General features: G+C 44.5%; 1 protein-coding gene across 1 annotated transcript; it reads left to right on the top strand.

The window, feature by feature from the left end:
* Window positions 1-13,964: 13,964 nt before the first annotated feature.
* Window positions 13,965-70,389, top strand: CDH3 (cadherin 3). Its single transcript, XM_036274277.1, has 16 exons — window positions 13,965-14,067; window positions 14,281-14,398; window positions 50,328-50,413; window positions 52,018-52,134; window positions 52,376-52,531; window positions 52,624-52,768; window positions 54,308-54,483; window positions 55,129-55,257; window positions 56,466-56,651; window positions 57,781-58,022; window positions 58,391-58,536; window positions 59,572-59,796; window positions 63,092-63,298; window positions 66,901-67,031; window positions 67,428-67,574; window positions 69,602-70,389. The coding sequence occupies exons 1-16, from the start codon at window positions 14,008-14,010 to the stop codon at window positions 69,809-69,811; spliced, it is 2,481 nt and encodes an 826-aa protein (XP_036130170.1). The 5' UTR covers window positions 13,965-14,007; the 3' UTR covers window positions 69,812-70,389.
* The last annotated feature ends 1,700 nt before the right edge of the window (window positions 70,390-72,089 follow it).

Genomic DNA, 72,089 nt, shown 5'->3' with positions numbered 1-72,089 from the left:
TTATCTTTTCTTTTCAGTCCTTTCTGAATAACTTTGAAAAGTTAGTTAGCCCCTCCCACATTCTACCTGAATTTATTATTGTAAATTCAATGAAAGTAAAGACCTTGTCTATTTGATTTACAATGTATCCCCAGTGCCCATAATAGCATATTTATTGAATGTGATGAATGGAGAGGTAGGTTGAAACTAGAGCAGGTAGGACCTTGACAGAGCACAGTGGGAGGTATTTAGGGATTTTAATTAGAGATACATAGTGATCAGACTGGCAGTTTTAAAAGATCAGTCTGGTATGGCTGGTGTGGCTTAGTGGACTGATAGCTGCCCCATGGAGTGAGAGGTTCCAGTTCGGTTCCCAATCAGGGCACATGCCTGGGTTGCTGCCCAGGTTGCTGCCCCGGTTTCAGGCTCAATCCCCAGTGAGGGGTGTGTGGGAGGCAGCCAATTAATGTTTCTCTCTCCATCGATGTTTCTATATCTTACTCCCTTCTTCTCTCTCTAAAAAATCAATAAAAACATATTTTTAAAAAATCTGTCTGCCAGTAGTAGGGTAAACAGGTTGGAGGGGACTAAAGAAGGCTATTGTAGTAGTCCAGGAGACAGATGATAGAATTAAATAGAATAAGATGTGCAAAGCACTTGCAACTTAATGATATAGAATGGGGGGGGGGGAGTTACTATTAGCAATATATAATAGAAAAGCAAGGACTGCTAGAGTCAATGACTAAGTAAAGAGTCTAGAGATAGAGGGACTTGTGTATCCCCTGGAATCTTTGAGGCTCCAGTCCCCTCTTCCAGTGATAAATGCTAGCATTGTTTTATCCTTATAAAGTTATTTGACTTGTATTCTAATAGTTTATTCTGTATTTATATTTGTATTTTTCACCTGTGTTCCTTCTTATCACCATCAGCTGGGAGGGAAGAATTACATGAAGAGAGCTTCTAATGTTATCAGTGGAAGTGGAGTTCTTGGGGTACCACAAGAAAAACAATTGCCTGGTCCCCCTTGGGAGGATGGGGTTTCATGAAAAGCTTTATTGATGATGTAAAATTAAGGGTGTTCCCCTCCAAGGTCCCATCTCTATCTGTCTCACCATGGAAAAAGTCCAATCTTGTCTTTAGCAGGGCCAGAATTAAGGCCACTGCCTTGAATCTCTCTTCCATATTAAAGTATATTTCAGTCCAGTATCCTGTGTGTGGCATCTGCATGGCCCATGGCCATGTGGCTGCTTAAAGCCACATGGCTACGGAGATGAGCGAAAGTGTGAATGTGGGTCACAGAGCAAGAGAATGCAAGAAGGGGAGGAGGGAACTCTCTGTCTAGGGATTTTAACCTTCCAACATTTTGTGCATTTTGGATGGGATCCCACCCCCTAGCCAATTCATTGTTTCCTAAGCTAGACTAACAGGCAAGTACTTTCCCTATGTCACTTCGACTTCACTGTGCATGTACGCACATGTGCCCATCTCCCCCCTTGTTTGATCCCTTCCCTCAGTGATCTGCAGGGAATGAACCTATGGTTCCCTGTGGAGTATGAAGCTGTAACTTCCAGGTGAAGCTGCCCAGATGACCATGCTTATAATGCCTGACTTCCCTTTGCTTTCTTTCCTTTGTTAATATTAAGTAGCTAATTATGACAATAACACTAACACTTCTTGTTAGGTATGGTATCTTGTAAGTCACCCAATCTCTCTGAACTCAGTTTCAACTTCTGCAAAATAAGGATTCTGTGAGGATCAGTGAATAACTGTACAGAAAGTATTTTCCAAATGCAAGAAAATATTGTTATTATTTTATTTCATATATGTATATACATATATATTTTTTAAATCCTCACCCGAGGATATTTTTTTATTTATCTTCAGATAGAGTGGGAGGGAGGGAGAGAGAGAGAAACGTTGACGTGAGAAAGACACATCAACTGGTTGCCTCCTGCACAATCCTGACCAGGGCTGGGAACGAACCACAACCAAGGTACATGCCCTTGACCGTAATCAAACCTGCGGCTCATTGGTCCATGGGACAATGCTCTATTGCTGAGCCAAATCAGCCAGGGCACAATAGTTTTTTTTTTTTTTTTTAAATAAATATTTATTGAGCATCTACTGTGTACCAGGCACCATTGTTAGTGCTGAGAATACAGCAATGGGTGTGGGGGAGACAAAAATCCAATCCTTCTGAAGTTTATGTTATCAATTCCATTCTAATTCTGGGCTTTTGAATTTTGATCATATTTTCCACATTGCCATATCCCCTTAAGACTGTTAAAACAAAACAAAGAAACAGATTCTTGGCCTGACCACAGTCTTGGGCAGAATAGGGAAGGTAGAATGGGGTAAGGGTTAACTAACTCCCTGAAGTTATTCAGAAAGGACTGAAAATAAGAGATTAAGTGGATTCAACTGCCTTCTTATTCCTTTTCCCAAATACTGATCAACTACTTAGCAATCTTGCATACATGACTATTTATATACTGAATTTTTCAAAAATATTTCTAATAAGAAGTGGCTTCAGATGGTCTCCTGGGAGAGCAAGTCCAAACATGAGAACCAGCCTTCTGACTTTGAAGAAGAAAGCAGTGGAAGTTAGCAGAGAGCACTGTCCTTGGTAGTGTTATTTCTGCCAGTGAGCACGCTGTGCGAACATGGGCAGGTCACATTCCTGCTCGGGATCTTGCTGACTACCAGTTCATGGAGGAATGCTGAGGTAGTTGCCCCAGAATTGAGGCAGGATAGTAAGAAGATAGAGAAAATCCCTTGACAAGTGGAATAAGGGAAACAGACAAAATAAACAAGTTCAAATGATCTGAGCAATTTACAGCCAGCTAATGAATCACAAGGTTTTACCTTTCCTAACCAAGGACACTTAGGAGCAAATGGTTTACACATTCCAGACTGTTCTAGGACAGAACGGCCTCAGTCCCGGTTGCTCATCAGTGACGTTCTTTGAAAATAAAACTAACATGCCTGGCCAGGGTGGCTCAGTTGGTTGAGTATCATCCTGTGCACTGAAAGGTTGCAAGTTTGATTCCTGGTCAGGGCACTATAGTCATCCCTCACCACTTCGCATGTCGACTTTTGCGACTTCACTCTATCGCGGTTTTCTCAAATATATTCATTTAAAAGTTGATTGACACAGTGAAAATGATACAGCGCGCGCTTGGTTGTCTGAGTCAATTATACACCCCTGTATTACAATTACAGTTAAAATTACTGTACTTATGGACCATAGGCCTCTGTATTGGAGCACCCCAGGGATCCTTCAATGCCAGGTGCAACTGCTAGAGTCTGGAACGGATTAACCGCGATAAATGAGGGACAACTGTATCTCGGTTTTAGGTTCAATTCCCAGTTGGGGCATGTATGGAAGGCAATCCATCAATGTTTCTCTCTCTCCTTTCCTTTCTCTAAGCATGTCCTCAGGTGATGGTTTAAAGAATAAATAAATAGAGAATAAAACTAGCCAGAAAATAACCCTAACCCCTCTATAGCACATTTTGATGAAACAACCATATGGAAGGACACTCCTGGAAAGCAAATGAATATTCTGTGAAACCCTCCCCTGAGAACTCCCCTAGAATCCTCACCAGCCAAAGGAGGATAAAAGGACTCAAGACAAAGGACCCACCACAGCATACTCTCACTGGAGCACATGTACACCTTGTATCTCTGCTCTCTTTCTTCTAAACTCTAAGGGACCCCTGACACTTGGAACCAGGGAGCAGTGGGCAGCAGTAGCTCATCCAGGCTTACCCCTGAACCTGTCTCCAATACCCCCTTTTTTGCTGACTTTCCAGTGAGCTGACAGCAGCCCTGCTTGGCTCACTACTTTTATTTCTATCCTCAGTGAGCCAAAGCAGCCTGACCTAGGCTCTCTCCTGTTGCTTTTAATATCTTAAGCCCTTCCTTTGTTTCACTGTTCCCAGCTTTAATAAACATACTCTCAAAATCATCTGGACTCATACTGTAAAATTTTTCCTGCATGAAGTCAAGAAATCATACACTACCAGCTGGCCCAAGGCAGACCCACTCCAGGTCCAGTCTCCATCTGGTAACAGAATCATTTAGAGAGCTTATTAAAACTCCAGATTTCTGGGCCCCATGAACTGGCAAGTCTGATTCAATGGGGCTAAGATGGCGTCCATCACCTCCTCTATTTTTTTTTTTTTAAATCATCACCTGAGATATGTTTCCATTGATTTTAGAGAGAGAGGAAAGGAGACAGAGAGAGAAGCATTGATGTGAGAGAGTTGATCAGTTGCCTCCAGTACTGTATGTGCCAGATCTAACCTGCAACCCCGGTATGTGCTCTGACAGGAATCAAACCTGCAACCTTTTGGTGTACAGGATGATACTCAACCAACTGAGCCACCAGGCCAGGGCACCTCCTCTATGTTTAATTAGCTTCCTGGGCAATTTTTGATATGCATCCAGATTTGGGATCTCACTGGGGTAGATCAAGCTCTCTGTGCCTCAGTTTCCTCATCTGTAAAATGTAATCTTTCCTCAGATGGTAGAATTTAAAAAGTTAATTTACATAATGCAGTTAGAATAGTGTCTGGCCTATAGTAAGTATTGTATAAGTTTTAACTATTCTATCAGTCAGGGTCCAATCAGGAAAACAAAACCACTGTGACTATTAAAACAGAGGGAATTTAATGCAGAGGAGAGGCTGGGAAGCCAAATGGGGGACAGTGATGCAATGTAGAGATCAGGCAACAAGAAATCATCCACCCTTTAGCAGAAGGAAAAAGTGGTGTTCCTGGAACCCAGAGTCTGGCAGAACCTGGACCCATGGCAGGAGCTGGAGCTGGAGAAAAGACACAGCCCTTGCCAGGACACTGCTGAAGGAGAAAATATACCCTGGCTTTTCCACCCTCCAGCAGGAAGTCATCTCTCAAGTGACCTTGAGAAATCTAGTCTGCCTTTCAGGGGAAGGATAAAGAATGGGTCTGAGGACAGATTATTACTACTTTGTTGTTATTATTTTCTTTCAGGTCAATTTTTGGCTTTACAGTTGTCAAAGTTTCTAGACCTTAGCCAACCACAGAGATTCAGGGCTTCGTGAGTGCTTATTGATTAATCGATTCCATGCCCTCAATGTACACATATACATAAATACTTGGCCTCTGATCTCTGAAAAGATAGTTCGGGCCTTGGCAAAAATCCACTGGTGCTGAAGTCATCATAGCCCTGACTGAGATTCAGGGAAAAGGAAGGTATGTGGATTAGGTTTCTCAATGGGGATCAGCTGCCTGAGCACCCTAAAGGGTTCAAAAGCGATCGAGGGGAAGAGCTGGCCAGTGACATGACTGGGCAAAAAGGAAAGCTCAGGAACAGACGTAAGGAAATAAGACTGGAATCATTTGTGCAGAGCACTGTATGGGGAGGGAGAGGCAGGAAATAGGGCCTTACCTAATTTTAAGGCTACTTCCTAGAAAAGATTGAAAAATACCCACTTGTTTTTGGGACACATCCTCATAGTGTCCAGTGTGGGAGTGAAGTTCTGGGAAATCTGCTACCAAAAATGGGCAGAAACGCTCTTTCTAAATGTTTCTTGGAGGACTCAAAATTTAACCTTGGACCAGAGGCAAATATGTTTAAAAGGTTCTTAAGAGAAAAGGACCAGATATTGTGGAATTCCTCCTAATATCTGTTCCCCAAATGAATTCTTCCAGTACATATTGGCGGATAATAGGTTGGCAGCTGGTTCAGAGTTTTGGAGTAAGACAGAATTGGGTTATACTGTTGTTTTGCCTCTGCTGTAGCTGTGTGTTCTTCGGCAAGATACTAGCCTCAGTGTCCTTATCTGTGAAAAGGAAATAATATGAACTGTTGTGTGAGTTGTGAGGATTAGAATGAGATCATGCATAAGAGTACTTAGCAGAGTCTGAATCCAGTGCACGCTCTGAAAATGGTTGCAGTTCATTTTCTTAGAACTTGTATTATTTTTGTGATACTTTACAAAACGCTTTTTCCTATATTAGCTCATTGGCTCTCATATCAGTTCTCTGAGATGGGACAGGGAAAACCACGTTGATTTTGCTTCTATGGCTCTAGCACCCTAACAGATGCTTAAAAGCTATTATCTTGTTGGTTTCATTCATTCAATAAATATTTTGGTAACTATTTACTGCCAGGCTATTCTATGCACCAGGGGTACAGCAGTGAACAAAGCATACAAAAATCCCTGCCTCTCACAGAAGATTCCCTCCCTGAGGGGAGAGCAACAGGAAATACAATTTAATGAACACTTATGTTTACTCTGTTCTAAAGTGCTTTACAAATACTAACTCACACCTATGAGGAAGGGATTATTACGCTTATCCCATTTTTTTCAATGAGGATACAGAGGCACAAGGGAGTTGAAAATCACTTGCCCAAGATCTCACAGCTCAGAAGAACTGGATTCAGGATTCAAAGCCTGACAGTGTGATTCCAGAGTACTTGCTCTTAATTGTTACTGTATGTTGCCTTTCAAAAAAAAAGTACATATGTACTAATAAATCAGGGTATAATAAGTGCTATGAAAAAAATAAAGCAGAGAAAGGGTGATAAGAGAGTGCCATTTTGCAGGAGGTCAGGGAAGGCTTCTTTGAGGAGCAATGAGACCTGAAGGATTGAGGGAGAGGCAGGGGGACACCTGGGGGAAGGGCGATCCAGGCAGAAGAAACTGCAAGTGCAAAGGCCTGGAGGCAGACCCATGCCTGGTGTGTTTAGAGAACCACAGGTAGGCCAGTATAGGAGAAGCAGAGTGAACAAGTAGTAGATGAGTCACAGAGTGGAAGGTGACTCAGGCTGAAAGTCTGCAATTGCCTTTCACTAAGATGGAAAGATTGCAGGAGGAACAGGTTTGTGGGGGGGGGGGGGAGGTCAGGAGTTTAGTTTGGAATAATTCTCATCATCACCCATCAAATAAGAATTACTAGCTCCAGAGGGTTTGGAGAGATTAAAAACCTTGCCCCAGGTCAAATAGATAGTCATTTTCAGAGGTAAGATTCAGACTCAGGTCTGATGACCACAAGCCTTTCCCTGGTTGGATGCTCTGGAGAAATCTGGAGAAGTTATATTCTGATAGTCCTGACCTATGACTGCAAGGAGGTCAAGGAGAAAGGTAATGGAGAGTGAGGCAGGAAGCCAGAGGAAAGTAAGGACTCCACAGATTGTACAGGGTAGTAAGTAGCACATGCGAAATGCAGACAAGAAGCACAGGGAAGGTGCATTTCTTTTTGTCTTTTGTCTTTTTTTTTCTTTATTGGTTTTAGAGAGAGAGGAAGGGAGAAGGAGAGAGAGAGACAGAAACATCGATGAGAGAACATTGATTGGGTGCCTCCTGCTTGCCCCCCACTGGGGATTTGGCTCATAACCTGGGCATGTGTCCTGACTGGGAATCAAACCGGTGACCTCCTGGTGCATGGGTCAACGCTCAACTACTGAGGCACACGGGCCAGGCAGGTGCATTTCTTTCTGAAACAGCAAAAAGACTGAGAGTCCCAGGTCTGGGTGGAATGTGTCAGGTACAGTATGGACATTCTGACAAAGAAGGCCACACTCTGTTGGAGTTGAGAAGGCCCTGGCAGCCCAGGGTGCTACCTGGGTGAGTCTTTCTCCACAGATTGCCCCCAGAATCTATGATTTCTCACCATGACAAAGGTGTATCCCCAGGTCAGACTACTCCAACCACAGCCTCCTCAACATGTACTACTGAGTATCTCTTAAACATGCCCCAAATTGAAGCCTGGACCTTCCCCCAATCCTAAACTTGCTCTACCTGCAATGGGATTCCAAGAAGCTGACCCTGAGACAAGGATCCATGTGCCCAAATGATTTAAGAAACACCTCCCGCCTAGTGGGTGTGGCTCAGTGGCTGAGCATTGACCCTTGCACAGAGAGGTCTCCAGTTCAGTTCCCTGTCAGGGCACATACCCAGGTTGTGCACCCAGTCCCCAGTGGGGGGCATGCAGGAGGCGGCCAATCAATGTTCTATCATAGACATAGAATCAATGTTTCCATCTCTTTCTCCCTCTCCCTTTTTCTCTCTTTAAAATCAACAAGAAAAAATATGTAAGGAAGAGCTCCCAGGAAGAACAGGTAATGGAGTGGGAGAAGCAGAATAAAGAGAGTAAGAAGCTGAGCAAAGGTGTGATTTCAGAGCAAGTCCCTGGAGGAAAGCTTCAGCCTGATTTAGAGGATGCTGGGTGTAAGTTACCACTAGGAATTTGGGGGGAAGGGAGCTAGGCTTCTGCACTCCTGCCCCAATTGGCCATTGGCTAAAGGCTGGGAAAGTGAACTCCTGGGCACTTTCTTGTAAGGGCAAAGGGACCCCAACAGCATGAGGGCATGCCTCAGAAGAGAGCCACAGGTGCAGCTGCTAGGAGCATCAGCACAGAGAAGCCAAGGAAAGGGAGTTCAGAAATAATCAAAGGGATTCCATGGGATCTGACCATGCCCTGAGAGCCATTACATGTACCTTCCCATCTCAGGAAATGGCATTGCCATCTTGGTGGTTGCTCAGACCCCAAACCCTGGAGTCATCCTTGACCCACTGTCTCTCATACCCCATGTCCAATTCTTTAGATAACCTCATTGTCAAAACCTTCAAAATATACCCAGAATCTGATCACTTCCTTTTTTTCTTTTAGTAATATATTTTAAAATATATTTTTATTGATTTCAGAGACAGGAAGGGAGAGGGAGAGTGACATAGAAACATCGATAAGAGGGAAACATCCCCCAATGGGGATCAAGCTCTCAACCCACGCATGTATCCCAACCTACAGGGAATCAATGGGCAACCTCCTGGTGAACAGGACGACATTCAACCAACTGAGCCAACCTAGTCAGGTTTCTTTTAGTAATTTTTTTAAAAATATGTTTTTAGCCCAGCCAGTATGGCTCAGTGGTTGAGCATCGACCCATATACCAAGAGGTCGCTGGTTTGATTCCCGGTCAGGGCACATGCCCAGGCTGTGGGTCCAATCCCCAGTCGGGGGCATGCAGGAGGCAGCCAATCCATGTTCTCTCTCATCAATGTTTCTATCTCTCTCTCTCTCTCCTTTCTTTTCTCTCTAAAATTCAATAAAATATATATATATATACATATATATTTTCATTGATTTTTTAGAGAGAGAGAGGACGGGAGAGAGAGATAGAAACATCAATGTGAGAGTGAAACATCGATTGACTGCCTTCTGCATGCCCCCGACTGGGGATTGGGCCCACAACCGGGGCATGTGCCCTGACCGGGAATGGAACCGGTGACTTCTTGGTGCATCAAACGACGCTCGATCCACTTGGCTGCACTGGCTGGGCTTCTTTTAAATTGTTTTTTTTTTTAATCCTCACCTGAGGACATCTTTGCAAATATCTTCAGACAGAGCAGGAGGGAGAGAGGGAGAAAGAGAGAGAAACATCAATGTGAGAGAGACACATCAAGTGGTTGCCATCCACACGACCCCAACTTCTAGCCCTGGCCAGTTTGGCTCACCGGTTAGATCGTGGGCCATGGTCCAGAGAGACCCGGGTTTGGTTCTCAAAAATATATGATTGTGGCCCTGGCTGGTTTGGCTCAGAGGTTAGAGCATCAGCCCATAGACCAAAGAGGCCCGGGTTCGGTTCCCGCTAAGGGTGCGTGCCTCAGTTGCGGTTTGTTCCCGGCCCTGATTGGGGTCGTGTGGGTGGCAGCCACTCGATGTGTCCCTTTCACATTGATGTTTCCCTCTCTCTCTCTCTCTTCCTCTCTCTCCCTCCTACTCTATTTGAACAAAAAATGGAAAAATGCCTTCAGGTGAGGTAAAAAAAAATTGTGGAATGGAGAATAATCAGATGCCTAAGGATTCCTTCTCCTTGATTCTGGGGAATTAGGATAATATTAAAGGGTCTGGGGATGGGGAGTGGGTTCAGGAGTGGGAATTCCTGAGAAAAAGTGGAGAGTTCTAAGATTTCTAGGAACACAGTTCCTAAACATGTTTGGAACATGCCTACATATACATCACATGTATCATTTTAATGTTAAATCTCCACCCCTGGGTGTGATTTTAGTATGCTAATGAAGAAAAGTTTGTGAAATGTCACCTGGGAAGAGTTTCAGATGCCATCTTGGATATTTTTGGTGCAAATTGGTTTTTTGGTGGTGGTCCTTGGGTTCTTAGCTAGTCTTGGAATTTCTGCCTTTTTTTTTTTTTTTTACAATGGCCTATGAGGCTCTACAAGATTTGCTCCCCACCTCCACCTCTGACTCATTTCCTACTGACACTCTACTCCAGTCACATTACCTTTTTGTTTTTTTTCCTGTCCCATGTAATCTATCCACTGACTGGGGGCTTTGCCTATTTTCTCTACCTGTAATACTCTTTCTTCAGATATCCATAGTGTAACTTGTTCTTTTACTTCTTTCAGATTTTGTTCAAATGTCTATTTCTCACTCTTTTTTTATGCTCACCTGAGGACATTTTTGCATTTATCTTCAGATAGAGCGGGAGGGAGAAAAGGAGGAAGAGAGAGAGAAGCATCAATGTGAGAGAGACACATCGACTGGCTGCCACCCACACAACCCCAACCAGCGCCGGGGACAAACCGCAACCGAGGTACGTACCCTCAGTGGGAACTGAACCCAGGACTCTCTGGTCCATGGGCTGACGCTCTAATCGCTGAGCCAAACCAGCCAGGGCAAAAAAATGGTTTTTTCCTTTATTGATTTGAGAGAGAGAGGAAGTGAGAGGGAGAGAGACATAGAAACATAGATGAGAGAGAACATTGATTGGCCACCTCCTGCATGCCCCCCACTGGGGATTTGGCCCACAACCTGGGCATGTGCCCCAACCTCTTGGTTCATGGGTCAATGCTCAACCACTGAGCCACACCAGCCGGTCACTCTCTCTTTTTTTTTAAATTGATTTGAGAGAGAGAGAGAAACATTGATTTGTTGTTCCACTTCTGTATGCATTCTTGTATGTGCCTTGACCAGGGATTGAACCCATAACCTTGGCATGTCTGGATGATGCTCTAACCAACTGAACTACCAGCCTGGGGCAAATGTCCATTTCTCAGTAAGGCCTCTGGGCTTCCTGGTTGTTCATCTTCCCCTCATCTATTTTCTGCCTTTCTCTGACTTGCTCTGTGCCTGGGGAGAATGACCCCTGTAGACTCCACCATCTGGGCTTTCTTGTGCTGGGAGGTACTGCCAGGAGGTGAAGGGCAAAAGGAAAAAGATGTTTGGGTATTTTTTCCCTACTCTGCTCCCTGCTCTGCTCCAGGCAGTGGCCTTACCTCTCCTAGACCAAAGCTGCATTTGGAAGGGGTGGTCGGTCCTCATTCTCCAGCTCCTTCCCAAACCCAACTTCCAGTGACACCATTTCCTCCGTTTGCCCTTCCAGCCTCAAAGTTGTAATGCCCTTCTGCTGTTGCTCAACACTCTAGTTGGTTCCCTGAACCCTGACCATTCCTAGTCTAGCCCCTTCACTAAGACTTGAATACCACTGCCCCCTAACCAAACTGGATTGTCTTCTGCTAGACCTTTACCCACACACCTTCTAAATCACTTTATTTACAATGACCAACCCTATCTTCTGTCCTGTGAATTGGCACTTCCAATCCTGTCCTTATTCTCTACACAGCGCATATTATCTAACATAATATATATTTACTTATTTATTTTCCTCGATGCCCTGCACTTTGGGATGGAAGGTCCAAGGGTGCAGGGATGTTTGTCTCTTTTGTTCACTATTGCATCTCCTGTGATTGGCACATAGCAGGCAATTATTTGTTAAACGAATGAATGCATGAAAGATCGACAAAGGAGCTACGGAGAAGACCGCAGTGTGGTCCAAGTTGCAGGCAGAAGAGCTGACTCTCAATTTCTCCTCTCCTCTCCCCGCCTCCGCCCGGAATGCTGAGTGCCCTGGAAGGAGGCGGAAATGAGTGCGCTCAACAGCCCTCCAGCCGGGTGTTTACTTAATTAGGGCCTGTATCCCGAGGCTCGTTTGTGTTTAACCGTCCGCCTAATGGCTTCATCTAGCTCCTGGCCGGCAAAGGGGAACCTGCGAGGCAAGGATAAGCGGGGCCTGGGTTACGTACGTTCTGGGACCTGCCAGACCACGGTGTCCCTCTGCGGTACTACCTTCCCTCCCGCCCGGAAAGCGACCCCAGCCTGCGAGCGAGGCGAGAGAGGCGCGGAGTTCAGCATGCTGCCTCCGGTTTCTCCTGTGCTTTGTGTACCCCCAAGCCCCACCTGCAGGGACCACACTCCGGATAACCCAGCGCTCTGGTGATATCAGATGCCAACTGTTCGCTATACCCTGAGCCGTGAAATGGACGGTTTACAGCGTTTCTCTTTCTCTTCATTGTGGGGATGTAAGGGTGCTACAAAGAGAGAAACGGCCCGCGAGGCGGAGGAAGTGGACCAATGAGCTGGATACTAAAGCAGTAACACCAGAAAACATATGGACACTTGCTCTGTGCCTGGTACTGAGTTTAGCGTTTTAAACGTGTTAATTTAATCCTCGTCTGTGTGTATTAATTCATTTAATCCTGGTACTATAGATAGCAGATGTAAAGCCCCTTCTGACGTATGCAGAACTGTGGCTCGAAAGGGTTAATTCACTTGCCTGAGTCCACGGCGCTAGTAAGTGGTGTAACCTGTGTTGGAAGGCAGGTGGTACGCCCCAGAGCCAGCGCTCAGGTAGAGAAAGAACTCCCAGGCTCTCAGCTCAATAGATCCTCCTTTTAGCCTGCTACAGGCCTGATGGTCGGAAAGACTAGGAGACCACCACCTTAACTCTTGAGGGCCAAAGAATCTTTAATTAAAGACTTCAGTCTCCTTCTCAAACCCCTCAATCTGAGCTGTAGAGGAAGAAGAAAAGGGAGAGGCCTCAGGGAACGAGGAGGTGAAGAGAAGGCCTGTAGAGTGGAGCGACGGAGTCTTCGGACAGTTTCTGTGTGCCCGGAAGAGAAAAGCACTTCAGGTCCGCCGCCTGTCTCCCGTGAAGGGTGAAGGAGCGCTATGTTCAAGGAAGGTTCACTGGAAGGCTGCTTTAGGCAGCAGGCAGTTTTTGCTTAGATTATATTCAGTATTTCTGACCAATAAAGAAAAAGCCGCGGTTTTTTTTTTTTTCAAAATGTCTTTATTTAAGTTGAGAAAGTGTTATGTTTTATGGGGGTGGGGTGGGGTGTTGCTGAAGACTATGAGCTAATAACCACTTCTTTACCTTGTGCCTTTTGGCGCCACCACGGCTTCCCAACTCTAAGACCATCTCTCCCAGCCTCCATTTGTTCTGCTGTGCAGTGGGTCTTCTGCAAATTACAGCCGATTTTGTAACTCGGTCTCTTGCCACTCACTGCCAGTTTTAAACCCTCCAAGTCCTCCAAGAGGGCTGGTGGGGGAGATGGAGAAAGAGGTAGAGGCGCAGGGCGTGGGGCGGACACACCCGCCTCCATCAAAGCTTAACAGCGCTTCTGGGGAGCATGAATGGGGCGCCTCTGTTTCCTGTCAGGTTTGCTTGCTTCTCCACTTTTTTTTTTTTTACTTTATTTTATTTTGTACGTGCCCCTAGCAGGAACCGAACCTGGGACTCTGGTCCGCAGGCTGACACGCCAACCGCTGAGCCAAACCGGCCAGAGCGCTTCTCCACTTTTTTTCTTAAGACCCAGACACATTTTTCTTTGCTTGCCGCAGAGGCTTAAGAGTGGGGTGGATTTTTTGTTTTGTTTCGTTTCGTTTATTGAACCCAGAACCTGTGAGACGGCTGAGTCCCTGCCCAGAGCGGTTCCCGAGAAGACTAGAGAACGCAGGAGGAAGGACAAGTGGGCTTGGAGGGTGCCTGGACAGCGCCAGCCACCGCCCCACCTGCGAGGGAGGCGGGACTTTGCGGCGCTGGACCAATCAGCACCTACCTGCTCTCACCTGGCCTCCTCCCGCAGGCTCCAGGGAGCTACGGTTCTCAAAGCAGCGCAGAGAGCTTAGCGGAGTAATATCCCGCTCTCGCGGCAGCGTCCTAAACCCTCTTTCCAGCAATGGGGCGTCCTAGTGGGTCTCTTGCTTCCCTCCTCTTCCGCCTCTCCCTCCTACTTCAGGTACCCTATTGCCTAGCCCTTGCTCTGGCCGGGACGCTCCCCGGAGGGCGGGCGAGGTCCACGTGCGGTGGTGGAGTCGTAGAGAGAGGGTCGGCGTGGCTGGGCTCCTTGAGGCCATGGTATCCTGGAAAGCCCTGTAAGGAACCCGGAGATGGGTGTGCAGGGCCAGGCACGCCTGTGACCCAACCTCCTCTTTCCCCGCTCTTTCTTTAGGCGGTTTGCTGGCTGCCGTGCACTGCCTCCGATCCGTGCCAGGCGGGCTCCGGCGGTGCTGAAGTGACCTTGGAGGCTGGAGGCGCGGAGCTGGAGCCGGGCCAGGCTCTGGAAAAAGGTAAGACCCTCCGGGAGCGGGTGGAAACCACATGTGGTCCACTCCGGTCTGGCCCAAGTGAGGGGTGTCGAGGCTGGGGCGGGGGACCTCTGACGCCGCCTCAGGTTTGGGGAAGGCGCTGAAAGCATCTTTGGGCCTGGAATGTAGGTGGGCGGCTGACGGAGAACACCGGAGAGCGTAGCGCCCTCTGACGTCCAGGCCCTCCTTGCCCCGCTGCGGCTGCTTACCAGGCTGCTGAGCTCCTCACCCAGTGGGTATGTGGGAGGCTCTCCCCAGCTGCCCCCAGCTGAGGAATGCGCCATTCACATTTTCCCCCCAGCCCCCGCGCAGGTGTGGGGATGAACTGTGCCCCGGGCAGCCCCTTCTGCCCCTCTCAGGCCCCCTTTGTGTACCGTGCTTTGTGTCTCCGACAGACAGACCGGGTCTGTTTCTCTTCTTCGCGCTCCCCTCCCCCGTTCCCTCCTTCCCCGGCAGCTGGAATGCACTCTTAACCCTGCCCTTCCCGGAGGGTCTGCGCCCCTGTAGCTTGCTTAGAAACTGGGGCTGACACACCTGGGCTGAGGCCTTCACACTGGGAACCACCCCCTCCAGTGCCTTGGGACTGGAATGTTAGGGCACTTGGGGAAGTGGGGGTCCCAAGCCGGAAGGTCTTGAGCTGAGGGCGGTGGATGGGAGATCAAAGCACATTTTTGATCTCCCAATTACTTGTTTACCCCCTTTAGTTCAAACACTTGAGAGTGGGGGTGGGGATCAGTTTGGTGCGGAGAACCAGTGTGTTATGACATCCAGGCAGCTGCGTGCGGCTGATGGGGGTCTTTTTCCCTCCACCAGGAGGAGGGGGTTGTTGCTTCTTCACCAGACCAAAACCAATTTCTTAAACAGAGGTGTAACTCAGGATAGTTGAGTGGAGTTCCGGAGGATTCTTAACCTGTAAAATCGTTTAAGAACTTTTGTATGCATTTTTCTTGGGAGGGGATCTGCCATTTACCTGGTTTTCAAAACATTTAAGAAATGCTTCCACCTAGCATTTTTCTCAGTCCCCATCAGCATACCCCTCACCCCAGGTACAAATTCCCACAGTTTGAACGTAGGAGTACTGATGCCTAGAGGACAGAATGGCTCTCCTTTGTTTCTCCAAAACATACTCAGGGGCTTGAGCCTGTGGAAGCCTTTCCCCGCCCGCCTTTTCCTAAATAACTCTGCAGATTGACAAAAACAATTAATACTCAGGCTAGGGCAGGCTCCTTAAACTCTTGGCTGTAGGGAGCAGAGGAGAGGAATTAAGAGGCCATGCCTCATAAACTTTAAATTCTTGCGCACAGGTTTATTACTGATTGGCTAACAAACTGCAGCTCAGCCAACCTGTAAAAATGTTAACTTGGGCAGGGCCCCAAATCCAATTCCGGCTCCCCGAGGAAGTCTTATTGCTAACCTGAGTGCCAAATCTGTACCCCTCCCCCTCATTGTCAAGTTCTTTGACTACACTCCTGGAGAGCAAGCTATGGCTTTGAGTGTTGTCTGCCTTATCTTTCTTACTGAAGCAAGAACTATCAGGTTAACTGTCACTTCACTAAGCTTGAGGTTGTGGGGGGGGAGCAGTAATCAGGTTTTTGATTTCATGGTCTGGTTGGCGAGTGCTTCCTGGTGACATCAGGCATTTTAAACCTTTTGAGAAAATTCTGCTTTCTCGGATGTGTGGTTTATGATTGTGAAAAGGGTGGGTTCATGCCAGGAGCACACCTGGGTTATAAAACAAAGGATGGGTTCATATGCTTGGCTAACTTTACGCCTCTCTACAACATGACTAGTTATTAGAGCAGTCTTCCTGTGAGATAGGCTGCTGCCTCTTTAAGTAAAAGCAAATTTCTGGGCCTGTTGATCCCATAAATTAGGACTCCTCAACAAAAAATATTGCTTATTTCTCCCCTTAGTCCTCAGCTGCTGACATCTTTCTACCTCCCTACCTCTACCTCAGTTCCCCACCCTCAATACACAGGATGGATCCAGCCCTGTTGAAAGGGTATCCTGAGGGGACATACAAACTGTCAAATCTGGCCACGCTTACAACAGTTTCCATATTGCCAAGGAACAACTACCCCTGCTGTTCTCCCCTGGGTTATGAATATCACGGGTGTCTATGAAGTTGAGCTCAAAGAAATTATCTGATATAATTAATACCTTGTTTGTATGTGCACTTTCTTCTTCAAAGCATTTCCACAACCCTGAACTTGCTAAATCCTGCTGACATTCTCTTGAAGCTGGTAAGGTAAATATTAAACAACTTCAGCTCTTAATCTGAGTTGGGACTTCAGAAAACCTGTAGCCCAACCCTGCTGGAGATTTTATTTAATTAATTAATTAATTTATTTATTTATTTATCCTCACCTGAGGACATTTTTCCATTTTTTGTTCCGATGGAGTCGGAGGGAGAAAGAGGAAGAGAGAGAGAAACATCGAAGTGAAAGGGATAAATCGAGTGGTTGCCTCCCGCACGATCCCAACCAGTGCAACCAAGGTATGTGCCCTTAGTAGGAACCAAACCTGGGACTCTCTGGACTGAAGGCCGATGCTCTAACCACTGAGCCAAACCAGCCAGGGCCTGCTGGAGATTTTAAAGGTGGAGAAATGGAGGAACAGTTAAATGGATTCAATTCACTTGGATAAACAGCTCATGAGCTTCCTTGAGCATCTCGGACATGACTTTTACCTGTAGATTTATGCTCAGGACATGGTACTTAATAGGATGCCCAGTGTATATTTGCACGAATCATGACAATTTTGTGAAGAGTCTGCCCATTTTACCAGTGAAACCCGAGTAGTTATGTCTTCACTAAAGTCAGTAACCAGCTGGTACTGGAATGGAAGTTTCTGACTCCCAAGTCCCCTGGCATTTGGTATTTTTTTACTACCAGGAAGTGGGAGGTGGATGAAATGGAGATAGCAGGAATGTTCTCTCATCCCAGCCCCATAGTGTGGGGTCTACATTCCTTCAGATACGATCTGGAAGCAAAGACAAAGGAGAGGTAGGAGGAAGGATTTGCATATTAGTGTAGTGATTCAAAGTGAGTGACTATGCCCTGGTTGGTTTGGTTCAGTGGTTAGAGTTTATGCCCTTGGACTTAAGAGTCTTGGGTTCTGTTGCGGTCAAGGGCATGTACCTGGGTTGCAGGTTCTGTATCTGACTCCAGTCCCAGGTCGTATGGGATGCAACCAATTGATGTGTCTCTCTCACACTGATGTTTCTTTCTCTCTGTCTCTCTCTCTCTCTCTCCCTCCCTCCCTTCCACTCTGTATGACAATCAATGGAAAAAATATCCCCAGGTGAGGATTAAAAAAAAAAAAAGTGAGTGACCTAAAGTGGTCTATACATCCTTAATGGCAAACCATTGAGAGAGGCAGATTAATTACAGTACAAGAAACCCAGTACTTCATATGGTCCCTCAGCAGGTTCAACTCCTTCTTAGTCAGAGTTTGGGTAACTTCAAAGTTCAGTAATGAATCTGACTGAACATGAGTTAACTTCAAGGTGGTTTTGCTTATTTCAAGTTGTATAAAATTGCCTTTTGTTTCAGAGCCCTCATTTTGGCCTATGCCCTCTATTTACATGTTATTCTTTTAGTAAACATATATTTAGCATCTGCATGTATCAGGCACTGTTCTAGAACTGCAACTATAAAGCAATGAACAAAACTAAGTCTCTGCCCTTGGGGAGCTTACAGTCTGATATTAGTTACCTTTGAGCTTATGACTGACTGCTTTGCAAAGCAGGTGATGGTGTTTTCCCCTTAGCTGTAAGATGAGGGACTTGGCATGAGGTCACTGGAGCAGTCAGCAGTTAAGGCAAGGATTTAAACCCAGAGGGATTCCCTAATGCCGGATACTGCCTCTGAGGAATGAATACTGGGAATTGAGGCTTTGAGCCTGGCTGGCTGCCTGCCTTTCTAGCTCAGCAGCAGAGTAGGGTTGTTTGCCGAAGTCTGTTGTACATCACTGTTAGCTTGTGCCTGGGGAGTAGGTTTCAAATCTCTAGACTCCCTTCCCACCTCCTCACAAGGCACTGTTCCTAGGTTACCCAGTTCAGGGTGCCCACAACTCTCTGTTGTGTGAGCAAAGCATGGCTTACAATGATCAATGAGTTTCTAGGGTTAGAAACTAGCTTTGCAAAGCAATGGAGAGTGATAGAGGAGGAGGGAGAGAAGGGCCTCCCCCGCCCAAATCAGTTTAGTCTTTGATTCTGAGACTGAAATGTCACCATTCAGGGAACCACTGTTGTTGGAGAATAGCATAGGTAGAGGAACGTACTCTATGAATATCATGGAAATATCCATGTACCTAATATACACATCAAGAAACAATAATACCATAACCTCGGATACTCTTTCCTTCGCAGTCTCTACCTTCCTCCCAAGAAAACCATTAATATCCTCATTCTAATACCATAGTTTAATTTGCCTATATTTGAACTTTATGTAAAAGAATCATAGAGAATATTCTCTTGGATCTGGCTTTATTACTGCATATGTGAGATTCTTGCATAGTTCTGGATGTGGTTATAGTTGATTCTTATTGTCATGTAGTAGTCATGAGGTGACTATCCATAGTTATGTTGATGAGCATTTGAGGAGCGTCCGTTTTTTGGCTATAATGACTGGTGCTACTGTGAACACTATTCAAGTCTTTTGATGAAACTATATGCAAGATCTGTTAGGTACATACCTGGGAGCATAATGGAGGTTAACTGAGGCTTTCAGTACTGTGACCGTGTACTGAGAAATCAGTTTTTCTCTCTCTTGAGTAGCTGAGTCTCTTCTGGATTCAGCCACCTCCCCTCCCCCAACAGTTTCCTTACCAGACACATTCCGTCTGGATTCTTGTTTCTCATCTGGCCCTATGCTAAAAGACAAGTCTTCATTTTGTACTTGGTAGCTTCCTTTGAGAAATCCTTCCCTTTCTTTGCCCTTAAGGCAATGCTTGTACTTTACTCCAAAGTAGAAAGAAAATCTTGAAAGGGCTCTGAATTTCTTAGGTGAGGTTTTTTTCCTGGGTGAAGATTTTTATCCTGGCCAGTGTGTGGGTAGGCAGCAGGCCTCCTCATATGATCAAGGTGGTCAAGTCCAACTCCTCCCTCAATACAGAGGCAGTGAGGAATCTGAGATCCAAAGCCAAGTTGAGTGGTCATTCAGCCAACAAATGTCTGAATACCCACTGGGTGCTAAATGTTCATAAATGAGCAAGACCCACAGCTCCTTAACTTCAGTGAGCTCCTCTGATTAGAGGAGGAAGCAGATCAGTCACCAGGAAACTTTTTATTTTTTAATTAACTAATTTATTTTTGTTACAGATGTTTCTCCTTTTTAGGCAATTTTTTAAAGAATATTTTTTCTTTATTGATTTTCAAGAGAGAGGAAGGGAGGGAGAGAGAAATAGAAACGTTGATGAGAGAGAACATTGATTGGCCGCCTACTGCATGCCCCCCACTGGGGAATGGGCCCACAACCTCGTCATGTGCCCTGACCAGGAATTAAACCCACGACCTCTTGGTACATAGGTCGATGCTCAACCAGTGAGCCACACCGGCTGGGCTGGGTTCCAGAACTTAAATACACCTAACCTGGCTGTCCCATGGAGTGTAAGTCTAGCTTGGAATTAGTATCCCCTCATAACAGGGGTAGCGGGGTGTTTGGGAAAGACAGGAGATGGGGCGTAAGTCCCAGTTGTGCCTCCATGGAGGCCAGCATCTGAAGTCCTCTGGAACAAAGACGCTGGGCCCACTGCCAGCATCCCTTTCCGACCTGCCTCTGGACTTTCCCAGACCTGAGGATGAGGATCTTGTCAGCCTCAAGTGAATGTTTCCTCTCATTTCATTTAGTTACCCAGCGTTGTCAACCTGGCAACCATGCTGATGAGGAAGAACTTTCAAACAAAACAAAACAAAAACACAACCTAAATACCATTCACAAGAACCAACTGACTTCCAGAATCTACACTGTGTACTTTATGTAATAAGCCCCTTTAAACCTCCAAGAAAACTCCACGAAGCGGGTGGAATTGGCCCTATCTAACTGTATAGGAAACCTAGGCTTTTAACTTTGTAACTTATCCAAGGTCACCCAGCTAGTAAATTGTGGAGTTAGGATTTGAATCCAGGTTGGACTCTAAGTGTGAGGTAATAACCATTTGGGAGTCAGGGTGAGAGAGGGAAAGAGGGTATGAGCCCCAGCCAAACAGGAGGAAGATTGGAAATAGTGAACTTCTGACCCAAGAGCTTTGAATTCCTATCCCCTTCACAGGCCTCTGTTAATGACCAGGAGCTGGAGTTGGGGGGAGGGAGCATTTCTATCTAGGACCCCTGGCCTTCCTTTTAGGATATAGGGGGCATAGGGAGGGTTCAGATACCAGGCCTGATAGCGCTCTCACTGACATTCTCAGCAGAGAATCTGCTTCTGGCTGTTTATCTTCTGCCTCTCCTCACCCTGCCCCTCTCCAGCATCAGTTCCCTACCTTGCTCTGAGAGGAGGAGTTTGATGTACTTTGCCCCCTCCCACTCCTCCAGCCACATCTGGGGACCCTTGCAGTTCTGGGTTACCTGGAGCATCAGTGGGCTGCAAATTCCTCAAGCTAACAGAATCCCCTCCATGCTGAGTGGCCATGGTCCTGATGAACTTCAGGATGCTGGAGTCCTGCCTCTTGCTCAGTGAACCCAAATGCCTTATCTTTGAAAAGGAAGCCAAATGAACACCTTTCTGTCTCCCTTTACTCCATCTTTGAACTCACAATTGGCTTTGTTGCTGTCTGATTTCTGAGGAGAAGGCTCATAGCCAGGACCACACAGCCAGGAGGTGGGAGGGCTGGTGGCTGCTTCCCCTACAAGAGAGCCTCTTTAGGCTACACCAAACCCTAGAAAGGAGAGATCTGTTCTCCCCCAGAACTCTGAGGCATCTCAAGGACTTGCTAGATGGGGAGATGGGGCTGAGGAGGCACCACCCCAGGCTTTCCACTTCCCCCTCAATCTCAGTAAGCCACTCTTGTCTGTTTAAGAGCACATAAGATTAGTTCGAAAATACATCTCTCTTACCAAGAAACCTTAAACCTGAGCTGGGGGCTAGAAGTAAATTGATCTTGCCCCGAGGTTCCAACCTTTGGGTCTCACATTACCTTTAGGAAGTCTTTGCTCCCCTACAATTAATTGTGTGCAAGAGTGCATGTGGCTCTGGCCAGGTAGCTCACTTGGTTAGAGTGTTGTCCCAATATGCCAAAATTGTGGGTTCAGTCCCCGGTCAGACATGTACAAGAATCAACCAATATGCCCTGGCCGGTTTTGCTCAGTGGTTAGAGCATCGGCCTGCGGTCTGGAGAGACCCGGGTTCGGTTCCCGCTAAGGGCATGTACCTCGGTTGCAGTTTGTCCCCGGCCCTGGTTGGTTGTGCGGGTGGCGACCACTCGATGTGTCCCTTTCACATTGATGTTTCTCTCTCCCTCTGTTCCTCTCTCTCCCTCCCACTCTATCTGAACAAAGAATGGAAAAATGTCCTCGGGTGAGGATGATAAAAAAAAAAAGAATCAACCAATGAATGTATAAATAGGTGGAACAACAGATCGATGTTTCCCTCTCTCTCTCTTTTTCTTTCTCTCCCTTTCAAATCAATCAATTTTTTAATTAAAAACATTTTTTTTTCTTTATTGATTTTAGAGAGAGAGTAAGGGAGAGAGAGATAGAAACATCGATGAGAGAGAACATCAATTGGCTGCCTCCCGCATGGCCCCCACTGGGGATAGGGCCCACAACCTGGGCATGTGCCCTGACTGGAAATCAAACTGGTGACCTCTTGGTGCCTGGGTCGATGCTCAACCACTGAGCCACACCGGCTGGGTTCAAGAAATAAATTTTAAGAGTGCATGTGTACTGTTCTGAGAAGATTACCCCCCCCCCCCCCAAATTTGGGAATCATAGCATATTCCTCTAGTTCAGGTCCATTCAGGCGTTCTTCAGACTCTTGTCCAACCCAGCAGTGGGGACAGGCTTGATAATGAACATCTGGGCACCGACAAGGGAAATGGGGTTCTAGGTCTGCTTTCTCATCCTAGACTATATGGTCTGAGGCAAGCGACTCTGTTCCCAGCTCCTCAGCCTTTAGGTTCTAACTGTCCTATGTATAGGAAATGCCCCTTCCCCTGGAGCTGTGAGGAGGCGGACTGCTGGCTGGTCAGTGAGAGGGCAGGGCTGGAGGGCTCAGCTACCATCCTGGGTGTCTTGCTTAGGCTGGCTGCCCTCTCACAACAAGCCCCATCTTGTAGCTTCAGGCAGAGAGAAAAGACAGCTACTTGTGGGCTCTCCACACACAAGCCAGAACAAGACACCAAGCCCACACCCTGCCCTCTTCTTGTGGAGTCGGCTTCAGCTGGGGCTTCCCACCTGGGCTTCAAGACCTGTTATTTTCTTGTCTTTTATGGTCTTTTCTGCTTCCTGAATTCTCCTGCACTCTCCAACTGGGTCTTAACCACATTGTTAACTGGTTTGGCCCTGCCTTTGGCCTCTGAGTCAGTAATTTGCAAGCTTGACTGAATTTTGGAATTACCTAGGGAGCTTTTTATTTTTATCATACTCCCTTCCGTATGTACTATTTTATATTGTTTATGTAGGGTTGGGCTGGTTGGTTGAAATTTTACATTAATACATGAATGTATGTTCACTGTAAAAACCATGTTTTTCAATCAAATATGTAGCACTTATTCTGTGACAGATACTGCCTTTAGCATTTGATGTGTGTTAGCTTGTTTAATCACCATGACATCCCTTGAAGTAGATACTATTATTGTTCCCATGTAAGAGTTGGAAAAACTGAAGCCAAAGAAATTAAGTAACTTGCCCAACTTCACACAACTAGTGAATAGTGGAGCTTGAATTCAAATCTAAGCAGCCTGAGCTTTAACCACTGAACTTCACTGCCTCACAATAGAAGCGACTCAGAAATAAACACATGAAAGTTCTTCTCTTCCTCAATTCTACTCCCTAAGCATAAGCACAATTAATAGTTTAACATGACTCGTTGTAGACCTTTTTCTTTACAAAAAACATGGATACACACAGAAAATTTAAAAACAATAATTGGAGTATATTATGCATTAAAATATTACTATGCAATTGCTTTTTTAACTTACTGATTCAGGCTTCTTTCTAGACTGCTAAATACACATCTGTCTTGTCCTTTAACAGTTCTGTGGTCTTCTACATGGTAGATATACCGTGATTTATATAGCTAACCCCTATTTTTATCTTTTATAGATGTGGAGGTGGGGAGGAGTTAACATAAAAATTTTAAAGTGTTTGGACTTTTAGAACTCTATCAAGAATCACCTTATTAGGAAAGACTGCTGTAGAAAGATGAGCAAATGAATTGTTCATCTTAACCCCATCCAGATAAATTAAGCTTTTATGTTTGAATAATACCTTCAAGACAAACTTTGCTATAAGCTTAGTAAGGTTACTGTACCATTTAAAAATCACAGTTTTCACACTAACCATTGTTGTATGTCTTAATTATCTGAATGTTTCAAAAGCATTGAAATCACCAAAAGTAAAAAATTTTAATTGCATAACTCAAATTCATTAGCATTTGTACTGTATTATTTTTCTTGTGTTGAGAGCCTGAGAATATGACGTTTAGTTAAAGCAAAAATGCATTTTTCTCAAGTTTTCTTTAGATTTCAAAATCTAGTTAGCAAGCATTGTGCTGAATAAAAGTTGATTTCTATTCTTAAGGAGGATACTCATTTCTGGTCTTACTTCCCCCTTCCCCCAAGAGGGGCTTATGGGTTTTTGTCTTATATAGGGTGGTTGCATTGATCTAAAATATGCATTCTTGAAAACCTCAAAAATTCATAACTTCCATAATTCAAGACTTACATTCTCATATGAACATATGTGAAGTGTATGTGTGGGATGAGGCAGCTAGGAGGATGCTTACAATTCATTAGTCCTTCTAGTTTTGAAATTATGTGACTTTTTAGGCTTTTTCTTAATTTTGGAGATTTGCATTTCTTTAAACTTTGCATACAAAGTGAGATTTAATATTTATGGCACCATTTCAACTTTCTATAATTGAAGTTTGCACAGAATATAACCATATTATAATGCAGAGAGTGCCTGAGCTGGAGTTCCACTGTGCCTGAGTTAAATCTGTTTGTTCTCTTACTAGCTGTGGAAACTTGGGTAAATTGCTTAACCTCTATGCCTCAGTTTTCTCATCAGTAAAATGGGAATAACAATGGAGCCCTGGCCGGTTTGGCTCAGCAGTTGGAGCGTCGGCCTGCGGACCAGAGAGTCCCGGGTTCGGTTCCTGCTAGGAGCATGTACCACAAAAAAAAAAAAAAAAAAGCATGTTGTAAATAAATGTTAGGCATTAGTGTATTATTACAGCTGGACAAGTTTGTATACATATTTCTTTAGAATGCTTTTCTAGAAGAAAAATTTTCATATCAAATGACTTTCATAGTTTATTCAACAATTATTGAATACCTATTTTGTATCAGGCATTGTGCTAAGTGTTAGGATACAGTGATAAGCAAATTCTAACATGGTCTTTGCCATTAGGCATTATAGAAACTGGTAGGAAAAATAGGCAATTAGATAATAACAAGTAAACAAAATGCTAAAATATAAGGATTCTATACAAGGAAGTTACATAGAGCTAGGAGAGCCCCCACCCCTTTATTTTCATTTTTAAATAAGTTTTTATTGATTTTTTATAGAGAGAGAGGAAGGAGAGAGACACATCCATGTGAGGAAGAAACATTGGGGACGCCAAGCTCACAAGCCGGGCATGTACCCTAACCAGGAATCGAACCGAGTCCTCCCAGTCCATGGGACAATACTCAATCCACTGAGCCATGCTGGCTGGGCAAGCTAGGAATGTTTTTAAAATGGGAAACTGATCTACTTTGGGAGGGTTGAGAAAGTTTCTCTGAAAAAGTAACTTTTGAATTTGGATCTGAAAGATGTTATGAGTTAACTGGGTAAAATTGGAGTGGGCCCATAGGGAGACACTATTCAACACAAAGGAAACAGAATGTGCTAAGGGCCTGTGGTAAGGGGTTTATGATGAATTTAAGAAGAGAACTAATATGGCTAGATGGTAGAGATAAGGACTGAGTACATTAAAGATACTGTTTTTTATCCTAAGAACAATGGCATTCTAAACAAGGAAGTGATCTTGTTTTCTCAAATGCGTCATCCATTGAGTTTTTTTTTAATTAATTAATTTTTTTTAACTCATCTTTATTGTTGAATGTATTACAAATGTTCCTCATTTTCCCCCCATTGACCCCCTCCTCCCCATTCCTGCCCCCCTCCTGTCTTTCCCCACACTGTTGTCTGTGTCCATTAGTTATGCATATATGCATATAAGTTCTTTGGTTTATATCCCCGCCCCCCCAACCCCTCTTCCCTTTGAGGTTTGTCAGTCTAGCAACCAATTTGTACTTCTTAATCCCTTCACCTTTTTCACCCATTCCCTCAACCCACGTCCCATCTGGCAACCAACAAAATGTTCTCTGTGTTTATGAGAATGTTTCTATTCTGCTTGTTCATTTTGTTTGTAGATTCAATTGTTGATAGATATGCGTTCATTGCCATTTTGTTTGCTCATATTTTTTATCTTTCTCTTCAAGAAGACCCTTCAACATTTCATATAATAATGGTTTGGTGGTAATGAACTCCTTTATATCACTATCAATTCTAAATGACAGTTTTGCAGGATACAGTAATCTTGGTTATAGGTTCTTGCTTTTCATCACTCTGAATACTTCTTGCCACTCCCTTCTGGACTGCAAAGTTTCTTTTGAGAAATCAGCTGACATTCTTGTGTGAACTCCTTGTAAGTAACTAACTCCTTTTCTCTTGCTGCTTTTAAGATTCTCTCTTTGTCTTGAACCTTTTGCATTTTGATGATGATGTGTCTTGGTGTGGGCCTCTTGGGGTTCATCTTGTTTGGGACTCTCTGTGCTTCCTGGACTTGTATTTCTGTTTCCTTCATCAAGTTAGGAAAATTTTCTGCCATTATTGTTTTAAATAGGTTTGTAATTTCTTGTTCTCTCTCTTCTCCTTGTGGCACCCCTAAGGTGCAAATGTTGGCACGCTTGAAGTTGTCCCAGAGGCTCCTTACACTATCCTCATTTTTTGGATTCTTTTTTTCTTTTTGCTTCTGATTGGGTGTTTTTTGCTTCCTTATATTCCAAATCGATGGTTTGCTTCTTGGCTTTTCCTACTCTACTATTGAATCTGTATAAATTATTCTTTATTTCAGCTAGTGCCTCCTTCATTTCTGACTGCTCCTTTTTTATGCTCTTGAAGCCTTCACTATGTTCGCTAAGGTTCTCACTAAGTTCGCCGAGCATCCTTATAAGTAAAGTAGTGTTTTGAACTCAGCATCTGTTAGGTTGCTTATCTCCATTTCGCTTAGTTCTTTTCCTGGAGTTTTGTTATGTTTTTTTATTTGGGACCTGTTTCTTGTCTCCTCATTTTGGCTGCCTCCCTGTGTTTATTTCTATGTATTACTTAACGAGAGTTATGGGGCTAGCTGAGACCAGATGCTGCTTGTTTGAAAGAATTTAGGAAAACCTGAAGCAGGATGGATCCAAGACAGGCCAATCCTATGGTAAAGCAACTGGCAACAGCTTGGGTGGGCCTGAAAGTTGGGTTGGGTGGGGCCTCAGGGAGTCACCAGGGCAGGGCTACCAGTGTGAGTCAGGTTGCAGGAGTCCCAGTTATGGCAGCTGTCTGCCATCCCAGGGAAGGGCTCACCAAAGGAACAAAAGCCTCTGACAGCACATCTGTCCAGGAGAAAGCCCCCTCTCCAGTCCTCGCTCCAGTGCCAAACAGCTCAGTTCTTCCCTGTATGTCTCTGGCGCCCCTCCAGCTGCTTCCCCTCTAAGCTTAGAGCAAGCAAGTCCGAGTAAGTCTGTGCGCTGCCTGGGGCTCCAGCTGCCTCAGCCTCCCTCAGCCTCAGTTCCTGCTGGTTTTTCCAGCCAGAAGTTATGGGAACTTCTCTTCCTGGCACTGGAACCCTGAGTGGGGAACCTAGTAGGAGACGGGGACCCCTCAGTCTTCAGGAAAGACCTTGCCAGCCAATGTATCCTCCTAATTTTTATCCGCCACACGTGGGTGTGGGACAAGCCCGTTGTGCCTCCGCCCCTCCTACCAGTCTCGATGCTGCTTCTTCCTTAATTTTGTAGTTGTAGGACTTCCATTCAGCTTGATTTCAGGTGGCTTTGAATGATGATTGTTCTGTAGTTTATTTGTAATTTTGATGTGATTGTGGGAGGAGGCGATACCGCATTGACCTACGCCACCATCTTGACCAGAAGTCATCCATTGCGTTTTCAAAAGAGTCCCCAGCCCCCTTTTATTTTTCTGCAGCGAAGTAAGCAAGAATTTATTGGCTGCAGCAAAAGCATACTCAAGACAGTGAGACGAGGAAGGGCTTAGCATAGAAGAAGCAACAGGAGAGCCTAGGCTCGGCTGCTTTGGCTCACTGGGAAGTCAGAGAATAGGGGGCCTTAGAGACAGGTTTGGGGGTTAGCTTGGGACGAGCTGCCTCTTCTTATTGCTCCCTGGTTGCAAGTCTCATGGGGACCCTTAGAGTTTAGGAGATATGTGCCTGTGGGGGAGAGATGGGGGAAGGGAATGGTGTGGGTGTGCTCCCCAGAGGGAGAGTGTGCTAAAAGATTCCTTTTTATTTATTTATTTATCCTTACCCGAGGACACTTTTCCAATTTTTGCTCAGAGTGGGAGGGAGAGAGAGAAAGAGAGAGAGAGAGAGAGAGAGAAAGAGTGCAGAGAGAGAGAGAGAGAGAAACTTCGACGTGAAAGGAACACATCGAGTGGCTGCCACCCGCATGACCAACCAGAGCCGGGGACAAACCACAACCGATGTACACGCCCTTAGCGGGAACCGAACCCGGATCTCTCTGGACCACAGGCCGTTGCTCTAACCACTGAGCGAAACCGGCCAGGGCAAAAAGCTCCCTTTTTAAATTGAGATTTTTGTATTCAGGCTAAAGATGGTGTAGTAAATACCAAAGTGGTGGAGGTAGAGGTGGAGAGGCATCAATCTAGGTGATTGACTGGGAGTGGGAGTCTGAGGGTGAAATGGACTGGGAAAGTGATGATGCTAGCTAATCATATGCCAGGCACTGTGCTATGTATTAACTCATTTAACTGAGATAGATATTAGCACCATTCTCATTTTATAGGTGAGGAAACAAACTTACACAGAGGCAGTGGTGGAACCAAGATTTGAGCCCAGGTACTCTAGACCCAGACTCTGGACTGCTTCTGAGACCCAGATTTTGGATTTGAGTAGCTGAATGCTTGATATGCTGTTCCCTGGGAAGCAGTGGAAAAGGACCTTACTTATTTATTTATTTATTTATTTTCTTTATTGATTATAGAGAGAAGGAAGGGAGAGGGAGAGAGAGAAAAACATCGATGAGAGAGAACATCGACTAACTACCTCCTGTACGCCCCCCACTGGGGATTTGGCCCACAACCTGGGCACGTGCCCTGACCAGAAATCAAACTGGTGACTTCTTGGTGCATAGGTCGATGCTCAACCACTGAGTCACACCAGCTGGGTGGAAAAGGACTGTATTTAGACTAAGAGTAAAAAAGATCATGAATTTGCTTTTTGACATAATGATTTTAAGATGCCTTTAAAGCATCTAGGTGAAATATTAAATAGACAGATATTTGTTGGTCAGAGGAAGACTCTGGACATTTGAAACTTTGATGCACATTCTAATGTGCCTTCAAAAAGCCATACCAATTTATCTACTTATAAGAAATAAATGGGAGCAACAGGAATTTTTTAAAAACAAACAAATTGCCTTCCCGAGGTCCACCTCCAGACACTGATTTGGTAGAAGTGATGGGTTGGCTGGAAGCAGGGAATTTGGATTTTTTAAAAGCTTCTCCTCCCTGACTGGGTAGTTCAGTTGGTTAGAGCTACATCCTGATACTCTAAGGCTGCGGGTTTGACCCTCAGTCAAGGTAATACAAGAACCAATCAATGAATGTATTGATAAATAGAACAACAAATCAATGTTTTATTCTCTCTTTCGCTCCCTTCCTCTCTCTCTCAAATCAATAAATAAACTTAAAAAAAAAAATTCTCCAGGTGATTTTATCAGCTATGTTAGGGAATCATTGCTTTGTGATACTATGAAGGCCATTGTGAAGAGCTAAATGTATCTCTTTGAGAGAGGATCTAAAAGTCAAAAACAAACTGGTACGGTATGAATGAAAGAAGCATGGCATTTTGAATTTAGTTTTCAATGCTTGCATCTATGGCAGTTGATCTATTTTTTTCTTAACTTCCTGCTTGCATCAGGATTCTGGATGACCTTCACCTTCTGGTTATTCTGTTTTGCTTTTTAAAGTCATTATCGCTGGTTTTTAATACTTAATTATGCTTTTATCGAACTTTTTTTTTTACCCTCTCCCGGGGACATTTTTGCATTTATCTTCAGATAGAGCAGGAGAGAGAGGGAGAGGGAGAGAAAGAGAGAAACATTGATGTGAGAGGGACACATCGACTGGTTGCCACCCACACAACCCCAACTGGGCCAGGGGCAAACTGCAACCGAAGTATGTGCCCTTAGCAAGAACCCAACCCGGGCCTCTCTGGTCTAAGGGCGGTTGCTCTAACAGCTGAGTCAAATGGCCGAGGCAGAATTTTTTTTTTTTTTAAGAAATACAAAGGAGAGGGAGAGAGAGAAACAGCAATGTGAGAACAAGACATTAATTGGCTTCCTCACCTCACGCCCCCTATAGGGGATTGAGCCCACCACCTGGGTATGTGCCCTGACCTGGAATCAAACAGGTAACCTTTTGGTGCTCAGGAAGATGCCCAACCACTGAACCACACTGGCCAGGACTAATTGTGCTTCTAATAGCACAACACATTTTGTTTGGCCCTTATAGTGACTGGAAATTAATAAGGGCTTATATATCTTGAGTGCTTACTATTGCACAGCTTAAATATAAAGTGACTTGCTCAAGGCTGCAGGGCCAGCCAATGTGCAGCACTTTTACCCAACAGACCCTTAATTGCTATCCCAGATGTCCCAGGTTGATCACTAGAATCTTCATTCTGCTGTGGCCCTTGAAGGTAGGAATCAGTGAGCCAGACAGCTTGCCTCATGCTGAGCTTTAAGTCTGCTGGTGCTTCAAGCTCTCAGAGTGCTGTGGAGTGCATCCCAGCTTGCGTTTCTCTCAGGATTTTAAGAGAGGACCTAGCTCCCGTGGATTAGAAGGAACCTGGGTAATGTAGTGCTTTCCAAAGAGCTTTCTGCAGAGAGGCAAAACTAACTCCCCTAGGAAGAAGCTTTATCCTTAACAACTGGTTAACATATAACTTTTCGGGAAGTGGGGGTCAGGGAGATCACATCTCATTTCTATTGCAAATCAAATAAATGTTTACTATGGAAAATAAGCAAAATGGAGGTCACCACCCACACAGGACCTTTGTCTTTTCAAGTGAACACTTTCAACAGATCTTTCGGGTCTGTTTACCTAACCAAGTCTCTGTTGAGGATGTCTGATTTGAGGGACTGGACCCGAGTCCCACCGTTCTGCTGCTCCGCAGCCCGCTCTCCAGCCCCGCTCCACTGACAATCCAGCTTTACCTGCTGTGAGTCGGAGAGGGCTCCATGCTGAGGGCCTCAACTGCCCCTTCCACTCTGCCTGCAGGAAGCTCCAGTTCCAGGGTGAGGAGTGCATAGATGGGGGCCGTCTGCCAGGGTCATGCTGTCGTCCAGTAGCTGATGATCTTTGTAAAGCTGCTGCTGGGCCGGCGACCACTGGAAAATACCTTCCACCAAGCGCTTCAGCTCCAGCACAGCGCTTGACTCCTTGGCGTCCCCGAAGATGGTGATTTTCTGGTGATGAGTTATCACCAACACTTCCAAGCCGCTGGGCGGCCCCGGGTCAATCAAATGACCTAGCGCCCCTTGGCTCCCAGCATGCCTTGAGGTGTTGCCCCATTGGCCTCCTCCCTCTAGCCCTGCTCACCCGTCGGCAGCTAGTTATTCTTTTTCCCAGGAACATCATTGGTTCTGAGGAGAGCTAGTCTGCCTTCCTGGTGCCAGCACTCGTGGCCATAGCTAATCTAGCTAATCTGTCTCTCTCTTTTACAAGTATAAAAATATTCATACTGTAAACTATAAATGGCTGTTTTGTGGCCTGTCCCTGTCCCCTCCTTCAGCAGAGCACTGCTTTTTCTTGATGGGTCTTCTTTTATGACATTGAAGGCTATGTATTAGAAATTTGAACAAATTGTCACACACATAATTAAGAATTCTTTTGAAAGTTAAGTTGAAGTTTTTTTTTTTTTTAAATATACACTGTTCAAGCAACAGTCACGAACATCCTTGTAGTTATGGTTTTGTTACATCCAGGATGATTTCCTGGCACAATTCTTGGGTTAGTCAAAGGGCTTGTTTGAGGCTTAATTATCAGAAAGGTTGTGCTAATTGACATCCCCCCACCCCCTAACAATATATAGCATCACCCATTTCCCAAGTAGTTCACAACACTTCTTCTTATCCTTTGTATCTCTTAGTAAGGGAACCTCTTTTCTATATGTAGTCTTACTCAGGAAAACGCCAGAATCTTTTTTCATGGCAATTTCACATACTTCCCAGGTACCTTCTTATCCCAATCCCTAGCAGAAGGTAGTGATAGCTGTAAGGACAAATTTGTTTGCTTGATGAGCTAGATGTATCCCTACACCAAGCTAGATGGAGACTTCTTTGACAGTCTCTCCCCCATCCTCCGCAAGCTGCCCTCTGTTACAACGCTTTCAACCACTCTTCCCTTCCAGTCAAAATGCCCAACGATCTGTAGGGAAACTGAACACGATTGATCACTCGAAGGATGTTTGTTCCTCAGAGAGATGGGCAGTGTGTTTTGTTTTTGTAAATAACAGACAACTTTTTATTACCAAAAAAGGTTTTTGCACATTACTGTAGCAGTATTGTGTCTAGTAAATGGACTTTTCCAAAAGCAAACAAAAATATTTTCCTCAGGTGACCAAAACTGAAACTCATTCTTTCCATGTTTCATTAATCAAGATATAAGATACAATTAAAGAAAAATATTTTACATGAAAAGCTTGGCTTTGTATGTTTTTTAGAAGGAAAATACCTGGGGGTGCAAATTACCAGTGGTTTCTGTTTGTTTTTATTTCTCAAACCATTAAACAGTGCATATAAAAAATTGAATTATAAACACATTTATGTCCAAAAAAGTTACTGTTCTTAGTGTGTCAGAACACATTTTGACATTTTTTATATCAGATTTTTCAAGATAGAAAATTCTGCAGTATGTTAAAAACCTCATAAAAGACTTCTCACTTACGGTAATATAAACAAATATTTTTGGTTTTACAATTCATTATCATTTACTGGAGACTGCAATGACTTATCGGCAATAAGTGCCAATTATGAGTTATTCAGGAATTACAAACTACGCCAGGTAACGAGCACAGAGAGGAAGCAGTACCTACGTAGGGATCAACAGCTCTCAGGTTCAACTTCAAATGAAAGGTTTCTCCTCTAGACCTGAATGCGCTCTGCTATTTCATAAGGGGCACTGTATCAGTCAGGATCCCCCAAATACAGGGTGGTTGTATTTTGCCAAAACATTCAGTAAGAATGGATTCTGGGGTTGTATAGTACCTCCATGTCATGGCTGAGAAGACAGGCTCCTGACCTTCCAAGGTGTTCCCTTGAGAGTTTGGAGGTGTTTAGGCAATTCCAACCTAAAGCAGGCCTGGAATGAGTTCCCAGTCCAGTATGCATCAGTTCATATCAGTCTATTTAATAAGGTTTCTTTCTACCACAGCTCTAGTAACCCAGGGACTTGACTGTTCTTGCCCAAGTTTTATTATGGGGGTGCCAGTTCAGGATCTGAGGCCAGACTTGGCAGGATGTTCTTTAGAGAGGAGCTTTGAGCACAGACCAGGCACTCCTGGTTCCACTGGATGTCTTTCTATCTAGTGCAGGTACACAGAGCTCCAGTTTTTGTAACCTGATTTCTCTAGAAGCAGTCTCAGGTTATTAACTCCCTTCTCCAACAATATTCTAGGAATTGTGTATTTAGGCTCAGTGCTGAAAGCTATCACTTTATATCAGTATAAATACCTTCCTTTTAATCAGGTTCATTGACTTTGTGATACAGAATCTCTGGGGAGAAACTGAATCTGAAGCGGTCAGATAACTTTGTTTAAGGTACCGGATACATGTGGAGAGTAACGTTTAGGTTTCTGTTTTCCAGCCTGAAGATCTGAACTGTTGCCCCATGTGCTCATCAGTGCTCACCAGCTCCTCCCAAAGAGTTTGACACAAGCCCAATCATGCCTTCCTGACTTGGCCAAGGTTTGTGGCCTTGTAGAGCTGAGCTGCAGTCAGGAACAGGAAGTCAGCTTACTTCACTGGCTATTAGAAGATGGGGTAGAAGGGCGATGAGTGATTATGAGACCTGGTTTCAGATCAATTTCATTTTGAAACCAGTGATACAAGCCTCTGGTGCCAGGAAGCATCTGGGAGGAAGTTGTAATGATTTTGCCCCAGGGCTTACTGTTTACCGGTCTCTCTGTGACTCATGGCTTACAGGGAAAACTGCTCATATTCCTACAATTGCCTCAGCAAGCTTCCGTGGGCAGGTTGGTGAGCTGTCAGCACTGAGCCTAAATACACAGTAGCCTCTGCCTCCCCCAGTAAACCACAGAGCACCCCTAACAAAACAGTCCTCTCCAAAGACAGACTGAGCCAGCTCCCTTTTATGCTCTTTGGTTCTGTGTATCTCCTCCTCCCTTCCATGCTTCATCCCTCAGGTAAAGCATTTGGCTATAGCTAAGCCCTTACCCACTTTGAGAGATGATTTTCCCCTGATACAGAGGCAGGCCCAGACTTGGAGTCTGAAGCCTATGTTTTTTGTGAGTAGGCTAAAGGTACCTTTCATTAAAAGCTTACTCTGGGCTAGACACAGTGCTCAGTGCTGTGTGAACATTATCCCATTTAATCCTCCCAATAATCATATGAGATAGGTATTATTATTCCCATTTTCCAGAGGAGGGAACAGCTTCCATATTTTCATACAATATGGATTTGAACCCAAGTCTTTCATTCTCTAAATCCAATGTTTTTCATCACTTAGATGCCTTTGGGATTTGAAATCTGGTCCTGATTGTGGGGCCTCCTATACCTACCTGTCTGAAGCTGCTTCCTGAGGCACTTCAACCCCAGGCAACCTCTAGTCTCCATAATTGTTGGAAAGGGGGTGGGGAGTAATTGGATAGGGAAACACTTAGTTGGGTTTCTTGGGCTTTTGAAGCTTGTTCCTGCCTGTCTGACTCATGCCCTTGGCTGTATTCTGTATCCAGCTGAATGTGGGTTAGAGCTGATGGAGTCAGGCCCTCTGGTGCAACTGGAATATGTGGCCTGAGAGGGAGGCATGTACACTTGAGGTACATCACTATTGGCTTTTTTTATCAGCTTACTTTACTGGCTGTTAGAAGGTGGGGTATAAGGGCAATGGGTGGTTATGAGACCTGGTTTCAGATCAATTTCAAATCAAAATACATTTTTATTTTTTAAATGTTTTTATTGATTTCAGAGAGAGGAAGGGAGAGGGGGAGAGAGAGAGAAACATCAATGGGCAGTCTCCTGAATATCCCCCAGTGGGAGTCGGACCCCAAACCCGGACATGTGCCCTGACTGAAATCGAACTGGTGACCTCACAGTGCATGAGATGACATTCAACTAACTGAACCACACCAGCCAGGCACTATTGGCCTCTTGATCATTGGCTGTCCCATCTAAGAATAGATGGACAGCCCATATACTATGCTATACATATTGGAATTGGAACCATAGAATAATGAAAATGTGCTGGCAAACAGTAGTGCAGTATGTTCACATTCCTGGGGGCCAGATAGCAGAAGGAGGGTTTTTGGGTTCCTGGAAGCTTTTAGAGTTTGGGAGATTCAGGCCTGAGTTATAAGAGAGTCGATGTATTAGCCTCCTGATGGGTTACCTAGCAGGGGAGGATTGGAGAGCTCACTGAGTCTCTCATGAAGGAAAATCACTGACAGACTTATCTGGTCGGACCTCTGCTAGCTAAAGATCTTCCCTTAGGAAGACGGCTGTTTTAAGAATGGAAAAACTGACTTAATTTTTTACCAGTGTTTGAATAGCTAATGTAGTCATGAGAGTCAGAATTTAGAAGGGTATACACTAAAAAGTCTCATCCCTTTTCCTTAGCTGCTGAGTTCTCCACCCATAAGCCCAGTTTTTTGAGTCACCTTCCTGAGGTATTTTTTATTTTTTTATTTTTTATTTTAATCCTCACCTGAGGACATTTTTCTATTTTTTGTTCAGGTAGAGTGGGAGGGGGAGAGAGGAAGAGAGAGAGAAACATCAATGTGAAAGGGACACATCGAGTGGCTGCCACCCGCACGACCAACCAGGGCCGGGGACAAACTGCAACCGAGGTACATGCCCTTACGGGAACCGAACCCGGGTCTTAAGGTATTTTTTAAATACAACTTAAAAATATAGATGTTAGATTCCAAAATGGCAGCAAAGTGAATGGAAGCTACACAGACCATCTCCCAGGACCAAACTGGAATTACAACTAAAATAAAGACAAATCATTGGGAAAAAGCAACAGAAAAGCAGCTTGCGAGGATCATATAACCAGGGACATTGACTCAATCCTGGTAGGATTGCAGAGGCGCAAGAAGGGTACTGGGAGCCCACACACAGCAGCAGCCTTAGCTGTGAGCAGCGCCCTCGGGATAAACTCCCAAGCTTCTCCACAGTCCAGAGCCGGGACAGAGGCTAAAATAGCCACAGTCACTCACCTTGGGCTCTAGCAGAGGGAGGGCGGACTGGACTAGAACTGTGTGGGGACACTTAGGATTTGGAGGGCACTCAGAGCTTTTGCTGAGTTGCAGCCACACAGGACGGTGACCATCTTACTCCTTCCCAGGGCTCTGGAGAGAGGCAGTGGCCCCTCCCTCAGAGATTCAACTCCACCCAGGTGGGCCATTGAAATGCAAATTGAGGCTCATTAACAACCAGCATCTGCCCCACTCTCAGAAAATCCCCTTACTCAGCACCTGAGGGAGTTTTTCATTCAACCGAGAACCCAAGGCTCTTCAAGTAACCACTACTGATAGCCTCCAGGCAAAAAGCTAGAGGATAACTAAACCATCTCAGGGCTTGCAACTCTAATCAGGAAAGTAAGACTTGACAGTGGTGTTTAACATGGGTCTTCCCTCGCTCATCTAAACCCAGGAGAGGGAGCCACGAACAGCAGAACACCAACACCCACAGGGAAAATTTGACAGGCTCCAAAGCCCACTGTGATAGCCAAAATGGTGAAACAAAGAAACAAAAGCCAAATGAAAGAACAAGAGACCTCTACCGAAGATGAGATAAATGTGGAGCCGTTAAGCAAGTTAACAGAACTAGAATTCAGAGCCATGATCTTGAAGCTCAACAGCATTAGTAAGGACATGAACACCATGAGTAATGACATAGAAATGTTGAAAATGAACCAATTAGAAATTAAAAACAACCAAAAAGAAATGAAGAATGACATATCAGAAATAAAGAACACATTGGAAGGTCTAAACAGCAGAATAGAGGAAGCTGAGGACCGCATCAGTGAATTAGAAGACGGTAGAAAAATCAACAAATCAGAAAACCAAAAGGAAAAAACAATTAAAAAACAGGAAAACAGCTTAAGAGAACTTTGAAACAACTGGAAATGTAATAATATTCGCATCATAGGCGTCCCCGAAAAAGAAGAAAATAAGCAAGGGTTAGAGAATATATTTGAAGAAATAGTGACAGAAAACTTCTTCCCTAATTTGGTGAAGGAAGAAGGCATTCAAGTTCAAGAAGCACAGAGAGCCCCAATTAAGAAGAACTCAATCGGGCCCACACCAAGACACATAGTAATTAAAATGCCAAAAGTTAAAGACAAAGAGAGAATCCTAAAAGCAGCAAGAGATAAGCAACAGGTTACCTACAAAGGAACCCCCATAAGGCTCTCAGCTGACTTCTCAACAGAAACACTACATATCAATAATCACCTTAAATGTAAATGGACTGAATGCTCCAATAAAAAGACACAGAGTAGCTGATCAGATAAGAAAGCATGACTCATCTATATGTTGTTTACAAGAGACCCACCTCACAGCAAAAGACTCACATAGGTTGAAAGTAAAGGGATGGAAAAAAATCTTCGAAGCAAACGGAAAGGACAAAAAAGCTGGGGTAGCAATACTCGTATCTGATCAAATAGATTTCAAAATGAAGGCCATAACTAGAGACAAAGAAGGCCACTACATAATATTGAAAGGATCTATCCAACAGGAAGATATAACCTTGATAAACATATATGCACCCAATACAGGAGCACCAACATATATTAAAAATCTTCTGGAGGACTTTAAAGGAGAAATCGACAGCAATACAATCATAGTAGGGGACTTCAACACCCCACTGACATCACTGGATAGATCCTCTACACAAAAAATTAGCAAGGAAATAGAGATTCTAAATGAAGCACTAGACCCAATGGATTTAATAGATATCTACAGAGAATTACACCCCAAAACTACAGAATTCACATTCTTCTCAAGTGCACATGGGACATTCTCAAAGATAGACCACATGATTGGACACAAACTAAATCTCTACAAGTTCAAGAAGATTGAAATCATATCAAGTATCTTCTCAGATCACAATGGCATGTAAACTAGAAATCAATTGCAACAAAAACATGCAAAGATATTTGAACACATGGAGGCTAAATAGCATGTTATTCAACAATGAATGGGTCACCGAGGAGATTAAGGAAGAAATTAAAAACTTCCTGGAAACCAATGAAAATGAACACACAACAATACAAAATCAATGGGATGCAGGGTAAGCAGTTCATAGCACTACAGGCCTACCTCAAGAAACAAGAAAAATTTCTAATAGACCATCTAACCTCACAACTTAAAAAATTAGAAAGCAAATAAAAAGAAAACCCCAGAGCAAGTAGAAGGAAAGAAATAGTAACGATAAGAGCAGAAATAAATGACATAGAGACCAAAAAGCAATTCAAAGGATCAATGAAACAAAGAGGTGGTTTTTCGAAAAGATAAACAAGATTGATGGACCCTTAGCTACACTCACCAAGAAACAAAGAGAGAGAACCCAAACACACAAAATCAGAAATGAAAGAGGAAAAGTAACAACTGGCATCACAGAAATGCAAAGGATCATTAACAAATACTATGAACAATTATATGGCAACAAATTCAACAATCTAAGAGAAATGGACAATTTTCTAGAAACACGTAGTCTCCCAAAACTGGACCAGGAAGAGATAGAAAACTTGAACAGACCAATAACAACTAAGGAAATTGAAGAGGTAATCAAGACTCTCCCAGCAAACAAAAGCCCAGGCCCGGATGGCTTCACGGGGGAGTTTTACCGAACATTCAAAAAAGAACTAACACCTATTCTCCTCAAACTATTTCAAAAAATTCAAGAAGAAGGAAGACTTCCAAACTCGTTTTATGATGCCACCATAATTTGAATTCCAAAACCAGAAAAAGACACTACAAAGAAAGAAAACTATAGGCCAATATCCCTGATGAACATAGACAACAAAATCCTGAACAAAATACTAGCAAATCGAATCCAGCAATACATCAAAAAAAATTATTTATCATGACCAAGTGGGATTCATCCCAGGGACACAAGGCTGGTACAATATTCGCAAATCAATAAATGTGATACACCACATAAATAAAATAAAGAATAAAAATCACGTTATCCTATCAATAGATGCTGAAAAAGCATTCGACAAAAACCAGCACCCATTTCTGATAAAAAACGCTCAGCAATCTGGGAATAGAGGGATCATATCTCGACATAATAAAGGCCATATATGAAAGACCTCCAGCCAACATCATACTCAATGGGCAGAAACTAAAAGCATTTCCCTTAAGAACAGGAACAAGACAGTGATGCCCACTTTCGCCACTCTTATTTAACATAGTACTGGAAGTCTTAGCCACAGCAATCAGACAGGAAGAAAAAATAAAAGGGATCCAAATTGGAAAGGAAGAAGTGAAACTGTCATTATTTGCAGATGATATGATATTATATATAGAAAACCCTAAAGATTACATCAAAAATCTACTAGACTTAATAAATGAATTTGGTAAAGTAGCAGGATACAAAATTAACGTCAAGAAACCGGCGGCATTCTTATACACCAATGATGAACTCACAGAAAGAGAAACTGAAAAAACAATCCCATTTACCATCGTGGCAAAAAAATTAAGATACCTAGGAATAAACTGAACCAAAGAAATAAAGGACCTATTTGCAGAAAACTACAGGTCATTGAAAAAAAGAAATAGAGGAAGATATAAAAAAGGGGAAGCACATACCTTGTTTGTGGATTGGAAGAATTAGCATCATTAAAATGTCCATATTACCCAAAGCAATCTATAGATTCAGTGTTATCCCCATCAAAATACCAACGACATATTTCACAGAACAAGAACAAATACTTCAAAAGTTCATATGGAACCAAAAAAGGCCCTGAATAGCCATAGCAATCTTGAAAAAGAAGGACAAAGTAGGTGGGATCACAATACCAGATATCAGGTTATACTACATAGCTACTGTAATCAAAACAGCTTGGTACTGGCATAAGAACAGGCATATCGACCAGTGGAACAGAACAGATAACCCAGAAATGGACCCAAAACATTATTCTCAATTAATATTTGACAAAGGAGGCAAGAGCATACAATGGAGAAAAGATAGCCTCTTTAATAAATGGTGTTGGGAAAATTGGACAGCTACATGCAAAAAATGAAACTAGACCATCAACTTACACCATACACAAAAATAAACTCAAAATGGATAAAAGACTTAAATGTGACCCGTGAATCCATAAAAATTCTAGAAGAAAATGTAGGCTACAATATTTCAGACATCATACGCAGCAGAATTTTCACTGATACATCACCTAAGGCAACAGAAACAAAGGAAAAAATGAACACATGGGACTACATCAAACTAAAAAGCTTCTGCATAGCAAAAGAAACAACCATCAAAATGGAAAGGCAAACCACTGTATGTGAGAACATCATTGCCAATGATACATCAGATAAGGGGTTAATTTTCAATATATGTAGTGTACTCATACAACTCAACAAAAGGAAGACAACCCAATTAAAAAATGGGCAGAGGAGCTGAATAGACACCTCTCCAAACAAGACATACAAATGGCGAAGAGACATATGAAGAAGTGCTCAATATCACTAATCATCAGAGAGATGCAAATTAAAACAACAATGAGGTATCACCTCACACCTGTCAAAATGGCCGCCATCAACAAATCATCAAACAAGTGTTGGCGAGGGTGTGGAGAAAAGGGGACTCTAGTACACTGCTGGTGGGAATGCAGACTGGTGCAGCCACTATGGAAAAAAATATAGTATTACCTCAAAAAATTAAAAATTGAACTTCCATTTGACCCAGTGATCCCACTTCTAGGAAGATACCCTAAGACACCTGAAACACCCATCAAAAAGAATATATGTACCCCCATGTTCTAGCAGCGCTATTTACAATTGCTAAGATCTGGAAACAGCCCAAGTGTCCATCAGTAGATGAATGGATAAAAAAAGCTTTGGTACATATACACAATGAAGTACTATACAGCTGTAAGAAAGAAAGATCTCTTATCCTTTGAGAGGACATGGAGGGACCTGGAAAGTACTATGCTAAGTGAAACAAGCCAAGCAGAAAAAGACAAATACCACATGATCTCACTTATTTGTGGAATATAATGAACATACCAGTCTGAGTAATAAGGTAGACACATAGATGTGGAAGTAGGGTACCGACTGACAACCCTCAGAAGAGAAGGTGGTGGGGGGAAGGAAGAGATAAACCACAGAACTTCTATGCATGTACGCATAATCAGTGGACGTGGACAATAAAGCCGGGGACGGGGTGGGGGTGGGGGGTTTGGAGGAGGGTTTCAATGGGGTAAAAAAGGAGAAACATCTGTAACAAAAATAAAATTTTTAAAAGTTAAGTAATTAAAAAACAAAAAAACAACTTGGATGAAATGGACATATTCCTAGAAAGCTATAGATCATTAGCCACCTGCTTTGCTCGTGGCCTTTTGTTGGCAGATGTGTGTTGACTTCTTTTTTTTTTTTTTTTTTTTTTATCCTCACCCAAGGATATTTTTCCATTTTTTGCACAGATAGAGTGGGAGGGAGAGAGAGGAAGGGAGAGAGAGAGAGAGAGAAACATCGATGTGAAGGGACACATCGAGTGGCCGCCACCCGCACGACCGACCAGGGCCGGGGACAAACTGCAACCGAAGTACGCGCCCTTAGCGGGAACCGAACCCAGGTCTCTCCGGACCACAGGCCGACGCTCTAACCGCTGAGCCAAACTGGCCAGGGCTGTGTTGACTTCTTTATCTCTGTCCATGGATTTAGGCTTCACCCCAAGTGGTTTGCTGTTTTAAATCATGCTGAAATAAACATTCTTATATGGGAAAAAAAAGGAATACAGATGTTAGCACTTTGCCGAGACTACATTATTCTATGTCTTTTTTTAAAAATCAACTATATATCTAGAGATCTTTCCATATTAAGGAATAGAAGCTTCCTCATCTTTTACAGCTTTATATGGCTACATCATGTTCTCTTGTATAAATGGTATCATCACACAAAGTTAACCTCTTACTGATGGACATTTAGGTTTTCTGGCCTTTACTATCACAATTAATGCATTGTTGGTTAGGTTGCTAGAAAGCTGAGGAAAGGTGATGGACAGGAGGCAGTATCCTATAAGAATTTAAAGGTACTAGGGGATAGACACTTTTGTTCCCCAATGCAGGCCTAGTATCTAGAAGAATGTTGGGCACATAGGCACTGAATAGTTCTTAAATGAATGGCTGTGTTGAACAACTTGCCTTTAGAATCTGACCACCCCAGATTCTAATTCCACTCACTAGCTGTGTGACCTTGGGCAAGTCATTTCACCTGAACCTCAGTTTATTCATGTGGTATGAGAGTCTGTATAAGGTGCTAGGGTTTACAAGTGTGCATTTTGAGGTTCTAGCTTATTTGAAAGTCAAGATGGCCCTGCGAAGTCTAATTTCCATCTTCCAAATGAGAAAACCTAAATTCCTAATAAATTAACTGAAGTTCCGCATCAACCTATTGATGTTTCCAACTAATGGAATTTTGAGGGACCTTTGCATGCATCCTTAACACAGCTTTCAGCAATGCTGAATCACCTAAAGAGTATTCCCTTTAAACTTTTCTGAGTATTCCTATGACATAAAGGAAGAGTGTATTTGGGCCTACTGCTCTTGAATACCTCTCTGAGAACATGCCTCTCTCCTTTCCGACTAAGGGAAGCCAGGCCTCAGCTTAAAGCTGGGCACAGCCCTGGCCAGTTTGGCTCAGGGGTTGGAACGTTGGCCTGCGGTCCAGAGAGACCTGAGTTCGGTTCCTGCTAGGGGCATGTACCTCAATTGCAGTTTGTCTCCGGCCCTGGTTGGGTCATGCGGGTGGCAACCACTTGATGTGTCCCTTTCACGTCGATGTTTCTATCTCTCTCCCTACCTCCCACTCTATCTGAACAAAAAATGGAAAAATGTCCTCGGGTGAGGATAAAATATAAAAAACAAATTAAAGCTGGGCACAGAGAATTCAAGTTCCTTATCCAGTATCATCCAGCAAGTTAATGTCAGCACCTGCAAAGGAATGGGGTCTCTATCACCGTTAATAGCATTAACAGCAGACCTGGCCATAATGCAGTCTAGTAAATTTACATTTGTTCTAATTTAGTCCTTACAACAACCTTGCAAGAGGTACTCTTATTATCCCCAAGCCTAGTGTTTTTCTCCAGATATCACACTGTCTCACTGTGTGCTAAAAATCAATCTCTGCTATTTCAATAGATGGAGAAGAAAAGGTAATGGGAATTGGGGAGATTTTTTTTATTATTAATAAATTTATTCATTTTTGTTACAGATGTTTCTCCTTTCCCCCCACTGATTCACCTCTCCCCCCGCCCTGTCCCCAGCTTTGTTGTCCATGTCCATTGTTCATGCATAAATGCATATAAGTTCTGTGGTTTATCTCTCACCCACCATCTCCTCTTCTGGGGATTGTCAGTCTGTACCCCACTTCCACATCTCTGGGACTACCCCATTCCTCAGACTGTTATGTTCATTATATTCCACAAATAAGTGAGATCATATGATGCTTGTCTTTCTCTGTTTGACTTGTTTCGCTTAGGATAATACTTTCCAGGTCCCTCCATGTTGTCCCAAAGGATAAGAGATCTTTCTTTCTTACAGCTGCATAGTACTCCATTGTGTATATGTACCACAGCTTTTTTATCCATTCATCTACTGATGGACATTTGGGTGGTTTCCAGATCTTAGCAATTGTAAATAATGCTACTACATACATGGGAGTACATATATTCTTTTTGATGGGTGTTTCAGGCTTCTTCGGGTATATTCCAAGATGTGAGATCACTGAGTCAAATGGAAGTTCAATTTTTAATTTTTTGAGGTAACACCATATTGTTTTTCATAGTGGCTGCACCAGTCTGCATTCCCACCAGCATACTAGAGTCCCCTTTTCTCCACACTCTCACTAACACTTGTTTGATTATTTGTTGGTGGCCATTTTGACAGGTGTGAGGTGATACCTCGTTGTTGTTTTAATTTGCATCTCTCTGATGATTAGTGATGTTGAGCATTTCTTCATATGCCTCTTGGTCATTTGTATATCCTGTTTGGAGAGGTGTCTATTTAGTTCTTCTGCCCATTTTTTAATTGGGTTCTTTGTCTTCCTTTTGTTGAGGTGTATAAGCACTCTATATATATTGGAAATTAGCTTCTTATCTGGTATATCATTGGCAATTATGCTCAGGGAGATTTTTTTTTTTTTAATTCTTGCTCTGGCCCTTATGGCTCAGTGCACTAAGTGCCATCCCATGTACCAAAAGGTCACCAGTATAATTCCAGGTCAGAGCACATGCCTGGATTTCACACTCAATCCCAAGTTGAGGGCATGCAGGAGGCAGCCAATGGATATTTCTCTCCCACATTAATGCTTCTATCTCTCCGTTTCTCTCTCTCTAAAAATTTCAATAAAACCACATTTTTAAAAAAACAAAGCAAAAGTTTTTGGATCTATCAGAAAGGCAATCTAACCATAGTGATTAAGAAAATGACAGGCTGTAGACAGTCTGGGTACCACTTCTAGCTGTTCCATTTCCCAGCTATGTAATTTGAGTGTTCAGTTTGACCTCTCAGCTTCCCAATCTAGAAGACAGGTATTATAAAATCGACTTCATAGGGTGCTTGGTGAAGATGAAATGAGAAAAAATATAAATGTTAGCTGTTAATAGTAATTCATGAGGGGAGAGGTTTCTGACTGTTGAGATTGGTGTTGGTCTGGTCATATTAGTTTACAAGGGCTGTTGTAACAAAGTAACATGCACTGAGGGCTTGAACAACCAACATTTATTTTCTCACAATTCTGGAGGCCAGAAGTCAGATGGAGGTGTCAGCAGCATTGGTTTCTTTTGCGGCCTCTCTCCTCAGCTTGTAAATGGCTGTCTGCTCCCTGTGTCTTGACATAGTCTTCCCTCTTAACTGTCGGTGTCCAGATTTCCTCCTCTTAGAAGGACCCTAATACTGGATAAGGGTCCATCCTAATGACCTCATTTTATTTTTTATTTTATTTATTTATTTTTTGAAATAGCATCTTTTTCTTGTTTTCTTGTTGTTGTTGATCCTCACTTGAGGATATTTTTCTATTTTATCTTCAGATAGATTGGGAGGGAGAGAAAGAAACATCGATGTGAGAGGGACACATCGATTGTTTGCCTCCCTTATCACCTGACCAGGGCCAGGGGTGAACCACAACTGATGTACCTTGACCAGAATCAAACCAGCGACTCTTTGGTCCACAGGCCAATGCTGAGCCAAACTGGCCAAGGCAATTTCTTTCTTTTTTTTTTTTTAATCCTCACCAGAGGACATGCTTCAAGAGAGAAGGGAGTGGGGGGAGAGAAACATTGATGTGAGAGAGTAACATCCATCAGTTGCCTCCTGCAAGTGCCCTGACCAGGAATTGAACCAGCAACCCTTCCGTGCACAGGACAATGCTCAGCCAACTGAGCCACTCCAGCTGGGAGAGGAAGTAAATTTCTGATAACCCCAATCACTAGGAAAGTGGACTTTATTCTAGTCTTTTTTTTCTGTGCCTTATTTTATATACTATATGTGCAGTTCCACATTCTGCTTATGTTGTTTTATGTTATAGCATAACTTCTGTAGATAATTTAAAAACTACTATAAATATCACTTTGCATAGCTGGATTAATAATCCATGGAGTTAGTACCCCATAGATTATTTAACTCTTGCCCTATATTAAGATGATTTAACCTTTGCCACATGTCATTCCTTGTCCTTTTAGCCCTAAAGCAAAGCAAGATAATTCAAAAGATGAGACTACTAGGCTGTGTGTTGGAGGTAAAGGGCAGGGTGTTCCTGGGGATCTTGTGCCCCTGGGACCCTCTGGAGTTGAATCAGGCTTAGAGCCCTCTTCTCCTTCTCCCATGACTCCTCAGTGGGAATGTATGTCGTCAAGGATGCAGGGCTGGTTTCTCAGCAATCTTCTCTTTCTCGTGGGCACATTCTAGCCTTCCCACAAAGGATCCTGCCTCTATGCATTATTCGTGAGCTCCTGGGCCCTGGGGAACTGGCACTGGGCTGTGGGAGCTGAAGGCAGCTCTGTGTGCTTTTAAGTCCCCATTTAGCCCCCTTCCCATTCACTAACCCCTCTCCCCAAATTATGGCCAATATGTTAACTTCCTTCACCTAGGATAGTTTTGTCTGTTTTTGAACTTCATGTAAATGGAATCATGCATGTGTTCTCTGTTGGATCTGGCTTCTATTAGGCAATCATATGTTTGTAAGATTTATCTATGTTATCGAATGTCCTTGTAGTTTATTCATTTCATTATGTGAATATACCTTAATGTTTCTCTCTGTTCTACCCTGAAGGACATTTAAGCTGTTTCCAGTTTTTAGCTATTATAAACAGTACTGCTGTGAACGTTATAATACATGTCTTTTGGTCAATGTATTTTTGTTGGGACTATATCTCAAAGTGGAATTGCTGGGTCTTGGGAATGTGTGTATTTAGCTTCAGTAAATACTGCCCAGCAGTTTCCCAAAATGACTGTCCCATTTTACACTCTCACGTTTTATTGAGCTAAAATATGCATAACATTAAAATTAACCATTTAAAAACATTTTAAAGTAAACAATTCATTGGTATTAAGAGCATTCACAGCGTTGTGGAACCATCACCTTTATCCATCTCCAGAACTTTTTCATCATCCCAAACAGAAACTATATCCATTAAACAGTAACTCCCCATTTCCCCCTCTCTCCAGCCCCTGAACTTCTGTTCTACTTTCTCTGTTAATTTGACTATCCTAATTATCTCATGTAAGCAGAACAATACAGTACTTGTCCTTTTGTGACTGCTTTATTTTACTTAACATAATGTTTTCAAGGGTCATCCATATTGTACATCTTAGAACTTTATTCACTTTTAGTGTTGTTTTTTTTAAATCCTCACTGGATAATATTTTTCTATTTATCTTCTGATAGATTGGGAAGGAGGGAGGCAGAGAGAGAGAGGGAGAGGGAGAGGGAGAGGGAGAGACATCGGCGTGAGAGGGACACATCGACAGGTCGCCTCCTACACGACCCTGACCAGGGCCCGGGACAAACCAAAACCAAGGTATATGCCCTTGGCTGTAAGCAAACCTGCTGAGACAAACCGGCCAGGGCAGAACTTTATTCCTTTTAAAGGCTGAATAAGCCCTGGCCACTTTGGCTCAGCAGTTAGAGTGTCGGCCTGCGGTCCAGAGAGACCCGGGTTTGGTTTCCGCTAAGGGCACGTACCTCAGTTTGTCCCCGGCCCTGGTTTGGTCAGGGCCTTGCCGAAGACAGCTTCTCGATGTGTCCCTTTCACGTTGATGTTTCTCTCTCTCCTCTCTCTCTCTCTCTCTCTCTCTCTCTCTCTCTCTCTCTCTCACTCTCCCTCCCTTCCTCCCTTTCTCCCTCCCTCCCACTCTAGCTGAACAAAAAATGGAAAAATGTCCTCGGGTGAGGATGAATAAATAAATAAAGGCTGAATAATATTCCATTGTACGTAGAAACCACATTATGTTTATCTATTCATCTTTTCATGGACAGTTGGATTGTTTCTGTCTTTTTGTTATTATGAATAATAATGCTATGAAAATTTGTGAATGAGTATCTGTTTGAGTTTCCACAATTCTTTTGGGTTATACACCTAGAAGTGAAATTTCAGGATCATATGGTAGTTCTGTTTACCTTTTGATGAACCACTATTTCACATTCCCAATGCATGAGAGTTCCAATGTCTTCACGTTGTGATTTCTTTTTTAAATATTTTATTGATTTTTAGAGAGACAGGAAAGAAGAGGGAGAGAGAAACATTGATGTGATGTGAGAGAGAATCATTTATCGTTTATCGGCTGCCTCCTGCACACCCCCTACCAAAGATGCCCAACCAATTACAACACATTGGCCAGGGCTGTGTGGGGTTTATTTTTACACACTTTAAAAAATTTACTGATGCCCTGGCCGGTTTGGCTCAGCGGTTAGAGCGTCGGCCTGCGGTCCGGAGAGACCCAGGTTCGGTTCCCGCTAAGGGTATGTACCTCGGTTGCAGTTTGTCCCCGGCCCTGGTTGGTCGTGCGGGTGGCAGCCACTCGATGTGTCCCTTTCACATCGATGTTTCTCTCTCTCTCTCTCCCTCCTGCTCTATCTGAACAAAGAATGAAAAAGTGTCCTTGGGTGAGGATAAAAAAAAAAAAAAATTTATTGATGTTTAGAGAGAAAGAGAGATTTGTTGTTCCACTTATTTATGCATTTATTGGTTAATTCTTTGTATGTGCCCTGACTGGGGATCGAACCTGCAACCGTGGCATATGGGACAGTGCTCTAACCAACTGAGCTACCGGAGCCAGGGCCCTGTGGGGTTATTTTTAATAGCCATCCTAGTGGGTGTGAAGTGGTATCTCATTGTGATTTTGATTTACACTTCCCTAATGACTAATGATATTATCTATTGTTTTTGAGGGGTTTTTGTTTTGTTTTGTTTTTTTGTTAATCCTCACCCAAGGATATTTTTTCCATTGATTTGATTTACACTTCCCTAATGACTAATGATATTATCTATTGTTTTTGAGGGGTTTTTGTTTTGTTTTGTTTTTTTGTTAATCCTCACCCAAGGATATTTTTTCCATTGATTTTTAGAGAGTGGAGGGGGGAGGGTAGGTGGGTGAGAGAGAGAGAGAGAGAGAAACATCTATGTGAGAAGCACTTCAATTGCCTGCCTCTTGCATGTGCCCTAACCAGACTAGGGATCAAACCTGCAAACCTTTGGTGCTTGGGTCGATACTCTAACCACTGGGCCACACCAGCCAGGGCTGTTTTTCAGTTTTTAAGGAGTTCTCTATACATTGTCTTTTAAATCCTCACCTGAGAATACTTTTTCCCATTTTTATCTTCAGATAGAGTGGGAGAGAGAGAGAAACATTGATGTGAAAGAGACACATTGATTAGTTGCCTCCCGCATGACCCCCACCAGGGATCAAGCCTGCAACCCAGGCATGTGCCCTGACTGGGAACAAACCAGTAACCCTTCGGTGCACAGGATGATGCCCAACCAACTGAGCCACACCAGCCAGGACCACATTGCTTTTGTAGTTTACTGAAAACCTCATTTGTTATCCTTGCTTATACTAAGGATATAATCATCATCATCTAAGACTAAAGGACAACTTTTCAAAAAAGGATAGTAGGAAGTCCTCAACCTGCTATTTCCATGGCACAGCACTGTCCCCTTGGTCCTGGTTGTGCTACAGTCTAGTGAATTGATGAGCACTGGTATCTGGGCCAACACAAAGGGAACCACTGGGCCAGGGCATGGTGCTGATGGGTCCAGGTGTGGCCTCTAGCAGGCTCCCTGATTTCATGCTTTGGCTACAAGGAAGGGTGGGTAAGAGCATTGGTTATGAGTATTCTTTAGCATATGCTTTGGAATCAGACTGACCTGGCTTCTGAACCTCAGTTTTCTCATCTTTGAAAAGAGGCTAACACCTACCTTTGTGGGGTAGTTGTAAGGATGAAATGGTCCCAGTCTCTGGCTTGGTGAATGGCAGTTATAAACTCAGAATGCTTGTTTAAAGGGTGGCCAAGCAGGAGGAATTCAGAAGGAGTGTGACAAGCTGAAACAACCAGAGGTTGCCCAGAGTAACCTGTGTGAGTGATGGTGTATGTAGCAGGCTGCATATTGCATGTAGGTAAACTTGTGGCTTTTAGAGATGCTGAAAATCTACTGCCTCCAGTTTTGACCTTGGGTCACCTCTATGTCTCATGAGGCCACTGGGGACTAATGTCATTCAATGTCTATGACGTTGGTTTTCTGGCCTTATGAATGAAGAAAGGGGGTTGGTCCACAAACTGACCACAAAGTGGTCCTCCCTTTAGAGACCGAACTTGGAAGCCCCATCTGAAATTTGTATTTGGTCACATTGCTGCTCAGAGGAAGTAAGCTGAGCCTCCTTCTGCAGTGGCCTGGAACAGTCCTTGGTCCAATCAGGGGGCTGTCGTCTGGTCTTGTTTCTCTAGGGTAGCTTCCAGAAGCCCCTCCTTCCTAATACTCTCTCTCTTCCCCACAGTAGTTTCTATGGGCTGCCCTGGGCAAGAGTCAGCCCTGCTTAGCACTGACGATGACTTCACTGTACTGAACGACAGAACAGTCCAGGTAAAACACCATGTCCACCTGCAGGATGGAAGAAAGATGTTCTTCATGCATGCCCACATTGTGGTTGTGAGCCACGTTGTTTCTTCAGAGGCAGTGGTAACCCTCAGTTGCCACAGGGTAGTGCTTGCAGCTGCCCAGTAGGGGCGGCAGAGAGCCACCTTGTGAGTAATAGTCCAGTGCCCTTGTCCCTTGGATTCTCTCTCCCACCTCTCTTTCCTTTCCCATAGCGTCTGATTAAACCCCAAGTGAAGGCAATTCCAACACAGAACTGCCAATCCCATGATCCTCTGGGAAGTTGGACATGAGGCACTGGCCACATTGTTTCTTTTAATTTAATTTTTTGAGTAGCTAATATGTACATGGGTCAAAATTTTTTAAAATATTCAAAATTATACAATGAATAATCTCCCCTTGTTTCTCTCCATCTGCCTAATGCCCTATCCACCCCTCCAAGAGAAGACACAGATAACCACTGTTACAGCTTCTTTCCTTCTGGAGTTTAATGATGCATGTTATGTAGTTATATTTTATGGTTTATATACACACACACACACACACACACAAATGTAAAATTAGACTCTTTTACCTCCTCTTATGTAAAAGCTAATGTACTATTTACCTTCTTTTTACACTTAAATATATATACAGTATACTGTCAAGCCCCTTCCCACAGATAACCATCATTATCAGTTTCTTCTGTATTCCCCTAGACTTCATTTATATATAAGCAAATATAAATATATGGTCTTATTTTTCTACCATTTTACACAAGAGATGGAACGGTGCCTGACATCTGTTAAGCACTATGTGTTTGTTAAATAAAATGCTAAACTATATTCAGCTGTTCTGTACCTTGTTCTTTGCATTCAACAGTATATATCAAAGGTGTTTCCATGTCAGCACATAGAGAGCTTCATGATTCCTCATTTTTAAAAAAAAATTTATTGATTTTAGAGAGAGAGGAAGGAAGAGGGAGAGAGAGATAGAAACATCAATGAGAGAGAACATTAATTGGCACCTCCTGCATACTGCACGTTCTGGGCATGTGTCCTGACCAGGAATCGATCTGGTGGCCTCTTAGTGCAAGGGTCGATGATCAACCACTGAGCCACACCAGCCGGGGTTATTCCTCATGTTTATTTATTTTTTATTTATTTGTTTTTAAAGATTTTTTAATCTATGTTTTTATTGATTTTTTTTTTTTTTAGAAAGAGAGGAAGGGAGAGGGGGAGAGAGAAACATTGATTGACTTCCTCCTGTATGCCCCCTACTGGGGATTGAGCTCATAATCCATGCATGTGCCCTGACCAGGAATTGAACTGGCGACCTCTCCATACATGAGATGATGCTCAACCAACTGAGCCACACCCACCAGGGCTTTTATTCCTCAGTTTTAGAGCTCCATAATATTCCACTAGCTGTATGTACCATAGAATATTTTATTGGTTATCCTCTGTAAGTGAGCACTTAGATTATTCCAACTTTTCTTTTGCTATCGACCCATCTAGGTCTCTCTTCTTACCCTTAACTCCTGTAGGTGAGAGGATGTTGGTTGTACTCCAACTGTTTGCACATCTAGATTAAAGGGTCTTCTCTCCTTACAGGAAAGGAAGCTCTCCCCATCCAAACATATCTTACGAAGACACAAGAGAGAATGGGTGGTCCCACCAATATCCGTCCCTGAGAATGGCAAGGGTCCCTTCCCTCAGAAGCTGAATCAGGTAAGACTGTGCCTTCTTCCTGGGAGTCACTGGTGGCTGCAGGGACCTTCACCTAAAGGCCTGAATATGAGGTTTCTTGGTACTGAGGACTGAGGCCTACAGAGGAAGGCCTCTCTCATGGAAGCAATTTCTAATAAGGCAATGCCTCTCCACCCTCTCCATGGACGGTTCCTTGCTGCAATCATGAGATATTTGTCTCTTTGTCAGCTGTATTTTTTGTTTTTGTGTTTTTTGCTTCTAGCTCAAATCTAGTAAGGACAGAGGCACCAAGATTTTCTACAGCATCACGGGGCCTGGAGCAGACAGCCCCCCTGAGGGTGTCTTCACCATAGAGAAGGAAACAGGCTGGTTGTTATTGAATAAGCCATTGGACCGGGAGAAGATTGCCAAGTATGAGGCAAGTAATCTTTAGCATTCAATGAGAAGCAAGGCCCCAGGGCCTGGTAGGAAGTGTAGCGCCAGGCTGATCCCAGACCTGTGTGCCCACAGCTCTTTGGCCACGCTGTGTCAGAGAATGGTGCCTCGGTGGAAGAGCCCATGAACATCTCCATCATCGTTACAGACCAGAATGATCACAAGCCCAAGTTCACCCAGGATGTCTTCAGAGGGAGCGTCTTGGAGGGAGTACTGCCTGGTAAGAGGACTGGGGAGGGGATAGCTACAGAAGTCTGTTGGGCCCAGACCTGGCCTTGGGTCAACAATAGTACCAACTGGAGATCAGCTCAGACCCTTCAAGGCTGGAAGAATCCTCCACACCTGACTTCCTTAGCTGTGCAATTAATCACCTGGGATTTTCTTTAAAATCCAGATTCCCCTACTCCACCCCAAGATCCCTGAGTAATAATGATCCTGGAGTAGAACTTTGGAATCTGTATATTTGAAAATTTCCTAGAAATCTCAGATAATCAGCAAGGTTTAGGAACTACTTGTTTTGGAACCACAAAAACTGGATTTGAAACTTGATTTTTCCTCTTTACCTACTGTGACCCTGGGCACGGTCTTGACCTCTGAGCCTCCATCCTCACATCTGAAAATAGCAATAATATCACCCTTACAGAATTGTGAAGATGAGAAATAACACACATAACATGTAACTTGAAGCACCTGATGCAAGGTTCTTCGGTAAATGGCAGGAAAGCAGCAGAGGTGAGGAGATGTTGAACATTGTTTAGGCTGAGCAAAATGTAAATTCCCAGGGCTGGAGAAGAGGGTAGGGGAGGCCAACAGAAAACTAGGAAAGTGGGTACATATTAATGCTCTCAAAGACATGTGCTGCTAGGAAGGGGTCCTCTTCTTCCCCTCTGAGTTGTGAACAATATGTATAGAGATGTACAATTGGTTAGACTGCCAATAGTAGAAATTCCCAAAAGAAAAACAGTACCTTAAACTAGACAGAAGCTTTTTCCCCCCTCTTATATTCAGGAAACCTAGAGGTGGTCAATTCGGGCTGAGTGGTACTTTCTCTTTTGTTTGTTTGTTTGTTTGTTTGTTTATGTTGTTTGTAAATCTTCACCTGAGGACACTTTTTCCATTTATCTTCAGTCAAAGTGGGAGAAAGAGAGAAAAACATTGATATGAGAGAGACACACTGATCAGCTGCCTTCCACACAACCCTGACCAGGGCTGGGAATCAAACCCACAACCCTAAGGTCTGAGGGCTGACACTCTAACCACTGAACCAAACCGGCCAGGGTTGAGTGGTATTTTCAAGCATTGGAGATCTAGACTCCTTCTATCTCATTGCTCTGCTGTTTTAACATGGTTCCCAAGACTACCTCATGGTTGCTGCTGGAGTTCCAGCCATTACATCTAGGAAGAGGGAAAAGGTGGGAAGAATAATCCCCATACTCAGAAAAACACTTCCCTCAAAGTTATAAATCCCATTTGTTTGAATTTAGTGTTGTGGTCAGAGCTAGCTGCAAGAAGGAATGGGAAATAGTCTTTGTTCCAGGTAAGCCTGTGCCTAGCCTGAAGTGATTATGAGGATTATGTCTCTAAGAAAGAAGAGGGAAAAAAGGAGAAGGGGAGAATGGAAAACGGGTGCTAATTAGCGATCTCTGTCACAAAGTAGAATATGGACCCAAGTCACCCCATATTCTTACAGTTCAGAAGTGGGCAAGGCTGGAATTGGAGCTGGGAGGGAAGGGTCTCACTCATCCCTTCTTCCCTCCAGGCACCTCTGTGATGCAGGTGACAGCCACAGATGAGGATGATGCCATCAATACCTACAATGGGGTGGTAGCTTACTCCATTCATAGCCAAGAACCAAAGGACCCTCATGACCTCATGTTCACCATCCACCGGAAGACAGGCACCATCAGCGTCATCTCCAGTGGCCTGGACCGGGAGGTGAGTAGCCCTTATGAAGTGCTGCCTACCCAGGCTTGCCCAGGCTAGGGCCTGACACTCAGAGCAGAAGCCTGTGTCCCTGTCCCCAAAGCCCAAGGTTGAGCAGTGGGGACCCAAGTCAGCTGGCGGCATTTGCTGCAATGCTCCTATGTTGGTGTCCCTCAGGTCCCTTGGGCCAATGGCACACTGCCAAACAATCTTGTTAAGGCTGAGGAGGCAGCTATAAAATGCAGACATTTGATATTTTCTGTAGGTTTTCTCATTTCCTCTCGGAACGGCTCACTTAGCATGCACATGGTCCAGATTTGTCCCTTGTGTGCCACAAAGTAGGATTAGCTCCATGGATATTGGAATTGCCTCCTGTTTCCTAATTAATACCTTTGACCAAATCCCTGCTCAAAGCTCCCATTCTGCATCTGCTCAAGGTCAGGGGCCAATGCCCAGGCTTTACCCTCGACAGGCCCAGGGATGCTGTTTGAATGGGCAGTATTCCTCCCCTTCCACCCTTTGCTTCTGTCTTTTGGGAGATGGGTGAGTGGTGGGTCATGGAGTCAAGAGAACATTGTGAGAAGGAGAAACAGTCCCCTCCCCTCCACATTCTCCCAAGGCTGCATTCTCAGTAGCCTTCCACTCTCCTCTCCCCAGAAAGTCCCTAAGTACACATTGACCATCCAGGCTACAGACGTAGACGGGGACGGCTCCACCACCACAGCAGTGGCCATAGTGGATATCCTTGATGCCAATGACAATGCGCCCATGTTTGATCCCCAGAAGGTAATGCCCCTTTCTTTCTTTTTCCCTCATCAGACAATTAAGGACTAGGGTTTTCTTTTCTAATGAAACTCCAGACCAGCCTACGTTGCTTCAATTCCAGTCTCACCACTGACTAGCAATGTGACCTTAGGCAAACTACCTAACCTCTCTGTGCCCCATTTCCTAATCTGAGAAATGGGGATAATAATACCTGCTGCATTGCTCTGAGTTTTAAATGAAATAATCTGTGTAACACAATCCCTGGTACATAATAAGTGCTTGACAGTAAAAATCTTCAATGATAAGAAAACTTCTTATTTATCTTGCACCTGTACCCACCCACCGAGTAAATGCTGGTACACTTCCAGTGACAGAACTCAGTGCCAGTCAAGATGACACCTAACCTCCTTCTATATTGAGGCAACTCTGGCTGCTGAACATTATTTAAGGCTGATTAAAATTTCTTCTGAGCCCTGGCCGGTTTGGCTCAGCGGTTAGAGCATCGGCCTGCGGTCTGGAGAGACCCAGGTTCGGATCCTGCTAAGGGCATGTACCTCGGTTGCAGTTTGTCCCTGGCCCTGGTTGGGGTTGTGTGGGTGGCAACCACTCAATGTGTCCCTTTCACGTCGATGTTTCTCTCTCTCTCTCTCTCTCTCTCTCTCTCTCTCTCTCTTTCTCTCTTTCTCTTTCCCTCCCTCCCTCCCTTCCTCCCTCCCTCCCACTCTATCTGAACAAAATATCGAAAAATGTCCTCGGGTGAGGATTAAATAAATAAATAAATAAATAAAATTTCTTCTGAGCCACTGATTGCCCAGTCTTTGTCATCTGTTCTAGAACTTCCAAAAAAGTTCCCAGTCAGTGCCCCAGAGCACTCAGACTCTGAGACCTTCTTGCCACCTTCCTTATGCCTTTCTGATCTCAGCTAAATAGGTAGTTACACATGGTAGGGGTTGGGTACCCAGACCGGTGAGATTTCTGGAGCATCAGTCTGCTGGGTGTAGGGAGAGCAGGCCCAAGATTGCTGTCCCAACTGCTGGGGCACTGACTTGGGCATTCTGCCTCTCAGTGTGCCCAGAGCCCTGGTAAGTGAGCTGTGTGGTCCTGGAAAGGGTAAGAGGCATGAAGCTTCCCTAGAGTTGAATGGAGGATTCACAGCTGAAGAAGAATGGAACAGTCTCTGAATGGTCAGTCTCTTCACTCTGACTGTGCTGTGCTTCCAACACTGACAGTATGAGGCCCGCGTGCCTGAGAACATGGTGGGCCATGAGGTACAGAGGCTGACAGTGACTGACCTGGACGTCCCCAACTCACCGGCATGGCGTGCCACCTACCGCATCTTGGAAGGTGACGATGGGGACCATTTTACCATCACCACCCACCCCGAGAGCAACCAGGGTATCCTGACAACCAGGAAGGTGAGTCATTCTGGGCTTTAGAGGAGGACCACACCTGGGACAGTCAGGTCTGCAGCCTCCAGGACAAGGAGGTAACACCTGTCTTGGGACACATACCTTGGACCAGTCACCAGAGTGCGCACCAGGCCAATGGCTTCTGACACTTTTCTATCCCTTTTTTTTTGCATAATTCCTTTTATACAAAATCTTAACCAGGGACCCAATTCATGGAACTGGAGAGTCACAGGTCTAATTGAAGCAGATCAGTGGAACCCTCCTCTCAGTTCCCAGTGTCCTATCGGCTGCCTCCGTCAGTCTTCTCCCACAGAGGGTCTCTGTTTTATTGGAATTCTTGCTAATTTTGTATTTAATCCATATCTAGGTGATTAGATAGTAAAATGTTCTAAATTACTTAGTTAGGCATTTAACTACTACATCAATAAATTTGGTGCTTTAGGAAGATGGGACTAATCTTTCTTTGATTATTTTTGTATCTCTGTAGAATCATCCAAATGTAGTGAATACTGTGTTGCTCGTGCGGCTCACAACACAAGTGGTATCAATGTTTTTGTATTTTTTTTCCAGAACAATAAATAAACAACTCTTTGGAAAGGGCTGAACAAATCAAATTACAATTTCCCCTCAGAAGTTCCATTCCTAGAAAATTCAGTATATATGAAAATCACACCAAAAATAGTTTTTTACATAAAACATGTTTTAGATTGCAATTATAAACAGATTTTTCACACCTGTGAATAAACGAATGTCCAAGGGGATATTGGCATGTCACATGGGCTATAGGATGGTTCTTTTTGTCCCAGCCTCAGCCTATAAATGCCAAGGATATCCCCAGTCATTATGACAGCTAAAAATACTTCCACAAGTTTCTGTAGCACCTGCTAGAGGTGCTTAGGGAACAAGTTCTGGGGCTTACTTGTCTGGTAGGCTTTGGGGCGATGGGGTGGTCTGAGAGTCCCACTGAATGTCCACTCAGGAAATGTAGGTGGCTTTCTGGGGTAGGGAAGGGGCAGCGTTATGGTTGGTGAGATCCTCGAGCCCCTCACTATGTTTGGGCCTCCTTCTGACATCATAGCTTTGCATGGGACCTCCTCATAAAATGGCAGCTCAAGTCTTCCTCCTTCTCTCCCAGGGCTTGGATTTTGAGGCCAAAAACCAGCACACTCTGCATGTTGAAGTGACCAATGAGGCTCACTTTGTAGTGAAGCTCCCAACCTCCACGGCCACCATAGTGGTCCATGTGGAGGATGTGAATGAGGCACCTGTGTTTGTCCCACCCTCCAAAGTCGTCGAGGTCCAGGAGGACATCTCTGTTGGGGAGCCTGTCTGCACCTACACTGCGCAGGACCCTGACAGGGGAAGTCAGAAGATCAGGTATGCAAGAGCTGGGCTCAGATTTATCCAGATGCACTGGGACTTTTGGACGGGTGGTTCATTATGGTCAGTATATTGTCATAAAAATTGTTAAATATATTGAACATCCCTCCTTCCTCCCTTTGCTACCCTCCCCCAGGCTAAAGACTCTGGCCAGGGGTCCAAGGGTCTTTCTCACATATTCTTACTTGTCCCCCACCTGCTGCTCAGGTTTCCATTTAGGGGTAAAATGCATTTTCCACATGATCCTGCTTAGGAGCCTTGCATTCCAAGGCGCCATCTGCTAGTTGGCATGAGGAAGCTTTTGAATGACAATACCAGAATTCTAAGTATTCTGGGTGTGACTCTCCTCAACTTTACCACTCTAGCTACCGTATCCTGAGAGACCCAGCAGAGTGGCTGGCAATGGACCCAGACAGTGGGCAGGTCACTGCTGCAGGAGTCTTGGATCGTGAGGATGAACAGTTTGTGAGGAACAACATCTACGAAGTCATGGTCTTGGCCATGGATGATGGTGAGAGCTTCCTCCCAGCCTGTCCTCTTGGGCACCTTTGGTTCCCAGGTCACATACCACAGCATGTCCCCTCAACTGGCAGAGTGTGTCTATGTATGGAAGGGGGTGTTAGCAGTCCCATCTGGAAGGTTTGAAGAGTCTTTCAGAGGAGTCTTTTAAAAACCAGTCCTAGCCTTGGCCAGTTTGGCTCAGCAGTTGGAGCATCGGCCCGTGGACCAAAGAATCTCAGGGTCGATTCTGGTCAAGGGCACGTACCTCAGTTGCGGTTCAGTCCATGGCCCTGGTTGGGGTTGTGTGGGAGGCAACTAGTCAATGTGTCTCTCTCATCTCTCCCCCCCCCCCACTATATTTGAAGATAAATGGAAAAATACCCTCGGTTGAGAATTTTAAAAAAAGAAACTGGTCCTAAGGTGGCTGGCCATGGTTCTGATTTTCCTAAAACCTGAGTTAGGAGATGTCCTGAAGACTCCTTTCAGACTAAGTTTGTGGTTCACTGAGCCCTGAATTAGTCTGTCAATTTCCCCTTGATTAATTAAAAGGGGCTGTCTGGAAGTGCCGGGCTTGATTAGTGATGTCACACTATGGTGGGAGGGGGTTATGATGTGATTGCCATCTTTGTCTGACACAACGAGTGAATCAAGGCAAGTGAGAGGTGACCACAGGGCTATGAAGGAAGCTGCCTTGAAGCTGAACAGCAAACATTGCATTAACCCTGAGGTGGCCAGTAGGTTTTGCTTTGTGATAGACTGGTAGTGGCTATCTGGATGAAGCGGCTGCAAGTCTATGCTCTGATCAGTTAGTACTGTCTGCTGTGGACACGAAATGAGAATTCTGGCATGATTGCTTTGTATTTGCCATCACTGGTTTGATCTATAGTGAAGCTAGTGTACGGAAAGTCTTGAGAGGTTTTATCTGGGCAGTAATAGGACCCTCGCTGAGGCTGACTGGGTAGGTCATAGGGGGAGCTTAACATTGATTCATCAACCCAACCAAGGTCAGATGCTGAAAAAGGATCATATGTGTAATTATAAACAGGGAGCCCTCCCACCACTGGCACGGGGACCCTCCTGCTAACGCTTATGGATGTCAACGACCATGGCCCTATCCCTGAGCCCCGTCAGATCACCATCTGCAACCAAAGCCCTGTGCCCCAAGTGCTGAACATCACAGACAAGGACCTGTCCCCCCACACCTCCCCTTTCCAGGCTCAGCTCACACACGACTCGGACATCTACTGGACAGCAGAGGTCAATGAGAAAGGTAACTGGGTGGCGGTGGCAGGTGGGTGCCAGCTCTGCTGGGTGGGTGTTTGTCTTGGACTAGGACCCTGCACACATGCCCACTCAGCATCTGTGGGTCACAGAGGTAATGGTCTCCTCAAGAACATGAATCACATGATCATTATTAATCTAGTGTAAGCCTTTGGAATTCCACAGGAGCCCTTAAAGACCATACTAGTCCAACTGCCTTCTTGTACAGATGGAAAAACAATCAGGGTTGGGGGTGGGGTATGACCATCTCCGCATCACGTAATGAGTTAGGACCCCAACTCTGTGATAATAGCTACATGCACTCAGCATGCTTACTTTGTGCTAGACCCACTTCAGATGCTTTAAGTGGATTAGACTTTTTAATCCTCACAATAATCCTGTGAAGAAGGAACTATTATCACCTACATACTTGTGCACCCCCATTTTACAGATGAGGAGACCAAGTCTTACAGAAATTTAAATATCTTGCCAGAGGTTCTGTGCACCAGCACTTGAATCCAGGCAGTCTGGTTTACCATAATGTTTTGCTGCCTCCCATTCATTGAACCCTGGTGATATGCAAGATGCTTTTTTATTTCTTATTTAATATGTCTACCTCCTCTATGGTCAGTATTTTTTATCCCTATTTACAGATGAGAGTAAGGCTCAGAGAATTTAAACTTAAATAGCATGCCCAAGAGCACAGAGCGGGTAAGCAGTAGAGGTTGAAGCCAGAGCCCCTGCCCCCGCTCGCCCACCACACGCACACACACATTTCATCTGCCTCTGTCCTTTCTCTTTCTGATACCCCTGCAGCCTCTTAGCTTTCAATAGTTTTTGTCGCAGGCCTAGAGAGGGATTTTTCAAATAGGTGAGGACCCAGGGTGCATGAGAAAAGTAGATCCAACACAAGTGCCAATAAGGTCTCTGGAGAAACATTGCATCCCTTTCCTTTCAAATGTCGTCTTCTTCCTCTTGGGGCTAAAGTCCCCCAGAAGGGAAATGGGGAACCAGTACATTCAGCTTCTGCCCCAAAGAAACCAAATACCTTGTGTCCATTACTGCTGCTAAGCCCAACGCAGAAAGAACTTCCCAACCTGCCTCAGACACCCACACTGGCTCATTTTTGTGATTCCTGTGATTTGGGTATAAATACCCAGCACCTTTCCTATGGGGAGTCCAAATTGGTCTTCTGTCACCCCCTTGTGGCCTAGAAGTCATTTTGTCCTCCCTGACTGTGTTGTTTAGAGAGTGTGGACTCTGGAGCCAGAACATCTTGGTCCAAGGCCTGACTTCCCTCATTTACCAGCTTTGTGATTGTGGGAAAGTTACTGAGCCTCACTGTTCCTCAATTTTCCTGTCTGTCAAATGGTGCCAATAACTGTACCTGCTTCTACAGTTACTATGATGATTAAGTGAGTAACTACATGAAAAGCATCTGGTCTGGTACGTCCGTGCTCTGTAGATGCAAGCAGCCATTCTCACCACTGCGATTTCCCAACAAATCAGCTCTGGTTCTGTCAGGTGTGAGCATTATGGCCAAAGTCCAGTGGTATTGGCACCTGATAATAGTATTGATACCTGGTTCTTGGTTTTAATTTCGTTTTTTGACCTGATCTTGTCCCCATTGTCAAGGGAATTAATTCAAACTCTACCCAGTATGACCTCCAGCTGGTTACTTGACCTCTCTAAGCTTCAATTTTCGCATTTTAAAATGGGGATGATAGCACCTGTCTCTGAGTTGTGGTGAAGATTGGAGTAGGGCTTGTACATAGTAAGTGTCAATGTAGTCACCACTGCCACCAGCATCATAACCACCAACACCAACTGAGAAGTCGGCCCTCCAATTTCTAGGAACAGGATGGTGACAGGAATATTTTAGTGAAATATCCCACATTGGCCTCTCTACATGGTAGACCAAATATTCAGCCTGCAGAACTCCGCCTGCCTGCCATTGCTGAATGGGATCAGGATGAAGTCTCCCTTCTGGCCTTTTTCACTAAGAGGGGCTCAGTGAGTGTGCAAAGCCTTTGAACTGAAAATGGCCTGAAGTCAGTGCTGAAATAGGCAGGTGAGCTAGAAATGTGGGGTTGTTTTTTATTCCCCCAATGATTGAGGGACACTACTAGCATTTAGTAGTAAGGATCGGTAATGTTTGGAAAAGTCATGCATGATGAAAAATAGTTTCATCCAAGTTTCAATAGCTCCCTTGCTGAGAAACTCGCATCTAAGGTGAAGGTCCTTCTTCAGAGAGGCCCCTGACCCTCTATTTCTCGCCTGCAAACATAGCCCTTCTCCCCATTCTGGGATTGCCCCACAGTCTCCCCACAATAATGCCTGTTGTGCAGGCTGCACTGAACCCAGCTTCTGCCTGTAATTAGCCTGCCACCCCTCCTGGGATTTTGAAGGCCAGTTGGCTCAGTGTCCATTGCAGCCTATTTCTAGCATCCCTGACTTGTGTGCAGTCACTAATGCAGTCATCACACAGGTTAGCATCCTCTCTGATCTGCTTAACAACATTTATATCATCAAGTCATGTGCATTTGAATTTATTAATAATTGATGTTCACTCAGAAATCATCAGTGTTTGGGATATTGAAATGCTATCATACAGTTGAGGTATAAACATATGTACCATTGCAAGAGCAAAATGCTGCAATAATCAAAGGTAGTGAACTTTCAGATAGGAAAACAGGTGGCCAGTTAACATGACTATTAAAATATCAGGTTAGTCCTGGCCAGATGGTTCAGTTGCTTGGAGCATTATCCCATACACCAAAAGGTTGCAAGTTCGATCCCTGGTCAGGGTGTGTATGTGAGGCAACAAATTGATACTTTCCTCTCTCACATAGATGTTTCTTTCTCTCTAAAAATCCATTTTTTAAAAACCACATATCCTTGGGTGGTGATTTAAAAATATATTAAATAAATAAATAAAATATTAGGTTAGCTATCTCAGGAAGAACAATATTGTTTTTGAGACAAAGAATAGTCTAGCAGCTAATGGTGCTGAGAAATTATTGGCTCTGTATGACAAGACTATTAAAAAGCTTTATATTTTAAAAAATACTGTGATTATTGTTTGTATTTTTAATAAGTTTATTTTTCTGCCCCAATAATCCTTACCATGAGGGCAAATTTGGCTTTGGCCAAATATAAATTTTTAACACTTGGTATAAGTGTATTTTTGGGATATTTTTCTGTCACCCAGATATAGAGGCTGTCACCTCAAACTTCCATCATAATATACTCTGTTCCCATCATTTATGGTTTCCCAAGGTGAGTAAATGATCTATCCACTCCAGGAGACACAGTGGCCTTGTCACTGAAGAAATTCCTGAAGGAAGACACATACAATGTACACCTGTCTCTGTCCGACCGTGGCAACAAGAAACAGCTGGCAGTGATCAGGGCCACCGTGTGCGACTGCCATGGCCACGTGAAGACCTGCCCCGAACGCTGGAAGGGGGCTTTCCTCCTTCCCATCCTGGGGGCCTTCCTGGCACTGCTGTGTGAGTACCTGCACCCTTCCCCTTCTAAGGATGGGATAGTGAAAATACCTGATTCTACCCCGAACTTCTGGAACTGAGGGGCCACCCGCATTGCCCTCTTTTCCTTAAACTTGTAATTCCAGGAGTGCCATTCAGTCAATAGATATTTATGGAGTTTCTGGAATGTGCCAGGCTTTGGGGATACTGTGGTGAACAAACAGACTTCCTGCCATTATACTGTCTAGAGGCTAGAGCAGTGGTTCTGAAAGTGGTCTCTAGACCAACAGCATTAGCATTACCAGGAATTTGTTAGAAAGGCCATTTATCAGCCTCCACTCCAGACCTACTGATCCAGACAGTAATCTGGATTTTAACAGTGCTCCAGAGGGTCCTGATGAATGTTAGAGTTTGAGAACCATTGGGCTCGCAGGCAGGGCTGTTTAGTTAAAAAGTAATTTCTTGCCCTGGCCAGTTTGGCTCAGCGGTTAGAGCGTCGGCCTGTGGTCCAGAGAGACCCGGGTTCGGTTCTCGCTAAGGGCACGTACCTCGGTTGCAGTTTGTCCCCGGCCCTGGTTGGGTTGTGCGGGTGGCAGCCACTCGATGTGTCCCTTTCACGTCGATGTTTCTCTCTCTCTCTCTCTTCCTCTCTCTTCCTCCCTCTCTATCTGAACAAGGAGTAAAAAAAAAAGTAATTTCTTTGTTCTAAAGGTACAACTCATCACATTTGCCTTTTTCACTCTTTAAATGAGTCCTTACACAGAAAACATTTTATCAGATATGACCATGACATGAGCAAGCTTTAATGAACCAGTGTACTGTGCACCACGCACTGCTTTGGCTCTGGGGTGCAGCATGCAATAGAGCAGACCAATCCCTGCCCTCGGGGAGCTTACTTTCTAGTGCAGGGAGTGAACAACAAGTATTCTGGCAGAGAAATAGGTGTTGCTATCGAGAAAAGAAAAGGAGCCTGGCTGTTGTGGCTTAGTGATTGAGTGCCAACGCATGTGCCAAGAGGTTACCAGTTTGATTCCTGGTCAGGGTTCAGTCCCCAGCAGGGGACATGCAGGAGGCAGCCGATTCATTGATGTTTCTATCTCTTTTTCCCTCTCCCTTCCCCTCTCTGTCAAAATCAATAAGAAAAAATATTTTTTGAAAAATGAGGGGGAAGTAGGTCTTCAATTTTAAGTAAGATGGGCAGGAAAGGCCTTGCTGATTTTCAAGCAAAGACCTGAAAGAGGTGAGGAAGCAATTCAGCAAGTATGTAGGGAACAAGTGCAGAGACCTGCGGCAGCTCTGAGCTTGGTGTGTGGAAACAGGATGGCTGGAGCGCAGAGAGCAAGAGGGAAAAGAATAGGAGAGGAGCTCAGAGAGGTGGTAGGCATGGTGGAGCAGTACGTGGGGCCTTGTAGGCTCTTGTAAGGACTCTGGGTGAAATGGGAAGTCACCAAAAAGATTTGGAGCATAGGAGTGATGGAACCTGACTTGAAGTTTGCAGGACTCCTACTGAATAGTACTGGACAGACTGTAGAGGGGCAAGAATGGAGGCAGGGAGACCATTTAGGAGCTATTGCCATAATCTAAGGGTGAAGTGGTGGTTGGTGGCTCAGACCAGGATGGCAGTTGAGGTGGGGATATTTCAAGGCAGAATCAATTCATCCACTTCACTTGATATGTGGTATGAGGAAAAGAGCCACTGATGAGTCTAAGCCCTGAATAAGTAGACACGGGAGTTTTCATTGACCAGTCTGGGAAGAACTATTGGGGGAGATTTGCCAGTCTAATCCACATTAAGATATCACTAGGCAGTTAGACACATAAGCTTTGGGTATAGGTGAGAAATCTAGTTCGCCTCCTGTCTTTCCCCAGACCCAGTGGGGAGGAAAAGAGGAGGAGGGATCACTGTCTATCCCACATGAGGTATGCATCCTGAGAATGCATTGACTCCCAAAGAAGGGTAGGTCTGTTTCATCTGGCTAGAGAGAGACAGTGGTTCCATCAGCAGCCGCTGTACAGAAAAAGGACCAAGGGGTACGCTTTTCCTATGGGATTAACTGGGGGTGGTCATGGCCATTAGGGGGAGCAGCCAGGCATCAGTTGGCCAGTCCCCCTATGTCTACACCATATGACCAAAAGCTAGTCCTTCGCTCAAATTTCCAACATAGCACTTGCACCTAAGTTCTGATTACTGTACCATATCAAAGTTGTGGTTGATTGGTTTGTTTGTTTATTTTTTATCCTCACCTGAGGATATTTTTCCACTGATTTTTTTTTTTTTTTAGTATCTTTTTTTTTTTTTTTTTTTTGGTATGTGCCCCTAGCGGGAACCGAACCCAAGACTCTCTGGTCTGTAGGCTGATGCTCCAACCGCTGAGCCAAACCAACCAGGGCTCCAGTGATTTTTAGATAGCATGTAAGGGAGGGAAGGAGGTGCAGAGAGAGAGAAATATCAATGTGAGAGAGACATTGATTTGTTGCCTCCCACATCACCCTGACTGAAGCCAGGGATTGAATCTACAACCCAGGTATGTGCCCTTGACCGGAATCAAATCCTCGACCCCTTGGTTCGTGGGCTGATGCTCTAACTGCTGAGCCAAACTGACGAGGGCAAAATTGTTTTTGGTTTTGTTTTTGATTTTTTTATTGATTCGAGAGAGAGAGGGGAAAGGAAAAGGAGAGAGAGAAACATTGATCGGTTGCCTCCCATATGCACCCTGACTTTTCAGTGTATGGAACAACACTCCAACCAACTGAGCCACCCAGACGGGGCTCCAAGTTATTTTGCTTTTAACTTAAAGCCTGGCTACTTTAGGGGACTCCTGGGACTGAAAAAGAAATCTTGTTAAGCCCTGACCAGTTTGGCTCAGCAGTTAGAGCATCAGCCCGCAAATCCAAGAGTCTGGGGTTCAATTCCTGGTCAAGGGCAGGTGCCTGAGTTGTAGGTTCTATCCCCTGCCCCGGTCGGGGTCATGCAGGAGGCAACCAATTGATGTGTCTCTCTCACATCGATGTTTCTCTGTTTTTCTATCTCTCTCTGTCTCTTCCTTCCTCCCTTCCATTCTATCTAAAAAAAATCAGTGGAAAAATATCCTCAGGTGAGGATTAACAAAAAAAGAAAGAATCTTGTTGAAAAGTAACATCAGCTGGAAGAGTCCCATCTCTGCAAAGGAGAATTTCCCTAAGACCAGTACCATCAATAAGGAAAGACTGACAATAAATGATACAGAATTATAGGTGTGGATGAAGTCACAATGCTGCCAGGAGGAGGTGACCGTAAGCTGAGAAGGGTGAGAGCCATGCATATTCATAGAGGATGTGACAGGCAGGGAAAGAGCCCAAAGGAAGGTTCTGAAGTGGGAACCTACTGGGTATCTTTAAGGAGCGCTGAAGAGGCCAATGTGACTAGACCTGGGCAGGGGATGGGGGCAATGGCGATAGGCCAGAGCCAAATCCTGTACACCTTGGTGAATTACAGGTTCTCGGAGGTGCGATGGACTGACTGGAGTGTTTAGGTCTGGCTATTGAGTGGAGGGATCTAAAACTCGATGGGGTTCTGAGGGCTTTAGAGGTCCTCGCCAGCTGTGTGGTTGTGGGGGGTGAATAGTCATACTCCCCAACCCTTTCAGTCCTCCTGCTGGTGCTCCTCTTGCTGGTGAGGAAGAAGCGGAAGGTCAAGGAACCCCTTCTGCTCCCGGAAGACGACACCCGTGACAACGTCTTCTACTATGGCGAAGAGGGGGGCGGCGAGGAGGACCAGGTAGGGCATTGGGAGGTCTGGAGTTTGGGAAGTGGATGTCCTCAGGGACACTGGCAGGGATGGTTGGGTCAACCAGCTAACCATGTTACTTAGCTATGTTGACCAGACCCTGGCCTAAAGCATCAGTCTTTATGCATTATTGGCACCAACTCTCCTCTTCATAGAGGGTGTCTGGTCCATTGCTGTAGTCTCTTTGGCCCCAGACAAGGTGACCTTCAGCCTGCACTTAATTTGGGAGAGGGGATATGGAGACTGGGGCTTTCAGAAATCACTGACATTTCTATCTTCTGAGACCTACCCATGAACCAGAACATCCAAATGTTAGCAAACTGGTGTGAAATGTAAATGGTGGAGGAGCGGAGATCCTTCTCAATCTCATGCTCTTCCTTCTTGAAGGACTATGACATCACCCAGCTCCACCGGGGTCTCGATGCCCGGCCCAAGGTTGTTCTCCGAAATGATGTGGTGCCACCCTTTATCCCAACATCTATGTACCGTCCACGACCAGCCAACCCAGATGAAATCGGCAACTTTATCACCGAGGTGAGGCATGGGGGCCAGCCTAGGGCAGCCCTGTCCTTAAGCTCCAACAGTACAGGCCAAAGAGTATGGGCTCTTGGTTCAAATCCTGACTTCACCACCAACCAGCTGTGTGACCTCTGGCACAGCTGAGTAACTTCTATTTCCTGCTTTATGAAACCCTAACTTGCAGAGTGGTAAAGAATAGATTAGGAATAATTTATTCATTGATTCAACAAATACAGGGTTGGCCACAAGTTGGTTTAAAGTTGGGAGTATTCAAAACACAGAGTTTATTCTTATTATTTATTAAATATTGTATTATCTTTCATATGAGCAACTGTAAACCTACTTTTGCCTCACCCTGTATAGTGGTGGTTAGGGAAAAACGCTGGAGTCAGAGAACCTGGGTTTAGATTTTTAAAGATGCCAGGTGATTCCGGTGTGGAGTCAAGTTTGGGAGCAGGTTACAGATTGCTGTAAGGATTGGATGAGTCAGCACCTGGAGCAGTGCTAGCACCATGGTTCCCAGGCTACTGCACAGTGCAGCCTTCGAGGGAACTTCAAAAACTGATGCCTCGGACTCACTCCACTCCACCCCGAGATTGGGATTTAGTTGACCTGGATTTGGCCTGGGCTTTGGAATGTTTTAAAGACTCCCAGGTAGCCCTGGTTTGGCTTAGCGGTTAGAATGTCAGCCTGCGGTCCAGAGGGACCCAGGTTCGGTTCCCTCTAAGGGCACATATCTCAGTTGCAGTTTGTCCCCGGCCCTGGTTGGTCGTGCGGGTGGCAGCCACTCAGTGTGTCCCTTTCACACCGATGTTTCTCTCTCCCTCCCACTCTATCTGAACAAAAAATGGAAAAAATGTCCTCGGGTGAGGATAAAAAAATAAAATAAAGTAAAGACTCCCAGGTAATTTAGGTTTGGGAACCACTAACTTGGCACCTAGCATTTGTTAGGTAATGCTAGCTATTGTTGCTAATAGCTGTGTGCCTCCATTGTTCTTAACTCTGGTCACACATTTGAGGAATTTTGAAAAATATCAATGCCTTAGACCCTGGTATCTATTTCCTTAGGTTCTGATATGTTTAGCTTCCTAAGGAAATCAAATATAGCCAAGGTTGTAAGAACCACTGAACTAGGTACATAGGAAATAGATGATAGAGCCTGGCACCTCACGAGCACTCAGTAAATGGAGTTTTTTTAATAGTAAGGGTGGGTGGGTGGGTGGGTGGATGGATGGATGGATGGATGGGTGGATGGATGGATTGGGAGTTCGAGGAAGCAGCAGTTGGCAAAAGGCTCAGTGGGAAGTCAGGATGCCTCACCTTGGCTTGACCCTTTCTGGCTCAGTCTTCTGCAAAAGAGGAAACTAAACTTTTTGCCTTCTAGAAGTAGCCTGAGCATACTTGAGAGTGCTGTGCAAAAACAGAAGCATCTGGGGAAAGATGCCTGGGGTGGCAGGTTTGAGAAGACACCTGGGAGCTAAATATCTGGAGCTTTTCCCTCCAGTTAGAGGAAGTCAGTTTCTAGAATGTCTCTTTGTTGGACAGTTTGCAAATACTGTCTCATTTAATCCCTATGTTAACTCTGCAAGGTAGGAATCCTATTGTTTCCCTCATTTTACAAATGAGTAATAATGTTCCACTATTATGCCAGGTACTGTTCTAATAAGCACTTTACATATATTCATTTATTCCTCTAAAACTATATGAAGTCTCCCTATTTCAGAGACAAGAAAAGAGCAGCGTAGAGTGGTTAAGGGATTTGCCCAACGCCACATAGTAGTCTGTGAAATCTGAGTTCTGACTTAAGCCATCTGATTTCAGAATCCCTACCCTTCACCACTGGCCTGTCTCACTGAGCACTTGCTGTATGCCGGGCCCTGTACTGAGAACTTATATGCATTATTTCATTTCAACCTTCAAAACCTTAAGGGAGGGGAGAAGTGGCTTCCCAAGTGAGGGAGGCAGGCTCAGCCAGGTGAGTTCTGACAGCTGCCAAGTGTGTGATCATCTAGCTCCTAACCACGTGCTCTCTGTCACTATAGAACCTGAAGGCAGCTAACACGGACCCCACCGCTCCGCCCTATGACTCCCTGTTGGTGTTCGACTATGAGGGCAGCAGCTCTGAGGCCCCCTCTTTGAGCTCCCTCACCTCCTCGGCCTCTGACCAGGACCACGACTATGACTATCTGAATGAATGGGGCAGCCGCTTCAAGAAGCTGGCCGACATGTATGGGGGTGGCCAGGATGACTAGGGCTCTGGGACAGCAGGGCCAGGGACAAAACATCAGGCCGCAACTGCATCTTTAAAGGGTCTCAGTCCCCCCTCAGCAAAGGACTTTAGAGCTGTTGAGAAGTGGCCTTAGCAACTTGGAGGGAAGAGACCTCAAGTCTGACTTTGGAGGTGTTGGTTTCTAAGCCCAAACATGGGCAGTTTTACTTCAGCACTGAAAATCTCCGCCTAGGGCTGGGGTGCCTCTGAAGCTGAGTTTACAGGAGTCTCTTCCCTGCCATGAAATGCTCAGCCCTGTGTCTGGGGCCTGGACCGACTCTGACTCCCCACAATCCCGTTCTCTCTGGACCAGACCTTTCTCCTGGTCCTCTCTCTGGACCAGAGGCCTCTTTGTACAACCTGGATTTTATTTTTAATGCTATTTTCAAAATGTTAGAGGCGGGTCCTCAACCGTCCCCTGGAGCCCTCCAGAAGCCCAAGCCAGAGCTGCTCAGCTCAGGGGCCTCATGCATTTCTCTGATCTCCAGGCCTCAGGGCCTCCTATTTGAGTGGATGACTGCATTTTTATACTAAGCGCGTCTAGGTTGTCTTTTATTTTTATCTCCCCTACGGAATGCTGTAGACGAGTGATGACAATCGTGTAAATGTAAGAACTTTTTATTAAAGGAACTTTCCCAGAGGTGTCAGGGGAGTGAACTCTTTTTTAAGTAGTTTTATTGATTTATAATTCACATACCATACCATTCACCCATTTAAGTGGAAAATTCAGTGGTTTTCAGAGTTCTGTGAGGGGAATGAGCACTTTTAACCCTCCAGCTTAGCAAGGCAGAGGAAACTCAGGGTTCCTTTACAGTCCGGGGGGGGGGGGCGAACCCACTCTCTTCCCTGCAGATTCAGAGTTTCTCATCTGTGTGAGAGAACCAATTAACCTCCTTACCCCTGAGCTGAGCCCTACCAGAGCTGCTGGCAACACCTGTTCTCAGACGGTGACAGCGCTCTCGTGTGGTGTGTGTACTGGGTGATTTCCTCCCCTGTGCTGCAGGCTCTGTGTTGAAAGGCAGGGGTTGGGGAGGGTCTGGCTGTGCTACTTCCTAGCAAGTCGCTTAACCTCTACCTGCCTCAGATTTTTCATGCATAAAATGAGGTGCTCTTATGGAGATCAAGTGAATTAATATCTGGCACATGGTAAGTGCTAGTTGTATACATTGGTAACGGCTACCATTTAGTCCTTTTTAGGCCCGGACAGCACCTAACTTCAATTATTTCCTTTAAACAAATCCTCACAATCACCCTCTGAGGGGCTTTTCCTCCTATAAAGAATGGTCTCATTGTATTTTTTTTTTTTAATGACACCTGATCATCATCAAAATCAAGCCAGACAGAAAGAACTCACCTAGCATGTCAGTGAAGTTGGAACATTTCTGACAACACCCAGGCACAGATGCAATAATGAGGCTGAAGAGGCAGCGGGGAGAGAACAGTTCATGTGTGCCTTTGTTAAACAAAGTTTAAACTTTCCTTCACAATGAACCAAAAGGAAAGAATCTGAAGTGAAGCTGAAAAGATGGCTGAAGTTGAAATAAATGTTCCCTTCTGCAAGAGGGACCCATTCTGTAAAGCACTGGCTCCCCCAGTGCAATCCTGGGCCATCAGCATCCACATCACCTATGGAATCAAACTCTGCAGGCAGGAGTTCTAACAAGCCTTCCAGGTAATTCTGATGCACACAAAAAGTTAAGACCAAGGCTCCAAAGGATGAAGCTAAGGGTGTCCGGGAGCCGCAGACCATGGATGGAGAAATCAAAAGGTATGAAACCTCCTCACCAGTCCTTGGTCTGTAGTGCCATAGCCCACAGTCAAGGTTGCCCCCTGTCTCTGGCTCCTGTGGCCTCAGATTCCCCTCCACCAGGGCCTTGCTGCTTTTGCTGATAAGGTTGTGCAGAAGGATTAGGTATCTTAGCCACCAAACACCTGCTGCCCCTTATCTTAAACTCCTCTCCGAGAAGCCTGAATAAAGTCTGAAACCCTATCTTCAGTGGAGACTAATAATAAAACCAAACAACCACTGTTCAGGCTGGCCTTCCTCTCTTGAGATTTCTGGAGGTGGGTCGAGGAGGAAAAGTGGCTTTTCCTAGCCAAACCTGGTCTCTCTGGATGAATCTAGATTCCCAGGGTGATGGATCCAGTTGCCAGCCTCTGATTTGGAAGGACTGAGCCTGGGCTGTATGATAGGGATGGGTGTGATGTCACTCACTCTGGGCCTGCTTCTTATCTACAAAATGGGATCTTAGGACTTGTCT

The sequence above is a fragment of the Molossus molossus genome, unplaced genomic scaffold, assembly GCF_014108415.1.
Source record: "Molossus molossus isolate mMolMol1 unplaced genomic scaffold, mMolMol1.p scaffold_m16_p_21, whole genome shotgun sequence".
Lineage (NCBI taxonomy): Eukaryota > Metazoa > Chordata > Mammalia > Chiroptera > Molossidae > Molossus > Molossus molossus.
This window is presented reverse-complemented; position numbering and strand designations above follow the sequence as displayed.

Coding starts and splice junctions, on each gene's coding strand:
- CDH3 (XM_036274277.1), top strand. CDS start 14,008: ATGGGGCGTCCTAGTGGGTCTCTTGCTTCCCTCCTCTTCCGCCTCTCC. Junction 14,399..50,327: donor GGGCCAGGCTCTGGAAAAAG/GTAAGACCCTCC, acceptor TCTTCCCCACAG/TAGTTTCTATGGGCTGCCCT. Junction 63,299..66,900: donor GGCCTTCCTGGCACTGCTGT/GTGAGTACCTGC, acceptor CAACCCTTTCAG/TCCTCCTGCTGGTGCTCCTC.